Genomic DNA, 72,089 nt, shown 5'->3' on the forward strand with positions numbered 1-72,089 from the left:
ATTGCATGTACTGTACAACAAACAGGTTCAAGAGCTGACACTCCAAAACCCCAAATATGGATCAGAGGTAACCAGCAGGACACAATACCTTTATTGATGGTCTGTTTTCACCCTCACTGTCACATCTGGCACTCATGATCCCGTGATGATAGAGTGGAAGGTGAGGAGTCCTCTTCCTTCCATTGAACTTCAGTGTAGATCATGTTCTGCGCTCCACAGGAGAACAAGACACAATCTCTCCTAGAAAACATTAGCAGGGTCATTATGACATCGCTAAATTACTCTGGCAGTCCATGGGCCCATTGATGTCTAAATGGTACCAAAAAGGTTAATGCTTGATGATTTTCACTACTTTTGCCATGATTTTGCACATCTTTAACTATTATGTTTTTGAAATAATAATTAAGACATAATGGAAAGTATACACAATGTACTGTATATTTTAAATTGAATTGATAATGGGAAAAATTTGTGTTCAGAATTGTCTTTAAAATGTTACAGCATATGACTTTCTTATATTGTCACAACAATACCCTGTTTTAAAGCTGCAGACAAAGCAATATCGTACATGTGTTTTTTTTTTTTTTTAAATAAATCAGTTATGTACTATAAGAAAATACTTGTAACTTTTTTTTTAAACAACTCTGAATTACATTTTTAATGTATTATAATGTAACAAGCATTTTTTTGTTTCTAAAGCAACCATTTACAAAGTCAGGTCCCCTTCTTCTGAAAAAGGCTTTCGAATATGCCTTTTTAAGCCCTGCCCTCTCTCTAGCAGTGTACCAATTGTATCTAGTGACTGCCTGGTCAAATGATCTTCCCCACAGAACTTTGCATCTTTGGTCCTCTTCTGCTGCACTGACAACCATTTAGTGAACCCCTAAGCCGAATCTTCGCCGATCGATCGGCAACTTTGCTAATTACTTATCATTGTGTTTATAGCAGGTTCATCCCTGACTACCATTCTGCCCTTCTCCTGGCAGTAAGACCTGGTACAGCAGGCCTGCCAGTAGTCATCATGGGGTTTCCCCCTTCACTGGTGCTGCCCCTGAGTGTCAGAGGAGGCGGGTACAGCAGGTTTGAGATTGCCCAATCCTGGGACAGACCTGGTACCTCTCCTGGCTATACTTAAGGGCAGGACCACCCTAAAGTTAGAGGTGTTCCTTCCCTCTGAGGAAGGCAGGTCACACAACTGGGAGCCTGAGATTGGGGCCTTCCCATGTACTTTTCCCTACGGGGGAGAGTGAGTGTGGACCATACCTCTGCCTCCGCTAGGGAGTTGGGGAAGAGCTAGGAGGCTGCGGGTGCCCTTGGCCTTTAGTGGCGGTCCAGGGACCATCATCCAGTGAATACTGACAGACTGTATCCAGCCTGTTCCTGTGTCCCCACTACCATCGGTCGGACGACTCAGCCCTCCTGTTGCCAGCAGGTATATGCACCACACACCCTGTAATGGCCCCTATCTGCGATTGGGTGGGGGAAACACCTTTACATGTTGATTGTATTGATGCACATATTAAAAGGAAGGGCGGAAATAGGCCCATATTTACTGAGCAGTCTTTTGTCATAAGACCAGCTAGAAAAAAAACCTGCAGTTCATTGAGTATATTTACAAAGCCATGCTGGAAGGTATTTTCTTTCTTAAAAAGGAGCAAACATAATTATGTTTTCATATTTATTTCTGTCTATGGTTTCTTGTAGTTAGACTACAAAGAGACAAGAAATTACCTTACAGAATCACAACTGACGACTTCCCCTGCTCTCCCTTCATGTCATTTCAAAAATAAAATGCTCTGTTCGGTTATTTTTCACAACCCTTTCCCAAACCATTAGGAGGGCATTAGTACAGTATGTTCCATCTTCCACTTTCTAATGCATTTTTATTTTCCTTTGGGAGAGTCCCTGCAGACTCATGGAGACTCATTGCTTCTAGTCCAGTCAGTCCAGAAATGCATTCAGTGTTCTAATGTTCAGTTTAATAACCCAATTAAGTGCACATTCAATGTATGTATGTCTATTTATATAGCGCCATTAATGTACATAGCGCTTCACAGTAGTAATACACGTGACAATCATATAAATAACAAATAATACAAATAACAGATCATGGCAATAAGTGCTTCAGATATAAAAGTAACATTTAGGAAGAGGAGTCAAGCTGCTACTCATATACTTCTTTAAGCAAGTGTGTCTTACGGTGGGTCTTAAAGGTGGATTCAATAATTGTCCACGATTACATGGCTCATATTCCCAGAGGCTGCTGCTGGGAATCCATTCCCAAGTCTTCCACATGTTCTGTTAAAAATATAGCACCTGCCAGTAGAGATGGACAAATTATTCAACCACCATTCGCATTCTCAGCGAATCTATATATATCCCCTTCAAACAACATCTGGAGAGACACCTGGGCACAAAATATTGGCACCCCTGAGATACCTGGGGAATATGTGTAGCCAGATACCCCCTGGGCTACTAATTTCCCTGCCCAACACATACTGTAAGTCTTGGTATCAGCGCAGGCAGTGTTAGGGTTAAATCAATGCCCGCTGCAGTAAACAGCTCCCTAGAGTGACAGGAGGAGGGGGGGGGGGTGAGCCTAAGCCTAGGTACTGCCCACACTGGGGCTAAGACCTGGGACCCTCCCCTGGTAACAAAAAGGGGTTGCAGCCCAAATTCAGGGTTGTTGAAGAGTGTTCTCTGGTCGCTGTAGAAGTGTGGAGCCAGGGCTCTGGTTCACCTTCTATCCCCTCCCTCAGGGGAGTGGGAGCATATATCCCATACTCCATCAGGGAGCATGGGAGATAAGGAGAGACTCCGGGGGCCTCAAGCTCCTTGGGTTGACTACATGGATCACAGAGAAGATGTTGCTGTGTATGTCAAGATGCTGTTGATGTATGCTGTGAGATCAGAATAAAGACCATCGTTATTTTTTACTCCTGCCTGAGGCTGCAGTCTTTGAGGGGGAGGAAAGAGGTTTTCCTGCGGGGACTGCACCTATCTCTGATAGGCCCTTGTGGAATGTAGGCGCTGCACTGAAGATAAGAGCTACAGATCCGAAAGCCTGTCCTGTTATCCCAAACTAACACCGGTGGACAGAATCCTGTAAGCCTAACAGGTGAGCAGCACTACACGGTAACCAGAACCAAATCTCCTTGGGGGGGGGGGGGGGGAGAAATGGGTTACATATGCTAATAAGAGAAATTTGCATATATGATTAGCAGATTTTCCAGGTATATCAGGTGTGCCCATTTTTGGTTCACAGGTGCTCTATGTGTTGTTTGAAGGTGTATATATATATTTATATATATATATAATCAATAAATAAATAGATGATACCGTTCTGTGGCTAGCCACAGAACGGTATCATCTATTTATTTTTTGATTTAGCCACAGAACGGTATCATCTATTTATTTTTTGATTATTGAAGCTCGGCTAACACGGTACTGATACCTCTACATATATATAATAAAATGGAAATAGCCGTGGTAGTCCAGTTGCGATAGTGCAGAATAAATGAGTTCTTCAGTATTAGGTGATACCTTTTTTATTTGGACTAACAATTTATGTCATAGGACAAGCTATCGAGAGTTTTCCTCTCTTCCTCAGGTCAGTAATGTGTGGTTGACACCCATTCCAGCTTCCGCTGGCAAAACCAGTATAACCATCTTCCCACTGATGCAGTGCCGTCTTAACATATGGGCACGCTGGGCAGTTGCCTGGGGGCCCCACAGCATAGGGGGGCCCCACGCGCCCGACCCATGCGTAGGGTTGCCAGGTGTCTGGTTTTTCAATTCGGAGGTAATACATTTTTGTGGTGGCAGAGGGCAGCGCAAGCGCGAGGGCAGGCAGTGCAGAGTGTAGTACTGAGACAGTGGCCGGGCAGGAGCACTCGTGTGTGTGTCTCTGTGTGCAGTTTGTTCCCGATTGGAGGAGCGGAGAGCCAATCAGAGGACAGCTGGGGCGGAGCCCACACCCCGGTGGCCCAGAGACGTCTGTGTCCTTCCTGCCAAAAGGACACAGATTGGGGGGCAGGGTGAGATGGTGACAGGATGGGGGGGCAGGGTGAGATGGTGACAGGATGGGGGGGGCAGGGTGAGATGGTGACAGGATGGGGGATAGGGTGAGATGGTGACAGGATGGGGGGGGGGGCAGGGTGAGATGGTGACAGGATGGGGGGCAGGGTGAGATGGTGACAGGATGGGGGGGCAGGGTGAGATGGTGACAGGATGGGGGGGCAGGGTGAGATGGTGACAGGATGGGGGGCGGGGTGAGATGGTGACAGGATGGGGGGGCAGGGTGAGAGGTTGACAGGATGGGGGGGCAGGGTGAAATGGGGAAAGGATGGGGGGGCCAGGAAGAGATGATGGGGTGGCCAGGGTGAGAGGATGGGGGTCAGGGTGAGAAGATAAAGGGGGGGGATAAGATGGTGATCGGGGCCAGCCTGGGGAGATGAGGGTGGGGGTATATTTTAAATGTATTTGGAAGGTTGGGGTATATTTTAAATGTATTGGGGATAAGGGGTATATTTTAAATGTATTGGGGAGGTGGGGTATATTTTAAATGTATTGGGGAGGTGGGGGTATATTTTAAATGTATTGGGGAGGTGGGGGTATATTTTAAATGTATTAGGGAGGTGGGGTATATTTTAAATGTATTGAGGAGGTGGGGGTATATTCTAACTGTATTGGGGAGGTGGGGGTATATTTTAAATGTATTTGGAGTCGTGGGGTTATTTTTTATATGCATTTGGGGGCGTGGGGGTATTTTTTATATGTGTTCGGGGGGATGGGGGGGGCGTGGGTGTCCAGTATTTTTGGACAAGCCACCTGGCAACCCTACCCATGCGTGCCCACCAATGCTAAAAATCTCCATTCTAAGTCTAGCTAGGAGGGCTCCGCTCACTCTCCGCCCGCCCAGAAGTGAAACCCCAGCTCCGCTCACTCTCCGCCCGCCCAGAAGTGAAACCCCGGCTCCGCTTGCTCTCCACCCGCCCAGAAGTGAAACCCCGGCTCCGCTCACTCTCCACCCGCCCAGAAGTGAAACCCCGGCTCCGCTCACTTTCCGCCCGCCCGCCCAGAAGTGGAACCCCGGCTCCGCTTGCTCTCCGCCCACCCGGCACCCCGGCTCCGCTTGCTCTCCGCCCGCCCATCACCCCGGCTCCGCTTGCTCTCCGCCCACCCGGCACCCCGGCTCGCGTCACAACCACTCACAGCCTAGCAGTGCAGCATTTCCAGTGCCTGCTGCTGCTAGTGAGCATGTGGGAGGCTGGGAGCGACAGTGTAGGCAGGGCCCAGTGCACTGCTCTGCCCGGGGGCCCCTAATGTTGTTAAGATGGCCCTGCACTGATGAGACCTGAAAAGTCAAAGTAGCCAGCTGTGAGGGGGTTTACTCGTTATGCACTTCTTTAACCCAGTCTTTGTTGAAAAGCTCCGTAGTAATGCTGCAGGCAAAAGCTTATAGGGGTCCATTTTAAAATGGTTTTGAAGAAAAGGGTGACACTGTGCTTATTTGCATATTATTTCCCAGAATCCCTGGCTGCAGTGGAAGTATTGTATACTAAGAGATCATGGTGAAAAACAAGGTTGCAGACCTGTCTGAAACATGTGAATGTGCTCACAAGTGTTATTTTTAATTGCTGTATGCTATACGTGGCGGTATTTTGTCACTTTTTTACCCACCTTAACATATTTAATGTGTGGTTGAAACAAAATGTATCAAATTTGCATTGAAGGCAGTGGGCTTGTTTATCTTTGTTTGTGGTCACACGCTGCAGAGATATTAGTGCATCAAATGCCGGCAATTTGTTTTGCTCTGCCGTAAGGGGTGATAGAAATTGGCACATTTTACACACCGCCCACTAACGTCCTACATTCTGTAGAAATTCTATTAAGATACTGTACGTGAGGGATGTTTATTTCTATTAATCATTTATGCTCCAAAATGGGTCAATCCTGCTTGTTTTGTAATTGCAAAGTTCGCTTAAACCACTTACACCAGTCATTTGTCTAGATACTGAATAACCTGTTTGTCTTTTTTTTCCTAATGCTGATTGTATCCATATTGTGCCCTTAAAAGTGTTCTAGTTGCTGACAACAAGAGAAAAGGGGAGAGTGGTATATTGGAAGGGCAACATTGTGTTGTAGAGTACAGATGTGATATGTCTGCAATTTGGGCATATATTGGAGTCACAGCTATCATAACATATTTGATCTTTCGGAATTAGGATTGCTAACTTGTAATTAAGTGTTTCTAAGAAATGGCTCACAAATCTGTAGTAAATTGTTACCCTGAAAGTGCCAGAACTCTTGTGGACTAGAAGTCGGTTTAACGTATCCCTTTTCTTCGTTGCTGCCTTGGTATGTAATATCTTTATCGATGTGAAAAATTCTGCTATGGGAGACCCCCCAAAATGCTTGTACATTACAGGGGAAACCATATGGCCATTAGGGTGCACTTCCCTCTGGCAGCCTCTCTTTTCTGTTCTGCTATCTGGTCACTGCCAGGCTCAGCTAAGCGTGTCTTGGAACCCACCCTCCCAGCCATCCCCAGCCCTCCCCAGCCCTCCCAGCCCTCCCCAGCCCTCCCCAGTCTACTGATGCAGAATGTCTAAAGAAAGATTGTTTTTCCAAGTACAGTGTGATGGTGAGGGGGTAACCAGGCTCAAAATAAAGGTTAAGCCCACTCGGTTACTCCTGATCCATGTATTGGGGAGAGGGAGTGTCAGCTCTTGAGCCCAGTGTTTGTAAATGCATTGTGTAACATTATGCGGCAATAAAGAATTGTCTGTGTTTTACCTTTCCAGGTGTGCCAGCAAGCAGAGATTGCTAGGCTATGAGTTTCAGGGAGGGTTTTGCGGATAAAGTCTTATCAGATTGTGCCTATGTAGTCGGGGTCCAGAGTTGCTGGATACCCCAAAAATGTACCCCGGAATCAGGTCGGAATCCCAGATACATATAGGCACAATGCTCCGGTCAAAATCCTGCCTTGAAAATGCTTGCACGACTCACCGCTAGGATTCCCTGTTTCAACACAGACCAGAAAAGTAAATGGTCATAGGGCTGTGAGGTATCCCTGGAATGGTAAAGGGGTCCCTAGTATAAGAGGGGATGCCCAGTTAATGCCCAGATCACCCAGAACCTGGTATAGGGGTTCTGGGGGTACTCCAACCATACATAAGGTTTTGAGATGTTTTAAAAACTAAGTCAGGTTTGCAGTGTGTGAGGGATATGGCTAGTAAAAATAAAAGTGCAGATTCTCATTCTATTACTCATAACCAAAAGACTTAGAAAGTATAACAGTGTAAAGTATATTTTATTAAACAGGTACTGTATGTTTAAAGTGTATAAATGCTTGAGCACAGTATATGAGCTGGAGACTTCCAGGTCCACGGTTCCGAGAGACCATGTGGCTACCAAGCTTGGTGCCATCAAGTCTGCTCGGGTCCCAGACATGAAAGCATCAGAGGTTGCTAGGTGTGAAAGCCATTTGGGCAGCAGAGTTAGCTTCAAGTACCCACGTTTTGGGATGAATCAAAGTCATCGGACCACCATTTGCCCCAGCCCAGACTGTGAGGTGCCTAACTCTGCAGGTGGCTTCTGCTTGATAAGTGGCAGAGGTGCCAGGTTGGCGCATGCCCTTGTCAGATTCTGAATCCACGCTTGCCTGGCTTAGATAGACTGGCAGCTTTCTGATAGGCTGGTAGGATTCTTCCCACATTCGGTTTGGCTGTAATATTTATAACAAATGATCAAGAATGATCACAAAAGATTCCCTCTAATTTGCACACAGCTCAACACATCATAATAGTATCAAAGGAATATTTCCAAAATTCCATATGGGAAAACAGGTGGTTTAAAAAACAAAAACAAAAAATTGTTTAATTAGTAATGCTAACTCTTCTAGACAAAAAACTCTTTATATAATTTTCTATGTTTTATAAATAAAATCACTTAAAAAATGAAGCTTTGGAGTATGCCCTATTCTATACTCATCTATATTGTGAGTGGTATATTTCAGTCAAGTGGATCCGACAAATGTATTCATGCCACATCTTTTTAGACTTGAAATATGGCCATCTTAAAGTAGACGGATACAAGTGTAGTTTTATCTTCCCCAGACTTGTATATATAATTAATTAAATAATTAATGCCGTCAGTTGTACCTGTATAAAATATATACGGTATAACCTGTTCATAAATGAGACGGTATCCCTGATTTACACTCCTCCCCCCTTGAAGAAGCGCCGTGGAATGGCGTGAAACGATCGTCGGGCTTAGGCGACGTGCACACGGATGACGTCAGCCAGTTTCAGTTTCGGAGTAGAGAGAGAGTATGCCGGGCAGGACTGATTTACAAGCGGACAAACGGTTGTATGAACTACACACTTAACCCCAACAGTGTATATATGTCTGATATACTAAGACAACTATAGGGATACCGTCTCATTTATGAACAGGTTAAGCAATTTTTTGTTTTTGTTTTTTAAACCACCTGTTTTCCCATATGGAATTTTGGAAATATTCCTTTGATACTATTATGATGTTTTGAGCTGTGTGCAAATTAGAGGGAATCTTTTGTGATCGTTCTTGATCATTTGTTATAAATATGTTCCTTATTCCCCATGCACCGCTGTATATATTTATGAACTATTGAATATTAAGGTTGAGCATTGGTATTCCATTTCCTTGGCTGTAGTATTTCATGAATGAACTCTGAAATACTATAAGAAACCCTCGGCCAATCCGGAGAAGAGATTCTAAGCGCCAGAACAGCAGCGGTAAATTTGAAACGACCAAAAGATGCTCTTGGAGAAATAGCAGCGAGCCAGCTTCAGAAATTTCAAGGTGAGAAATTTTCAAAGTCCCACTTTTCCGGGCCAAGTTCTGAAAATAGAACATAGCGGTCGCGGCTAGGATTGCAAGGCAAAAACAGTTCCAGGACGTTTGGGACTAACTCCGGTCACGGGATTTCAGCATCTCCGGAAGAAAGAGAGCGGTGGCGTCAGGAACTTCATGCCAATTTGAGTTCCAGGACATTTCGGGCCAAGTTCCAGCCAACCTAAAGACTGTTTTATGTTCTATTTTATTTATTTTTTAAACTTGAGTTTTTATTATATTCTCAAGCAGAGATATATAGAGATAAAACATTTAAGGGAGGGTGCTGGGGGGGGGTGGATACAAACATTTTTTAAAAAGGGCGTTAGGGGAGGGGGAAGCAACACAGTAAAGGAATAACATTTCTTGCCAAGAAATAAAAAGAGAGAAAACATTTTAGGGGAAATGTTGGGGGGGAGAGGGGTGGGGTAGGGGCGGGAAAATAGGCGGAAGAAAAAAGAGGGGAGAAACTACACATTAGCGAATCCACAGATATACTGTACTGCTAAACATTGTTTTGATTTAAAATATGGTGTCAAAATAAAAACTTCTCAATCTGCCAGAGACCATATCTGAAAAACTTGAATAATGTAAAAAAAATCTGTTTTTAATCTGCCTCCCTGCACAACCATTGTCCTCGCTTTCTATTGGCTTATCTGGGTTAAGGGACAGGGGGGAGAAAACAAAATGGGGGGGGGAGGGAATGGAAAATTTGAGGGGAAAAAAGAGTTGGCATGGATACGTCTCCAGGGAAACATTCCTAATGCTCACCTGCCCTTGGGGAAAAAATCTAGGGTGTGGGAGAAACAAAACAAAAAAATGGACAACTGTGTCTATAGTGACACAGAAATAGTTGGGGGGTAGTGACCAGAACTCCAAGAAACTGCCAATCCAGGCACCCGACCCGGGGCCTCTCCAGACTTTGGGCCTATTGTTTAGATATAACTAGGCTATGCTCATACCAAAAACAAAAACTATACAAGTGAACAGTAAGTGAACCAATATAAAGTTGAACCTGAAAACATAATACAATAATTACTTCGACCCAGAATATAGATCTGGAACACAGCTTAGGGTTTGGTCCCAGCTTCGGATAACTTTTGCACCGGAGAGTTCAGATGGGAGCATCTTCTCATGGGAATCGTGGACCAAGATGGTTCCAGGGTCAGAGGGTTCTCGCTTCCTGGTGTAAATCCGGAGAGAGGGGAGTTCAAGCCTAGATATTCGAGGAAGGCCTCGCCGTCATCCGGGTTCCTGAGTGTCCTAGGTCTTTTATTTTTAACCACTAAGAGTCCAAAGCGAAATGTCCATCTATACTTAAAATTGCGGTCTCGTAGCTTCGTCGTCACCTCTCGGAGATCTCTTCTTTTGGTGAGTGTAGATGTCACCAGGTATGTGTAAACCTGTAGGGGTATATTTTTAAACTTAAGATTTCTGGTACCTCTCATAACTGTGCTGAAGGCTTCCTTTGTTTTAAAATAATGGAATCGAAACACCACCTCCCTTGGTCTGTCTCCTGGTTGAGGGCTCGATTTTAGGGTGCTGTGGTATCTGTCCAGGGTAAGAGACTCCTTTGTAGAGACCGGGAGGGCTAATGTTAACCAATTGCTCATAAATCCCTCAATGTCCATAAAAGACTCTGAATCCCCCGGATCCGAAGATTATTACGACAGCCTCTGTTCTCCGCGTCCTCCTGTCTGTCTTTGATATCTAGGAGCAGGGACTTCATTTCTTTGAGCTCAGCGTCCATCAGAGATTACCGGGTGATTGTAGCGTCAACCTTGGATTCCAAAGAGCTAGTGCATTTCCCTAAGGAGGATATCTCCTCTTTAAGATCCTTCACCACTGTTTGCATTAGAGATTCAATTTTGTTATAGAAGATGAGTAAGTCATTCTTTGTGGAAAGAGTTTCGATCTCCACCCCTGGATCCGAGTCTGGGTGTTCCACGGAGGGGACCACTTCCAACTCCGCCTGTTGCGGTGCTGACCGGCCATGGTTTTTTAAAATATTCACGGTACTCACTTTGGTTCTTTTTCTTTTTGATGGCTTTAACTGCTTTCGAAGCCATGGTAGATGAGACTTGCACAAGATAAGATTTCTTTTTAGATACTTCGACAGAGCCGATGCACTCTCATAAGCTTAGAATAAGACCCGGGATATTCTTTTTATTTTATTTGAATAAAACAGTATTGAAGCAGAGAGTTTACGAAGCTGAACCGCATTCATTTTAGCCTCTGGACCCCTTGCTTCCTGAGTTACAGGTCCCGGTTTGCGGTGCCGGTATCTCCCGGCATTGTTTAAAACTACTGCGTCACATTACCGGGATAATAGCCAAAAATGGATAATAGCACGTTTGCCCATTTGTTTGCAAAACAAAAGAAATACACAATACACAATAAAATACATTACACTTGCCATTACACTTGCCAATAAACCCATTGATTGTGACTGTGGTAAACCATTCCCACAATATGGGCATGGATTGCCACAACGGTAAGGCATGGGTAACGTTAAAAAAAAAACATAAAAAATATAATACATTATAATTAAATAAAAGCAAGCATTTGCCAAAAAATGCATTGCTTGTCACTGTACTTATCTATACCTTGAAAGGGGCATAGATAAACACATTTCCAGTCAATGGGGATCCTAAAAAAAGAACTACCCAATTAAATAAAATCCAATCAATATTTTTCTTACCTTTGCCGGGATGAACATACATCCTCCTCATCCAACTGCGGCACCAACTCTTAACCCACAAAGCAATGATCCTCATCAGCCTGTTGCGCAGAAGAACATGATCCTCTGTTGATTGCAGAGGAGGCTCGGGTGAGTAGTCATCTTTCCTTTCTTTTCTTCAGACAGTTGGTGCCGGAGTAGGATTCGGAGGTTTAATCCAGCAAACGTAAGAAACAAATTGATTGTATTTTATTTCATTGTGTGTTTTTTCAATAGGTTGCCCGTTCACTGTCAATGTGTTTATATATGCACCTATGTCCTTTGTGTTCCTCTCCTCACGTTTGTGTCCCCTGTATTTTATTTAGTATATAGGACCTTAATAAACCAGTTTTAGCACACACAGTTTTACTGGTAATCACCGTTTGTTTGGGACGTTCTGTAATTTCATTTCCTTTGTACCAAAGCAATCTGGCACTGGCTAACCCTTTACCCTCAACTGGCTTCCAGCCACACACGCAGTAGTTCATCATCTGATTAGTGAGTGAATGCTACTTGAGGACTTTTCTATCTCTGCCTATTCACCACCTCTGGAGTAACGCTCTGGCTCTAATACTCATTTGCTACCTGATTATTATTTCCCCTAGTGTACCATTTTCTTCTACTTTTAGGCTGAGTGGTTGTCTTCCTCTCTCTCCTATACAACTTTAAAAAGTAAGTAAAGCAAATTGCTTATAACATTGTTTTATGTATTTCATGATTGCAGACAAATCCATTTTTTATTCTTACTTTATAATTCTAGTGCATTAATAATTTGACATTTTTTTTAATCAGATATACAACTTTTCTCTTCCCCTATTATGGTTTTTGATTGCTATTTTTTAAAGCTGGGTTTATTGCTGTTGAGTTGAAGAGGGTCCTGGGAATATATGAAACCATTAAATTAATCACTGTTAATGTTTTGTTGCTCTAAAAGAGGGTCATTTGGATAAGAGGATCTCGTAGTCATTTTACACCCAATTTAGCCTGTCTAAAACAAAAAAAAGCATTACAGTACAATATTTTATCAGTAAGAATATTTAGCATTTCATTGTTTTTATGCTAGATTATGAAGGCTCCAGAACTGCACAATTACAAATATAATGACAGTATTGTAGTTTTTTTTTTTTTATAAAGTAATGTAGAGCATTATATAATTTAGAGGAATATTATTTATCAAATATGAGTTGCACAATATGCAAATAAAATATATTTTCTGAATACACTAACTTGTGAGTCAGAGTGCATCACTGAGGAATATTGATGGTACTGTACTGTATATATTTCAGATAAGTTTTTTTTTAACACATAAGTTCTGATTCGTGCTTGAATTGTTTAAAGAACCAGCAAAATGCTTGCGTGAAGGTGTTTTGTTTTCAATTTGTAGGATGTCTGAAAACTGCTTATTTTCACCAATTGCAAATCATTTTTGTGAACGTTTGGATTCAAAGATGCTCCGTAGAATTGTAATAGTGATCGGCTGTGTGAAAGTTAGAAGTTTTACATTATGCAGCACATCAGTGAACATAATAAACATGAACTTAACAATTCTGCATCATTCTGTAGGCTTACACTTAATAATGTCTGTCTTCTTGCAATCATTATTTTGTTTACACAAACTGACAGATTTTCTGAATAGAATGGCTTAAAGGCTGCTGTACAGACAAAAGTTTATGAATATCTCACTGCTATATCATCCATGATGGCCCCCGAGCTCCTCATATTTCATCCCAAACCTGGCCCTGCTACTGTACCTCCTTCCACATTACTGTTGGAAGTTCTATCATACACGCAGTAGCATAAGCACACTGCCTAGGGGTCACACTCGACTCCTCTCTCACATTCTCTTCTCACATTCAAAAGGTATCAAAAACATGTCACTTTTTCATCCGCAATATTTCAAAGATACGCCCTTTCCTCTGTTGCTTGACTGCTAACTCTGACAAAGGCCCTTATTCTCTCCCGTCTCGATTACTGTCACCTCCTGCTGTCCGGCCTTCCTGCTTCTCCCTTGTCTCCCCAACAACCTATCCAAAACGCTGCTGCTAGAATCCCTCTACTCTTTCCTAAATCTGTCTCAGCATCTCCCCTGCTGATATCGCTCTCCTGGCATCCTATCAAATCCCGTATCACACATTCAATTCTCCTCCTCACTTTTAAAGCTTTACACTCTTCGCTCCTCCTTAAATCTCAGCCCTAATTTCTCGCTATGCACCATCCCAACTCTTGCGTTGCACTCAAGGATGTCTTCTCTCTACCGCCTTTGTATCTGAAGTCCTCTCCCGTCTTAAGGTATATATGTCACTGGAGACCAGGCATTTACACCTTTTTACCAGGATCATTCATTGAGCAAAACAGGAAAGTGAAATAAATTGATAATGTATTCGCATAAATTCGCATACACACAATGGGACACAAAATACAGACGGAAAAACGCACTTTCTTGGGGATTGGGGTCGAAAACTAGACTTTTCTAGCTGTATGACACTCTAAATAAGAGTTTTTCCGTGACCGGGACTTAGCACCAAACATCCTGGAGCTAAAATCGGCTTGAAACCGCAACCGCTACGTTCCTTTCTGAGAACTTGGTCCCAAAAAGCTCAGAATCTCACCGGTGATTGTCTTAGGGGTTTCTTATAATATTTTGGATTTCATTCTCAAAATACTACAGCCAATCAGAGCGTGGGAAGTTTCTTAACATCCAATCAGAGGGAAGCTGGTCTGAAAAGCCGGGTAAGCGGGGAATCAGAATCTGCCAAGGGACATGCGCAATTTTCCCACCTTAGTCCCTTGCTATTCAGATGCCACCCACTGGGTCAGGCTCCTCCATGTCTGGTGGGACGACTGACATTCATCCCAGAACGTGGGTACTTGTGTCCTTCCCTGCTACCCAAATGGACTTCACACCCCTGGCATCCTCTGGTGGCTTTCATCTCCGATGTTCAGCACAATTACTGGCACCAACTTGGTAGCCCTGGTAGCCTGTCTGAACATTGGTTCCAAAAGTCCCAGCTCATTTACAGTGCATAACAGGATATAACAGGATGATTACGGTAAAAAAAAAGCCTTTTAGAAGAAACATTAAACCCAATGTTAATAAAATATACTTTTACGTCATCCTAAGTCTCTGGGTATGGGGAATAGAATAGAAAGCTGCACTTTATTTTCTACTAGCCTTTATTCCCCACACACTATCTAAGAGATACTGGATTCTAAGAGTCCCCACGCAACCTTATACTTATGGTTGGAGTGCCCAAGAACCCCAATACTGGTTCTTAGCTACCTCGGCATTAACTGGGTATCCCCCTTAACCTAGGGACCCCTCAAAGTTACAGGGACACTTTGCATCACTTTGCCCCATTTACCTTTCTAGGCTATGCTGAAGCAGGGAACCCTAGTGGTGAGTTGCGCAAGCATTTTCAAGGGCAGATATTGCTGGGACAATGTGCCTACAAGTATCCGAGAACCAAGCATGATTCTTGGGTACATTTATAGGGGAACCAACAACTCCGGACCCCAACTACCTAGGCAAATTCTGACAACAATTTCTCCGCAAAGCCCCCCTTGAAACTCATACCTAGCAATCCCTGCTCGCTGGCATCCCTGGAAAGGTAAAAACACGAAAATTCTTTATTGTTGCAAAATACACGATACATGTACAGTTGCTGGGCTCAAGCTGACACACTTGAACCCTAATTTTCGGATCAGAGGTAATCAAAACAGGGCTTGACCTTTATTAAGAGCCTGGTAACCCCCTTACCGTCACAATACGAGATACTGTCGTGTGCTCTTGGGTGATGCTGACACACAGTCTTATCTGTGTGTGTTGGTGCCATATTTGAGCGAGATCACAGTGGGAGTGCCGCTTCGCAAAGGGAGGGGGACCCAGAGGTGTGTAAAGATAACTTCTTACCTCGGTTTCTGGTCACCCCGACCCTGTAATGCTGATCCAAGCGGGTAGATGTAGTCAGTGGTGGCTGTGCTGGTCCTGTCGATCCTGGCGGCTACGTGCACACAGTGTCTGCAGCCATGGTAAATCCTCCCACACTCTCTCGGTAGCGTGCTTCCTGGATCTCAGTAAAGTCAGTAGAAAAGAAGTGGCAGGCATCCGGAGCAACATCAAGAAAACGGCAACGACTGGCAGTCGAAACCCACGGTCAGGAAAAGGCTTTATTGGAGTACACAAATAGGGGGAGTAGTCCCCATATTCTCCCTCCTACGCGTTTCACGCTGCACGGCGCTTCGTCATGGAGTGGGGAGTAAAAGACTGAACACACATGTAAAGAGCAACAAAACCCACCAAAGTGCGGGTCTATGCAATCAAATGAAAATAAATAAAAACATGAAGCAACCAATCATGGTCCAGTGGGTATTGTTCTAAGGGACCTATCATAAAGATAAGCACAGTGTATAAATGTAAATAAGGTATTATTCATATTAAAGGTGATCTTAAATAGAAAATGGCAAAGTCGGGTTTGTTGCTCTTTAAATGTATGTTCAGTCTTCTACGGGGAAAAAATGTCTAATAATATACCTTCGTTCGTTGTGCCCTGTGTTCCTTCTATCATCTACCAAGGACTGATTACAGGCTTTCGTACAAGCACTGGAGCACCGGTAACTGCATCATTTTTTGTTCATTTTGAGGTGTGCAGCATTTCTCTTATTTGTCTGGACTAATAATATACCTTCCCCATTCTCCTGATACCCACGGATGTTAATCAATAAGTGCACAAATAGAATAACAATTGAAGTCCCTACTATATAGACTAAGGCAAGTAAATCTCTGCCTCAAAAAATCCTATAATGTGGTGACAAATATAGTATGAATATGAATAGTATATAGCAGCGGTGCGCAAACTGGGGGGCGCGACCCCCAGGGGGGGCGCGAGAATGCCGACGGGGGTGGCGCGGGGTTTACTGAGGCCCCGCGCGCTTCCCGAAGGCACTTAAATTAAGTGCCAGGGGAGCTGCAGGGCCTCTGTAAACCTTACTTCCCTTGGCTCCGGCGGCTTCCTTCCTGCGTCGCCATGGCAACGTGGCGTCAAAATGATGCCGCGAGGTCATGTGACACCACGTTGCTATGGCAACGTGACGTCATGAAGCCGGAGCGTGGGTAAGTGGAGGTTAGTTGGGGGACGCGGGAGTGAGGGAACCGCGGGCAGGGGGCGCAGGGAAAAAAGTTTGCGCTCCCCTGGTATATAGAATTGTATGAATATGAATAGTATAATATGGATAGTATAATATGAATGCTTCTACCCTTACAGCACCACTCTAGTAAGTTGAACTTTTTCGGCAGGTTGAGCAGGGATATCTCTGTTTGTGTGTGGAAAAAATAGTATACCACGACCAGCCAGTCTAGTAAAATGTCATAAATATCTCCTCACTTATTGATGCAGGAACTGGGTTTGGTCAGAAATGCAGTAGGAATGTTCTACCTGATTAGTATGTTATAATATGCAGAGCCACCGCCGGGAGGGGGAGGGGAGAGCTAGGACGACCGTCCCAAGCCCAGCGGCTGCGAGGGGCCTGGTTCACTGGCCCTGGAATTTGGACTTGGCCAGAGGTCGGGGCCTACTTCTGTGTTCGACTGCTGGGCCCCAGATCTCTCCAGCTGTGGCCCCGCCTTCACCCCAAGCCTCCACCACCACCACGTGCCGGTCAGCACCAGAAGTTGTGATCGGCATGGCATCAAACGCCTCTCTCCCAAGGTAAAATTATTGAAGGGGGGGGGAAAGTGTGTGTGTATATTGAGTGTGGGGGGGGAAATTTTGTGTTTGTGTGTGAGGCGGAGGAGGATAATTGAGTGAGGAGAGGAGGAGGGAATTGGAGGAGTTGAAAGGGGGGAATTGAGTGTGAGGATGAGGTGATTGTCTATGTGAGGAGAGTGGGATTTAAGAGGGAGGGTGATTTTGAGAGGAAGAGGGATTGAGGGAGTGGGCTTAAATGAGAGGAGGGGGAATTGAGTGAGTGCGGGAGACAGGGAGTGTACGAGAGGGAGCGGGAGAGGTGGAGTGAGAGGTGAGGGGTTGAGAGTGGGTGAAAAAGAGGGAGGGGGAGAGGTAGAGGAGTGAGGAGAGTGTGAGAGAGGGGACGAGTGTAAGAGAGGGAGAGTATTAGAGAGGGGAAAGAGTGAGGAGTGAGAGTGGTGGAGTTTGAGTGACAAAGGGGAATATGAGTTACGGAGTGAGTGAGCAAGAGAGGGGGAAGTGAGTGAGTGAGCGGGAGGGGGGAGGATAAGAGGAAGTGGGAGAGGGGGTGTAACAGAAAGGGGGAGATCTGGGGGTATGAGAGAGGGGGGATATGGGAGAGTGAGAGAGGGTCTGTGAGAGACAGAGAGGAGGGAGAGAAATACATGTGGGGTGGAGAGAATGAGAAAGGGGAGTGTGACAAGAGGCAGAGAAGTAGAGGGAGAGTGTGAGAAAGGGCACAGAAATAGAGTTGGGACTGTGAGAAGGGGTAGAGAAATAGAGTTGTGTGAGAGAGCGAGGAGGTGTGAGAGAGGGGGAGGGGATCTCTATTCCTGAGGCCTCCGGAAAAGCTGTCGGTGGTTCTGATAATATGCACCAGTTTATAAAAACAATTCCATTTTGTAGTGATATTCAAACCACCAATCTAATATCACATTAACCTTGCCTAAGGAACTGCATCAACATATCATATGTGAGCTTAGCCACTGACTCTTCTTTTCAGTTTATCCCATCATTCATGTGATAAATAATGACAGGCCAGTAGGTATAGACTGTTCAGCATCCAAATAAGTGTTATTAATCTTGTCTCTGGCTGACATTTTGTTACATGACTCTGATATCATCTTGAAAGAAATATACACAAATTAATATTAAACAAATCTCCTAAGAAATTAATTCACGTCAAACATTGATGTAGCCCTGTTGAAATAGAGAGGATACAATAAAATAGGACACTATGATGGTGCTTCCATTGTTCAATTTGTCACCTATTCTGTAAAGATTTTAAGCTAAGAAATACTTACAGGTTTTTCCTCATCCCGTCCATTAGTGTATAGTCCTGATTCATACATTTTCATTACTGAACCTTCTACTTACAAATCATGTTATAACCAATCCATCACTTCCACACAAATGGGCCATGTCTCCTATACATTGTTTTCGATATATTGCTGCCTGGGTGTAATGTTTGCTGCCTTTCTTCAGAATTGTTCTTGTACCTGTAAAAATTTGGAGGAATTCCACAGCAGTGTATTTAGACACAATACATGCAAATAAATGTCACAATAACTATTTAATAGATGGCTGTGTTTTTGGATGCAGCCAAGTGCCACTGTGTCTACTGGCCTCAACACTATAAGTCCTGATAGGAACAGGCAGTGTTGAGGTTAAACTCCTGTGCAGGGCCTAGCCTGCAGTTCCAGCCTGGATGAGTAATATGTTGCCTTATCCAGGGGCAGGCCTAAACCGGCAGTTGGAATGTCATACCGGAGGAGGGTACTGACTAGGTCACATGTATATGGTGTGATGCCTTTCAGTACCTGGATCTGCCCTGTTATGGCACGGGGTTATAAGTACTTCCCTCCGGGATAAAAGCTGACACCACCAAATTAAGGTTGGTTGTATATAGTATGGAGTGATGCCCTTTCCCTGCAAGAGGGTAAAGGAGATTGAGAGGGCTCTTGGGGCCTCAAACCCCTGGGGTCTGCTACAGGGATGGAGATGTGCCATGCTGCTAAACAATAAACCTGCCATTGGACCAACTTTGCTGTGTGGTTATTGAGAAGGAGTATTGCCTGTGGGGACCATCCTGCAATCCGCAGGATCCTCATGGGATGGAGGTGCTGCACTGTGAGAGATGGAGAAAGCCTGCCCTGTTGCTGCTCCCAAACACCAACCGAGGAGCAACTCAGACCTCCTCACCCAAGCAAGTGAGCAACAGCACCGGGGAAACATCCGGGTAGTGGCCAGATCTTCTGTGGCAGGGGGGAACAGGGTCTACACATATAAACATGAAACATCTCCATTGTTCAGGGTTTAAGGGAATATTCCTTCTGCGTGAGTGCACAAATAGCGATTGAAACTGTGCTGCAATACTTGCATTATATCATATGAGAGGACAAGAGAAAATCCACTGGGAATGTGAGGATGCAACTGCCCGTTCTCCCAGTCCACTAGAAAGTCCCACTGTAATCAAATGTCCAGATCTTCGTGAGGATCTACTGTATGCACGGTTCCCTCCTCTGGTGGTATGATGAGGTAGAATAAGAAAATGACATGAATTGTAAGGTAAGGAAGTACTCACTCAGTTCCTGCTGTTTGATGAATCGAAGGGCGTGCTCCAGCCGTATGTAGGGCAGCAAACAAGAAATAGGATGGCTATGCACACCTCAAAAACACCAGGCTTGTTTCTTCTTCCCCTTTTTCATGTGCTATTAAAGTTTTTTGCACCTAGCATTTGCAGTACAAGTCTGGTGTTTTTGAGCTGTGCATCGCCATCCTATTTCTCGATTCATGTAGGTCCAGAATACGTTTCAGAATGTACCAAGTATTTTGCAACATTTAGTAAGGCCAATCTGATTAAATGTGATCATGAGAACACATTAGTCTTTGTGCTCTAACTTTACCACTGTAACAGGGTGAATATAAAATGCCTGCCCTAAACCTTGCAGACCTATGTTTAGGGCTGCAGTGCAGCAGTGACCGGGTTAAAATTCAGCTGGGAAAAAAGGTATTGTTAATTAGTCAGGTCCCAGCTGCCTTGTTAAAGGGCTTTAAAAACCCAGGCTGCACACACATGCCGGACTGTCTAAACCAGTGGGAGACTGGAACGCTGGAGGAAAACTGCTTGCTACAAGGTCTGTCTTTCCTGTGATATATGTTTGCTTATTGCTACTCTGGACTTTAAAACAGCCATTGTGGGGAAAAGAGCAAAGCCCTGCTCAGGACTTATTTTCTGTTTGTTTGCATATGCTGAAAAGAAGCTGTATTATTTTTGTATGCGATATTTTGAGGCTAAATAAACAAGCCCATTCTAAGAAACTCCCGTGTTGTTGCATTGACCCTGCAACATATGGTGTCAGAAGTAGGATGCTGAGAAGGCCTTGCATTTAAAGGGCACTTCAAAAAATGGAACATTTTTTAAAAGAGTTTCTGTGCAAACAGGGCAAACAACAGCAACTATTCATGCAGGAGCAGGCCAAGCAAAACCAATTACTACTGCAGCAGCAAACCCAGCTCCTATGCCAGCAGCAGGCAGCTCAGGAGAAAAACCAGGCCAGGCAAAACCGGGAAATGGCCAAACTACTGGTTCGCTCCCATTCTGCTGACGGACCAGAACTTCCAAATAACCCCCCGATTCTCCTGCGGAAAATGAGTCCGGCCGAGGACGCAGAGGTTTTTCTATTGATGTTTGAAAGGGTTGCCGAGGCCAAGGCCTGGGCTTTAGATAGCTGGGCAACCGCTTTGGCCCGCTCCTCATAGGAGAAGCCCAGGCCTCATATCAGGGCCTACCAGCGGATCAGGCTATGGACTATAAACAAGTAAAAGACTCTATACTGGATCACTTAGGCCTGAGCCCAGAGACCTACCGACAGCAGTTCTGGAACCTGGAGTACACCTCTAAGATGAGGCCCCCGGGTCCTAGCTCAGCGGTTACTGGACTTGTGTACTCGCTTGATACAATCTGAGCAGTGCACTAAGGAGGCGATTCTCGAAAAATTTGTTTTGGAACAATTCTTACAAGTGTTAATGCCTCCCGCACGCTCTGGGGTAAAACGCCATGCTGCTAAAACTCTAACTTTGGCCATCCAGCTCATTGACAACTTCCTTGGGGCCGAGGATCAGGAGAGTGTCCTGGGACCGACGGATCCAACTCCACAGGCGCTGGCGGATGACCAAAGAGGGAGACCAGATCAACGGGTAAACTACAACCCATCAACACGCAACCACCAAGTCCCACGAAAGGAGCAGTTGTTCCAGAAATGGAGAGGGCCAAATGCCGGTCCCCGCCGAGACCTTCGTCTACTTCCCGATGTCGACTCATCATCCAAACGAGAGAGACTTCAGAAGACGTCGCACACTGGACCAATCCGACACCTGGTCTCCAGTGTCCGGTCCAGCTGAGCGGTATCCGCGTCAACTCCGGTGAGAGATACAGTACCTGGCCCTTTTTTCAAACCTACTGGCTCCCTCTCAGAAGGAGCCTCATTCTCTGGTACAGGAGAAGCCTGGTAAACTGTTCCCCTTCTCTGCAGATCTATTCCCCAGTAGACACTGGGTTCCGAAGACTCAGAAGCAAAGACTCTGTGACAAACAGGACTGGTTGCAGAAATCTGGGACTCAAGGTGGCCATACTAATAGGCAGAAGTCACAGGTAATGACTGGGGATGGCCAGAATGATTGAGAGATAGGGCCTGGGGATTTACCAGATATATATCTCCCTGATTTTCACCATAGAGAAGACCCAGTCCTTGCCAGACAATATGAGAAAGTGGTAAAAATTGATGACCAGATATTGAATGCACGAGGGGTAATTGTGTTCCCTCATTTTGAATTGTCAAATAATATTCTGTATAGGGTGAACAGGCAGACACAAACAGGGGAGGTCACCAGACAAATCTTGGTTCCCAAGGTGTTTGTTAAAACTGTCTGCACCCTAGCCCATATTGTCCCTTGGGGTGGTCGCCTCGGTAGAGATAAAACCATGAACCATATTTCATTCCGGTTCTATTGGCCAGGGATGCATAGTGATATTGCTAAATTATGTGCGGCATGTCCTGAATGCCAGCTAACCAGTCTGAAGGGACAAAAACCAGCCTCCTTGGTTCCCCTACCCTTGGTCTCAGTTCCCTTTGACAGGATTGGAGTAGACTTGGTAGGACCTCTAGAGCCTTACGCGAAAGGACACAGGTTTATTCTGGTAATAATCGACTATGCAACAAGATATCCTGAAGCATTCCCCCTGAGGACAGCAACTGTGAAGCATGTAGCCAACAAATTGTTGGAGCTGTTCTCACGGGTCGGACTTCTCCAAGCTTTTTTGACAGACCAAGGTACAAATTGTATAGCTAAACTGATGCAGGATATCTTAAAATTACTAGAGGTCAAGTCAGTTCAGACATTGGTCTACCATCCACAGACTGACGGATTGGTGGAAAGATTTAACCGAACTCTAAAAGGGATGTTGAGAAAGTTTGTAGATTTAGAAAAGAGAGCCTGGGATGAATTTCTCCCTTTTCTGCTGTATGTAGTGTGGGATGTTCCCCAGGCCTCTCCATTTGAACTACTGTATGGCCGCCAACCCATGGTATCCTAGACCTCCTAAAGGAGTCCTGGGTGGAACAGCGTCCCCTTCTGACAATACCCTGCAATATGTATTGGACCTTAGGAAGCGCCTAGATGTGGTCGGCTATTTTTCTAGGGAGAATATTTGATCATCCCAAGACAGTCAGGAGAGACATTACAACAAAAATGCTTGCATGAGTGTTTCACCCGGGGGACCAGGTTATGTTATTATTACCCAGTTGTGAGAGCCAACTCCTAACAAAGTGGCAGGGCCCATTCGAAGTACTCTGGCGCACAGGTGATGTGGATTACGAAGTCTCTCAACCAGGGGCCAGGAAGGGTGAACAAATTTGCCATGTGAACTTGCTAAAACCCTGGAAGGTGCAGAGGTCTCTGTTCATCCACCTGGTGGAAGAGGAAACAGACCTGGGTCCTCAACCCCCTTTGGTGACGATCAAATCCCTATGGGTAGCCAGTTGTCCTCTGAAAAAAAGGGGACACGTTAGAAATATTTAAACAATTCAATTATGTTTTTTCTGATTTACCAGGGCAAACGAATTTAGTTTCACATGTGATAGAAACTGTACCTGGGTACAAGTACGTTCTCTTCCTTACAGGTTGCCTGAAAGCCATAAGGCCCTGGAAGAGAAGGAGGTACAAGACATCCTAAATTTGGGCGTTATCGAGGCATCATGCAGTGAGTGGTGTAGTCCAATAGTTATGGTCCCTAAAGCAGATGGGAAAGTAAGATTTTGTGTGGACCTCCGAAAGGTTAATGCAGTATCCAAGTTTGATGCATTCCGATGCCAAGTATGGATGAGTTAATTGACGTACTCGGTACAAATCCATGCTGGACCAAACAAAAGGATACTGGCAAATACAGATGCAGCGGACATTATTCAAACACTTCACGCTTTGTATACCTCAGAATATCCATATCATGGCGTGTGATTTCTTCCAACCGTACCGCCTTTAGACGCGAGTGCAGAAAATGGCATTTTAGTGTTCTGGTTTTTAAACACCTGAAATTGACACAGTAGCACAGTACAGGCATACCCCGCTTTAAGGACACTCACTTTAAGTACACTCGCGAGTAAGTACATATCGCCCAATAGTCAAACGGCAGCTCACGCATGCGCCTGTCAGCACGTCCTGAACAGCAAAGTTGAACTCCCTACCTGCACCAAAACTGTGCGCAAGCGGGGAGACTATAGTGCCTGTTACAAATGCATTATTTACATCAGTTATGCACATATATGATGATTGCAGTACAGTACATACATCGATAAGTGGAAAAAAGGGAGTGCTTCACTTTAAGTATATTTTCGCTTTACATACATGCTGCGGTCCCATAGCGTACGTTAATGCGGGGTATGCCTGTACTGTACACATTACAATGTATTCATTTCATTGCATTTCATTGCATACAAAGAAACAGAATCCATGAAATTCAAACAAAGCAACTGCGATAAACACCTTAGGTAAGGCGGAAACCAAATACTTAGGTTATGCAGTCGGAGGTGGAAAAGTAAGGCCACTAGCCGACAAGGTAGCTGCCCTTAAACAATTTCCAACCCCCCCAAACAAAAACACAGGTACGTTCTCTGTTGGGTTTAGCAGGGTATTATCGGCGGTTCATCCCTAACTACTCTGAAGTTGCGGCACCACTAACAGACCTCACAAAAAAAGTGTATCCCTACAAAAGTGGGATGGTCTAGGAAATGCCAGAGAGCCTTTGAGGAGGTAAAACGGTGTCTATCAGAGGGTCCCGTCCTTAGAAGCCCAGACTTTAATAGGCCTTTTATCGTGAAAACCAATGCATCAGAGATAGGGCTAGGGCCAGTGCTGTAACAAGAGTTTGAGGGGGTAGAACATCTGATCCTTTTGCTGACTAGGAAATTGTTATCGGGGGAAAAAAAACTACTCAGTGATTGAGAAGGAGTGCCTTGCAGTAAAGTGGGCAATTGAGGCCTTGAGTCATTACCTGTCAGGAGTCTATTTTACCATGGTGACAGACCATGCTCCATTAAAGTGGTTAAATTCAATGAAAGACTCAAATGCTAGGTTGACCAGGTGGTATATAGCCCTCCAACCCTCGTTTGAGATTCAGCAAAGACCGGGAAAAGAAAACACGAACGCTAATTTCTTCTCTAGAGAAGGGGTGGATGGTCGGGCTTCAGCCGTGCGTGGCCCCAGCCCACACTAACAGGGGAGGATTGTAACAGGGTGAATATAAAACACCAGCCCTATGCCTGGCAGACCTATGTTTAGGTCTGCAGTGCAGCAGTGACCGGGTTAAAATTCAGCTGGGAAAAAAGATATTGTTAATTAGTCAGATCCCAGCTGCCTTGTTAAGGGGCTTTAAAAACCCAGGCTGCGCACGCTGGAGGAAAACCACTTTCTACAAGGTCTGTCTTTCCGGTGATATAGGTTTTACTACTCTGGACATTAAAACAGCCCTTGTGTGAAAAAAGGCCAATCCCTGCTCAGGACTTCATTTTCTGTTCGTTTGCATATGCTGAAAAGAAGCTGTATTCTTTTTGTATGCGATATTTTGAGGTTAAATAAACAAGCCCATTCTATGAAACCCATGTGTTGTTGCATTGACCCTGCAACAACCCCCAAATGCATTTTCCAATGTCACGGAGAATAGAATCTTAAAATAACAGAATTGTATTCCGGTACAATGATAATATAGAGCCAGATTGGTAGTATTGCCAACTGACTTGTTAATATGTATTTAATATGTATGAAAACATCCTAATTATTATTAATTAAATCCACGGGGATCTACCCCATGTCGATTCTGTGTCTACTCTAAAACAAACAACTCTGGGCTTGTCAACAAAAATATATGAAATCCATTGACAGACAAATTTAGCACACAGTGATACTGACTAATTATTATTATTAATAATATTTATGTTTAAACTTTGGGGTTCTATTTAATATATTGTGAAGCCACTTCCCCATACTTGAGGAGATTTTAGTCTCATTCATTTGAATGGAGCTGATCTATTTTTCAGCACTAGAAGTTACAGCATGTTAAGGGCAGATTCATGAAGTGCCAATATGGGTTAGTGCACCCGATCCAGGGTTAACGTCCATCCAAAGCAATAAGAGTTGGCGCCGGATTGGGTGCACTAACCTGTACCAGAGCTTGATGAATCTGCCCCTGCCCCATAGCGAGAAAGCTTTAAAACAGTAATCCTGCTTAGTTTCTTTCTACAGATTCAGAATGATAGGGTCTCCATCAGTTCCATGGTTCCATCAGTCATAAATCAGTGAGGCTTCCAGTTCTGGGGATGCTAGAAGTCAAACATTTTATGTACCTCTTGTAGGACCAAGTAACCCACAAATTATCTTCCCCGTATGAGATGCCAGTGGAACACACCGGTATTTGCCAGAGAAACTGGATTGATAACCTGCATCCATATCATCATGAGACGTTGGTTCAGTCCTGGTGTTTTAACACTAACATCAGTTTATTCTGGCTAGTAATAGTCTTTTTACTTCTATGGATAACAGAGACTTGGAATGCCAGAACTGGACAAATATCCATAATTCCATGGAGCCAGTTTACAATTCTGGAACCTCTAAAGTCCAAAGTCAGTGAGATTTGGGGATTCTAGGCCCAAAGGTTGAATAGATGTAACTCCCTGTGTGATGAGCTCACACATTTTCACAATGCCCCTGATAGATTCCTCCAATTTGCTCAGAACATGTGACTGTGATGAACAATAGAGCAGCCAATAATAACAGCCGTGGAAGAGGAGGGAATATGAGGGAGGAGAGCCTTTAAAAATTGGGGCAGCCATTATGGATCAGGGCTGTATGGACCTGGGTGCTGTCAAGTTCGGCCGAGGTCTGGAGTGTATACGTGGCAGCAGAAGCAGAGAGCTACAGTTCCAGAAGTGGTCGGGAGATCAAGCGCCGCCAGAAGGGACCCTCAACGGCTATAAAAGCACAGTGGTACCGAAGCACCCTTTTCGAAGAACAGGCCTTCACCAGGTTCAGTACAAGACGAGCTCCCACGGTGTGCTGGCACCATCACAAGCCAACATACCCAGGATTGGGTGGCTACTACACCCCTGACACTGACTCACACCCGCCTAGTGTTATTGGGTATTGTGTAGTAACCTATATACTGTGTGTAGTGATCCTCACCTGAGGCTCATACGGTATCAGAGTCAGTAAGATATAAGTAATCTACTTGTATCACCCACACTGTGTCTGTATTCTTCCTGCCGTCTGACCGTAGGCCCAGTAAGTAATAACCGGGACTCAGGCCCCAGCCGCAGCTACCGTTGTAAGTCTGAGAGCTAAAAGTAGAGGGGCTACATATATATTTCTTATTTCTTTATTACAAGTGAACATAGTACAGGTGTTGAGAAATATTCAGTGTTATGACTTCAATGTTGGATATAAATACCAGTAAAAGGAAAAAATATATGGCCCTTACAAATGACAAGTACAGAGTGAATGTCAAAATAAAATAATTTCAATAATTAAAGATCAATAAACGGTATATTGGCCAATGACTAACCCGGTTCAAAAATTATATTTTAATGTAAACACATTTATATCGTCTTTCTTATGACAAAGGTGAACTAGGGACAGTGGCATATTGAATAGGTTAAATGTAGCTGATTTATACCTTAAAAATAGACAATTCTAATAACGAAGACAAAACTAAGCAGCAGCGTTGCTGCTTTAAAGATTTCTTGCTAAGGCCCTTACACAACAGTGCTGAATGAATGAGACTAACATTTTCTCAAGTAACATAAATATTAATACTGTCAAGTCAGGATCACACTGTGCTGAATTTCTCGGACTTTTCTCATCAAATATTTTTGTCGTTTGACACAACCACAACTGTTTCTTTTAGAGCGGACATGGGGTAGATTACTATGGATTTCATTATTTTGATGAAGAGATTAACTTCAGTTTAAATGTAAGGTTTGCCGTCTGACAAACATATGTATATGTATGAAAGTGGCAGAACCTGGCAGGGCTTTCATTTTCCATTTTGAAAGTTTCATTCTTGTCTCAGAAACTAATATGTTTCTTCTCCATGTAATTTAGGAACCTGCTCCGGGTTTCCACCGTAGAGGTGGCTTAATGAACGATCCTCAAATAAAATGGCCAAGCACTTTGGGCTATAAATAGAGAATGCTATTCTCTCGGTTGCTTTGAAAAGACAGAAAAGCAAACATATGGTATATATAAAAATTTACAAATACCTGTTTCTTTTTTATGGGTTTAGATTTCTGAATCATCCAGGCAATGGACAAATTAGAAGCTGGTCTCTTGCTGGGGAAAACCCGCAGCTTATTTCCAGTTCAATTTCTGTAATAATAATTGCCATGTTGCAATATGCACCTTAAGATACATGCAAAAGTGATTGCAGTAATAGCAACAAGCAGGACAATGACAAATGTCATTTAAACAAAATATATATATATATTTATCTTGTTTCTCAAAACTTGTTGATAATAAATTATTGTTGCTGACATATAAAGTTTATGCAGAGACATGTTTTGCTTGCAATGTGAAGGGTTATTGCTGTAGCCAGACATCTCCCACAAGGGCTCTAGGATGTGGCCAATCAAAGAAGAGGGTGGGACCAGAATGTGAAGAAGACAATCATGTGTGCAGTACACATGCTGCAGTGTGTCCTATTCAGGCTGCTCCGAGCTGTTTGGCTACATGTGCTGTTTGCAGAATTGGACAGTGAAGTGATTACATTGGAGTGCTATAAAGAAGTTCATGTGGACACACATACCTTGGAAGAATCCACACTGCAGATTTAATTTAGTTTCAAAAGCTAAGAGAGATATGGATAGAGCATAGAGTCAATCTTTTCTCCAAATAAAATAATCTCCACATGCTGAAGAATGGAAACCGGTTATGATTTTCGTTTTGTGAATGACACAGGTTATAATTGGTTGATGTGTGAATTGACTGTGAAAAATGGAACCTTTACCTGTATGGAGGATTATGACAATAATACAACTCCTCCTGCTAAAGGTATAACGGGGTTGTGTTTATCATTTCTGATGCCACTGAAAATGTGTTTACTGTATGTATATTTTAGCACATTGGAATGTAAAATTAAAACATTAGGATTATTTGCACCTGGTATAGAAGTTCAAGCAGTTTGTGTGTTTTAGAAAACGATTAAGGTAAGAGAAAAAAATGTACTTGGTAAAAAAAAAAAAAAATCTTAAATATGGGTTTTATGTTAAATTATGGGTTTTATGTAAAATTATTTTGCAGAGCAATTAAAAACATTATTTTACAGTGAATAAGGGTTCTTGTCTAAATTGCAGGGAAGATTCTGTAACATATTTCATGCCGCTAGGATACTTTTAAAAAGTATATGTGTGTCGGTGTGTGTGTGTGTGTGTATAGATTGTATATGTGTATATATATATATATATAGATATAGATATAGATATAGATATATATATATATCTATATCTATATATATATATTTTTTTTTTTAAGTAAAAGAAAAGCTACATTTAATGCACATATTATTATACCAACAATTTATTATATTACAGATTTGCACAAGACAGTGAGAATTCTGCTCTACTCCTTGAACTTTCTGCTAAGTGTCCTGGGGAACACCCTAGTTATAGTTGTGCTTATAAGAAACAAGAGGATGAGAACGGTCACGAACATCTTCCTGTTGTCCCTGGCTGTGAGTGATCTCATGCTCTGCCTTTTCTGCATGCCCTTCACTCTCATTCCCAACCTGCTGAAGGACTTCATTTTTGGTAGTGTTGTCTGCAAAGCTGCCACCTACTTCATGGGTAAGTCACCAAATTGTTGCACTATCACAAGCACAGCAAACACACACCTATTAATTATTCACTGGCAAAACTTGGAAAGTATTTTGAAGTTCCTTAGAAAATAGTTCTCAATAAGTAAACATACTGTGTATCAACATAATGTGGTAGCACTGTACAATATATGTATATCTGTGTGTCTGCATTTGTATATATACATATAAGATCTCCACAAAGGTTAGAAATTATGCAGTATGTTTTCCTGTAATACTTTTCCATTGTATTTTATCATGAATTTTAAACATAAAACATCTCTAAATTGTGTTATATCAAATATTAAAAGTAGCATGTAAATGTAAAGAAGCGCAGTAGATTAATAGGAAAGGAGTTAACGGGTGTAACCGGAGCATATACAGTCTTATACGTCTGGTATCCATAATACGTCCTTTTTCATTAGACCATATATGATATCACAAAGAAAGGGTTAATAATGGAACAGTGATCGATGTTAGCAATCCTAATTGCAAAATTATATGAGTTAAAAAATTCAATGATGCTGCCTAAATTGCGCAAAAGTCAAATCTGACATTTCCCCGCAGATCGTGTTATTTTGCCTTTACTGCAAGTGGCACTAACTGCATTAAGATGCTCAAATCTCAAATGGTCCTTAAACTCTACCAGGCTACTAGTGGTTGATGGTGTGACTCCAAATATTAACACATTCGCTGCCACGTGGGTCAGCATCGCATTAAGAAGGGTTAAAAGAGAGATTCCAGAGAGTTAACGCTTTAACCAAATTAATGCCAAGTGGCCACGATGGACATGGTCCGGGAAACCAGAAGCCAACATTAGTTACTGCACATGCAAAGAATCTAAGGTTTGTTTATTGTCAAAACGGTGAAAGCTAAAACCGTTCCAGTTTTCTATTTTTCAAAATGTAAACCTAAGTAATTGCTAAATATTTGCGATTATGTATAAATGTGTCACCGCCATGCAGACACTGCACATTCTTTTGGTAATATTGGTCTTTTTTTTTTTTTGACAATCCAAAAATGACAATGGTTTCTTTTTATCACCTTTTATTTTCTGCCTCTTCCAGAAGCGAAAAAAATGAGCTGCATCAGTAACACAGAAGCACAAGCCCGACTTTATTAAATAATATTTATAGAGAAGAAAGGTAGCATAATATTATTAACTTAGTATTGTTGCAAAGGTAGCATAATATTATTAATTTAGTATTGTTGACCCATCGTGAAAAGTCGTGGGCAACAACTTTGGGTATTCTATTTACTGATTGCAATATCAGCCATATTTATTTTGTTCTATTTATTTTCACCTAATCAGGTTTTCATTTATTTCGAACTTTTTCTAACGCGCTACACACCAAGGAAATTCACTACTAGAGCGCATTTAGGAGCTTAGGGAAGACGCCCACCCCAGACCTACAACCGGGACCTACAGAAAACATGTACCGTCGGGGAATAATGGGAATAATAGGTATACAGTACTGTTAAGAAGCATCCTTCGGGTATCTATTATTTATTTATGATCTTTCTTGCACCCAAAGATACTGTGACATCACGTGAACCCCTTCATATTTTTTTAGGGGGTGGAAAATGACACTTTTCCGCTATGGTTTTGGTGTCACCAGTATGCATTTTAAACAGATGTTGTGTTTGTGTGTGATAAGCATATCCTTTTATTAGGATGGAAAATCGTGTTTGCTTTTCAGGGACTGTGTCTCACTCCATTAGTGGATGACATCTCACGTTTACTATCATGTACATAAAGAGATGAAAAATAATGATCCTACTTTGCACCTCTTTCCATTACATTAGGAAGACTGTCGAAATCAAACACTTTGCGGTTTATCAACACTTATTAATTTTCCAACCCTGTGAAACATGAAGCATTTTATCTGTAAATACACTTTGTAATAATTGGCATGGCCCTTTTACCCTGTCCCATTTTGTTTACCTGTTGCATTGAACACAAACAGTGGGTGGTTGGGAGAGGGCAGAACTTCTGTTTTTTTAATCCTGGTCACCCATTTGCGTGGGAAATTACTTTAATATTTTAAAATTTTGGAGGCACTGCATGTTGATGGGAACTGTGAGTTAATATTTTCTGACTGCTTAAAAAAAGTCCAACATAGGGCCTTTTCACAGAAAGCCGTCCTTACTTCACACTCTCTGATAACAGAAAATGTGGAATTGACCCCACCCCCATCATCTGGGGCTATATCAGTCACAATAGGCACAGTACTACACATATAAACCTTAAATAATATGAAACCATAACAATTATAGAGATACAGTGTTACGTAACAGGAATGCAGCTTCTCTATGTGTTGCTAACTGGTACCCTGGGAATATATCAGACGTGTTGTTCAAAAAACAACTACATATGCACAGTTTAGATTGCCTAAACAGATGCAATCTCAACAAAGACAAAAGAACAAAATAGTCCTTGATAAAAGTATAGTGTTTAACAGTCGATGCAGCTTTAAACATATGGAGTGTATATGAAGAAGAGTTTGCAAAACCGAAGTACCGGTATACTGACAAAATAAATCCAATCCAAATGGATTTATTTTGTGATATGTAATATAATATTCTTAATTTTTGCAAACTCGTGTGCTTTGTTTTTTTTGTTTTTTCAACAGTATATTACATGTGAGCAGCACCCAAGTAAGATGTCAAATGACAAATTTATTGAACCAAAACGTTTTGGACATAACAATGTGATCAATATTATTTGAATGCTTCTCACAGTTTACATATTGCTATAATCTCATACTTGTCCGTGCATTGGGTAATCTGTTACCCATCATTTATTGTTGTGTGTCTATTTAATTATTTTTATTTTGTAAAGTGCACTGGTTAATCTCTTTATATTGGCTAACTGGTGCTGCTCCATTAATATATGTTTTGAACAGTTTTTGTTGCTAGGTTCAGCGCTTGATTGCTCTGCATAACTCTTCCAGCACACTGATAGGGTCAAGTAGATATAAGTTTCATTTCTCCGTTGAGTGCTGGCGGGGGCCTTCAACTTATTACCTTGGTTTAATAAAAGATAATAACTGTTTGTTCTTATTTCCCTGCACAGGCATCTCTGTAAGTGTGTCAACCTTTAACCTGGTTGCCATATCTCTAGAAAGATACAGTGCTATTTGTAAGCCTTTGCAGTCAAGAGTATGGCAGACTAAATCCCACGCGTTGAGGGTGATTGCTGCTACCTGGTGCCTTTCATTCACAATTATGTCACCGTACCCAATTTACAGCACATTGGTGCCATTTACAAAGGTACAAAACAGAACAGGCAACATGTGCCGTCTTCAGTGGCCCAGTGACCTCACCCAGCAATCCTGGTAAGATACGCTGAGCGATTTTAACACCTCTTATGCTAGTAACGCTGATGTAAGCTTATATTTAAAGAACCACATTAAAAGCTGTATGTTGACATGTAGAAATTGACCACGAGTAGGGCCCACCAAGTTTGTTCAGTTTCCAGAGTTGTGTTAAATGTTACATCCCATCTCGACAACTCTTATCTTCAATATTCTTGCTTTCCTTTTATTTAGGCTACCATGCCTGCTGTATACATCCGCTACTCTCTCACGGGGAGATTTATTATCTGAGTTTGCCTGAGTTACCATAATTAAATTCAATGGCTGTATTCGATCAAAACAGTTTGTGCAGTTTAATAAATGGGGCAAGATTTTCTCACGTCTTCTCCCACTTACGGGTTCCACAATGCTCTACTATTTTGTTTCATATCTATATTTTTATCTTATCTATTTGTTTATTATTTTATCAGATAATAGTGGCATACTGTATGACAGATTGATTGACATAAACCTCAATGATTTCCTGTACACGAGTTATTTTGGCACAGAATCTTTGAGTTTCTTTCCTCTACTTCAACTATATCTGGCCTTAAATAAAACGTCAATTAATTTCCGCTGACTAGAAAATATCACTTAAATGGGCTGCATTCATGTGACAAAGTCTATTAATACCTCAGTAGTATTTTTTTTAATTGTGGTAATTTCATATATTCCGCACCGGTTGTGATGAGACTCAATTGACAGTTATACACACGTGCAGTCAGGGCACAAAGGAAATATGAAGCTGTAAATACTTATGTGAAGCATATGAGTAGCTCCATGGCTGATAATTAACACCTCATACATAAACCTTGGCCCCTTGCAGACGCACTTACCAGAACGCCTTCGGAGCAGGGAATCCTTTTCCTAAATGTTACTTTTATGTCTGAAGCACTTCTTCCCGTTATTTGTATTATTTGTTATTTATATGATTGTATTGTATTGTATGTCTTTATTTATATAGCGCCAAAAGTGTACTCAGCGCTTCACAAAGAATACAGTACAGGAAATTAAAATAATACATTAAGCGCAGCAAAATCAGACAATAGGAAAGGAAATCCCTGCCCCGAAGAGCTTAGAATCTAAGGCCTGGGACATAGTCCAACAAACCCCGCTGAGCCGTTCTGAGCCGCGCTGAGCAGATGAACTTACCCCCTTCATCTGTGATCAGCGCGGCTTTAGCAGCCGCTTCCGCATGCTTCCGCATGCGTGCGGAGGCTCAGAAATTTTCAGGAGACAGGAAGGTTTGAATTTCGGCGCTGAGGGGAGCGGAGGAGCGGTCACGTGACCGCAAACATCCAATGGGAGCGAGGGACTAGCCCCACCTCCACCCCGCCCCCAAAGCGCACTCACTGCCTCGCCTGCCAGGACACAAAAAAGCACCAGATTGAGCAGGCGAGGCAGAGCAGGAGCACGGCTCAGCGCGGCCCAGGGTGATCCCCAGCAGCAGGAAGTAGATAGAGGGTGTGAATAGAGGCTTTGTGTGGGTGTTTTTTATTGAGGGGTAACTGGGAGAGAGGTGTATAAATAATGTTGCAGTGGGGAGTGGGGAAGTTGTAAAGAACAGAAACGCTCACAAAGGAGTGAGGAAACAGTAAACAGAAAAAGTCATAGGGAGGGCATAGTGAGATGCAGGAAGAGAGACCGTCCAAGTATTGGAGGATAGAAAGATTTAAAATAATCACAGCATTTAGAAAGTCAAGTTCTCACAGCTGCAGAGTTGTTGTTGTTGTGGTGTAGAGTCCAGAGCTTCCTCTAATATTCACCTCCAATTTCAACTCCAAAATTAACTCCAGACACTTTCAATGTTACACTTTAAAATGTTGCACAGCCATATTGCTCACTGCCTTATATAGTTAAACACATTCACTTGACTAACAATTAAGGGAGGGGTCTGCCTGCCTATTCAGCTCATACCAGTAAGATGTTAATTTGATTAAAGTTCTTTCAATTGATAGTCACACGTATTACTGCAGTGAAGCGCTTTGTACATTAATGGCTCTATAGTAATAAAAACATACATACTGTACATGTGATATTGTGATGGTGAAGGGTTCCTCAGGCCACCAATTAAAGCATAATGTCCAGCTGGGGGGCCCCTGAGTCTTAAAAGGTGACTGTGGAGTGTCAGTTATGCATTCCAGAGCTGGCTGCAGTCCTGAAAAGGCCCAGTGTGTGAAATATGCCCCTGAGCTATATTGGGGAATTGTGAGTGTCAACGCTTCAACCCAACTGTTGTATATAACTGTTGGTATAATAAAGATGTATGTGGTTTTACTGTTCCAGGAGTGCCAGCCAGCGGGGATGTGCAGGGAATTTCAGGGGTGACTTTACGGTAAAATGTTGTCAGCGTGTGTTTGGGTAGACGGGGGCCACAGTTGTGGGTTACTCCGAACTATGTACTCAGGAATCCCGCCAGATTCCTGAGGACATGAGTAACACAGATCACCGGACAAAATCCTCCCTAGAACGCAGTTTGCAGCTCACCGCCAAATCCCCCTGCCTCAGCACAAACCAGGACAGTAAAACCGGGCAGGGAACTGAATTACATTAAAGGTTCTCGGAATATGACGAGACCCCAGTGTAGGGTTCAGTACATCTCTCACCATGGATAAGGTGAAGAGAGTTATAGGGGTATTAAGTTAAAGCGTGAAGTGTCAGCTCTGCAGTCCAGGGCTGACTGCAGTCTTAGAAAATGTTTTAACCTATAAGCGACATCAAAGCCCTCACCCAATTAACTCAGTACCGGGGGTTAGGGAGGTCGTAGCTTTCTGAAATTTTATATGCAGAAGGTTAGAAGGGAATCATGTAGATTGATATGGTTTTAATATTTGTAACGTGTATAAATGCATAAATAGACATAGCTTGGTTTAGGTACATTTAAAGTTATGTGAGTTGGGGGGAAATTTACATGGCAGTCAGGAGATTCTCCCCCATTCAGTCCAGAACAGGAGATGACACTTAGGTTGTGTAATACTGGGATTTTAAATGCTTAGCAGGATTCAAAGGTGTTAACCTTTTGGTAACAGGGAGGGGAAAAAGGAAGAGAATTGCACTGGGCCATCTGTTAAATTGTCCGTATACCTAGACTGAGCGGCATTCATTAAGAAAGCAGGATGCCATATGCTAAGTGGCCAGTGGGGAAAAATGTCATTTGTGTTGCACATGCTCAGTTGCGATACTGAGGCTGTGTGCCAGTTTTTGAAGAACCTGGCAGAACTCTGCTATAGGTGGGATAATTGGTTCCCACGCAGGGATTCGCTGCAGACTGTAAATATAGGCTTTTGGTGTTTTTAAAAAGCCCGGCGCAGCCAGCCAGGGGTTAATTCCATCTTGTAAGAAGTTCCATCAGATTCACCTGAGCTACAGCATGCAGTGTAAAGGTGATAACATCGTAACTAAGGATTGCACTCTGCTTCAAAAGTCCATTAGATCTAAGGACTTTGAAACGAATTCTGCAAGGGCAGAATTAAGTTATTTCATTTGGCGAAGATATAGGGGTGGCAAGTTGCGCTCCTAACCAAAAGACTGTCCTGTTTCCTGCTCGAGTATCAACCCCACTCTGGGAATTGATACCTGGAGACCAGATTGCATGAACTTTCGTTCCAGAAACCTTTTATTTCGTTCCAGTAAGTGTGTTATTCGTGATATTTTTGTAATTCAAGCTGTGTGTTCTTTATGTGAATAAATACAATTTATTTTATTTCATGCTTTATTCAATCAAAGGAGCCAGATGGTAAAGTGTTAATAAGCTTGGTCTACCGTGACAGATATATCTTAACTTGTGCAATCAAATAGCAATCATTGTGGAGTGTCAGTGACTCATGTGCACTCATTCTTAGGAAGCTTTCAGCATAACTCTTTCTGTAATATTTAGAGCAGCAATTACCATTAAGGAAATAGTTTAACCTCTCTGAAAAAAAAATCTTGTTGTACTATGTAAGGATAATGAGCATCTCTTCTCATACAGTGAAGTCTTTTTGTGCCATGGTGGAGTGCAGCATGTTCTCAGCAAAGACTTTGCAGCTCCATCAGGCAGGGAAGGGGTTCAATACATTACCAAATCCACAGTGTTGATTGTGTGTGTCAGACCTTACCATGCTGCTCATCCACCAACAGTATTCCACTAGATCCACAAAGGTCATTTAAAGGAGCGTTGATTTCTGCTCCGGGGACCCTCTGCTTTATGAGATACATTTATTTATTTATAAAATGTTTCACCAGGAAGTAATACATTCAGAGTTACCTCTCGTATTTAAGTATGCCCTGGGCACAGAATTATGATGACATATCTCCGAAGGTGCCCCCTGCTCCTTATTCAGGTTAGTTGCTGTTGTGGCTTCCTATTGGCTCCCGTACGGCGGGACATTTAAACCTTCATATTCTTTACCCAGCAGGGTATGCTACCTGGAGCACCTACAGAGGTAAGTAAGGCCGAGATTATAGTGGGAGGCTGCAGGGCGTACGCACGACCGCATGACGTCACTCGCGCGGGCGCGCATGCGAAAACTGCACTGTAGGTGCAGGAGACCTCAGTAGGTGACGGAGGCATGGCCAGTGACGTCACGTGAGCGGTTTGGCATTATTGGCTGAACCGCTCCACGTGACGCTAACGTCATCTTTTGTAGCCTCAAAATTTGGCATCCTCATTGTTGGACCGCGGCATTATGGGCACCTGCGACGGACTTCAGGTATTTGTTTTGGCGCCATGCGCCGTCGTAGTTGCCACCACTATAATCTCTGCCTAATTTGGGAAGCAGGGAATCCCTGGATCTGAAATGAATGCTGTTAAGCTCCTGAGACAGCCTGTTCCATACCTAGACAAAAAAAAAAAAACACTCGAGGCAGAACCTTTCAATCAAGGCTCATAACATGATGTTGCCTAAAACAGAAACGGACGTTATGTCAAACATAATTGTATTACATAAACAATAGGCATTCTACATCTCTATAGAACAGACTTGATCATGTTATTACGTTATATAACGTTGCATTATCTTTCAATAATGTTTTATTTATTTATAAAATGTTTTGCCAGGAAGTAATACTTTAAGAGTTAATAAACACACAGATACCCAACAAGCTCTAAGGAACCCCAAAAATGACTATATATATACATATATATACAGGCATACCCCGGTTTAAGGACACTCACTTTAAGTACACTCGCGAGTAAGTACATATCGTCCAATAGGCAAACGGCAGCTAGCGCATGCGTCTGTCAGCACATCCTGAACAGCAATACCGGCTCCCTATCTGTACCGAAGCTGTGCGCAAGCGGGGAGACTATAGAGCCTGTTACACATGCGTTATTTACATCAGTTATGCACGTATATGACGATTGCAGTACAGTACATGCATCAATCAGTGTGAAAAATGTAGTGCTTCACTTTAAGTACATTTTCGCTTTACATACATGCTCCGGTCCCATTGTGTACTTTAATGCGGGGTATGCCTGCATATATATATGTGTGTGTATGTGTCAAAAGGAGTGCTACTGGGCGTGGCTAAATGTATACAACAAAAAACAAAGAAGCCCAAAGCTACATCCAAAATGACAAAAATACACCGTGAAATACCTATATACTGTATCTCTTGAAAAAAATAACTTTGTCCAGATGGTCCCAGCTGTTTTGGAGGTCAGTGGCCCAGATGGAGTCAGATCTCAGATGATAAGTTCTGCATGTGGTAGAGGTGAGGAGCTTGTTCGGATAGGTGGGTAGCTTGCCCTGAATGTATTTGAAGGCAAGACAGGAGAGATTAACTTTGCTCCGAGACTCAAGTGATGACCAATCTAGTTTTTTGAGCATTTCACAGTGATGTGTGTTGTAATTGCATTAGAGGACATATTGAGTTGTAGAGGGTATCAAGTTTGCCAGGTGAGTTTGGGGTGCCATGCCATATACTATGTCCCCATAGTCTATAACTGGCATCAGCATCTGCTGTGCGATGCGCTTTCTGACCATCAGAATTAGGGAGGATTTGTTCCTATATAGTACACCTAGTGTGGCATAGGTTTAGGATGTCAGGGTATCAATGTGCAACCCAAATGTTAAATGGGAGTCAAACCATATGCCCAAATATTTGAAACTAATAACAGTGGTAGGATAGTATTAGAGCTGGTTTTGATCTGTAGCTCCTTCATTGGAAGCTTTAGAAATTTAGCCTTTGTCCCAAATACCATTGTTTCAATCTTACCAGTGTTTAGAAACAGTTTGTTTTGGGAAGTCCAATTTTCAAATCTCAAAAGTCAGATTGAAGTACGTGACCAAGGTCAGAGAGGTTAGGACTGTGTGCATATAAAATAGTGTAATCCACATAAAAGTGTAGTGATGCTCCCTTACAAGCTGTAGGAAGATCATTAATGAACACTGAGAAGAGTAGGGTGCCCAGAACAGAGCGTTGTGGGACACCGCAAGTGATATCTAAGGGGTTGGAGTTAGAGTCTGAGATAGACACATGTTGGGATCTATCTGATAGGTAGGAATGAAACCAGTTTAAAGCACGCTTCCCTATTCCAGAGCACTGAAGTTTTTTTTATAGCAAGATAACATGATCAACCGTATCAAAAGCCTTTGCAATAATGTGAGGTTAAGTATGTCCTAGTGTTACTCCGATCCAGAACCTGAAATATGTCTTTAACTCAAGTTGAGAAAGTGAGGATAGGATTGGGAAATAATGCCTGAAAATAACAATATGAGTTTAATCATGCCTAACTGTAATGTTACACCCATTTAGACCTTGTAAAAATCAGGGTGTAAATGTGAATAATGCCAAGTATAGGCAGAGCCACCAACAGATCTCACTGGGCACAGGACAAAATTAAGTAGCAGGGTCCCTCCCCCACCCAGTGCATGTTGGGAAGGCTGCTCCTTACATTTGAAGGTATGGGGGAGCACAGGGTCAGTGAACACAATTACAAATTCCAATGCATATATAATTAACAATACTCAATGATGGAATGGCTAGTCACATAATCAAACCACCATAAACTCAGAGTAGTGCACAAGGGTTATAAACCACAGTCAATGCACTATCAATGGTATTGGGGCCCAGACTGGGATATTGAAATAAATAGTATATCACTACTTACACGGCTGTGGGTAAGCACAGGAGTCCTCAAAGGTTTCTTTGCTGTATTCTTCCTTCTGATCAGTATTGTCGTGCTGGAAGTCTCTATGGAGTCTCTATGGAGCTGTTCACTTGTTGTTCAGACAGATGAGGGCTGTATTAGGTTAAAGTATAATCCTTTTATTGACACAATAAAAGTATACACTCACATGTAAGAAAGTCTGTGTTGGCAACAGCAGAGTCTGTGCACACTTCAGTACCAGAGAGTCCCTGCTCCCACGTCCGTTAGTTCGGCTTCATCAGGCTCAGACATGCTGCTGGGATGTCCCTCTGTAGTTTAAATAGACCATCCATAATTAATAATCATGTCCACATGGTGCAATACCATTACTCGTTCATTGTTGTTAGTTCAATCATATGTGCTAATATTCCAAAGGCTTTGGCTGACAGTGGTGACGTCATCCATGTGCACAAGAAGATTTCCATGAAAAGCATAGATTAGCCTCTGCCATGGATTACTGAATAGCATAAGGTTATGCACAATAGTTGTTACAATCACATAACATTATATGGAGCCAGAAATGCGCCGAACCCCATCCTAATGATGCAGCAATACTCATATTCAAATAGGACTATTGGCATGTCTTATAAGAAGCTATTATTTCCATACAAATAAAAATAAAATTAAAACCATATCAGTGCATCCACACTATAGACAGTACCAGATTAGAAATGAGAAATTACATGATTAGAATAAGATAAACCTGGGATATGTCTACAAGACATTAAATTTACAGATGAAATGCATATTATAATTTTTCGCGCCTTAATTTAGCGCCATATGAACCAAAACAGAGACAAATATACAAATTGAAAAAGAGAATAAGTAACTATGTCCTCAGAACTCTACACATTCCTTATATAATACAACCTGCTAAGTATTCCTCAGCCAGTAGGACATCCAGAATGGACTAAGTGCTAAAAACCTCTTCCAAAGATGCATTCGATCAGACCCAAGAGCATGACACAGTAAAAAAACAATACAGTACCATAAGTCTTAAAATGAATGGAATAGTTCCCTTAAAATCTTAAAAATCTTTACAGACTAACATCTCTAACCACTTACTCCCTTGCAAACAGTGTAAGGTGTGTAGCAGAATACAAAATGTATATTTAAGTTGTAGCAGTCAGACAACTGTCTCATATGTATAATTATGTTGTAACAGTCAGGCAGCTGTCTCATACGTAATATTTAATACTCGTGACAAGTTTCAGTGATACATTTCTATACTGGATATACTGCCTATATGTGTTAAATCTTAGCAGCTCCCTGTATTAAAGTTATAAACAAAGCCATTGCATCAAAATTCCTGGGGTGCCATAGCTCCAACACCCCAAGTCTTGCGCACAATCTACAAATATTAACAGAATAAAGTGTTAAAAAAAATAGTAATAAAACCAGAAATGGACAATAGTAAAACATAGGAGTCATTAACTCAAACACACTATATCAGGTCTCAGTAAGGGTGCAGAAAATTATTTACTAGTGACCTGCGATGTAACATCGTTGTATACCTGCATTAAGCACGAGAATGGCTGTGAAGCTGTTAGGAAAGCTATTGAGAATGATCCATTAATTTTGAGCGAGCAACAAGATTTCCTATTGGAAGGGCTCATGTTTGTCCTAAATCATAATGTTTTATGACACATTCTTTTGACAAAAATGTGGAACAGCCATGGGGATCAGGTTCGCACCAAGCTATGCTAATATCCTCATGGTAGACTGGGAGGCAATAACATCTGGTCCGGTAACCTGTTTGGTGCGGACCTGGTCCTCTGGAAGAGGTATATAGATGAGGTTCTTTTTATTTGTAGAGGAAGTGAGACGGTCTTAAAGGAATTTCTTCAACATATTAATAACAGCCTCAACCTGGTATTTACATCGAAAAAAAGCAGAGTTACTATTAACTTCCTAGACCTTCTTCAAGGAAGTAGATGCGAACAATTATCTGCTTAATACGAGCTTTCACCACCCTAGGTGGTTAACTAATATACCATACGGACAGTTTCGACGTATTCAGAGGAACTGCATGGATAATGAGGTATTCAGGAACCCGGTGGGAGTACTTAAGAAAAGGTTTGTGGAAAGAAACTATAATATAAAGACCATAGAAAAAGCTGTGGTAAAGACTAATCAACTAAAGAGGAATGTCCTACTGGTACCAAAAGTACCTACTGGGAACAACGAATATTGTACCATTTATCACTCAGTACAATCAGGAGGCCAATTAAATTAGAAACATTGTGAAAAAACATTGGCATGTGGTAAAGAAAGACTCAGTTTTGAAAGGATACCTCTCAAGTAGTCCTAGAGTCATTTTCAAGAAGGCCGCCAGCCTTAAAGGTTAACTCGCCCCCAAGGTTTTAAGGAAGGAAGAAGTATCACAGCCACAACAGTGACTTCCTAAACCTATCGGGTTTTTAATTGCTTTTCTTGTAAGTATTGTAAACAAGCGACTAAAGAAAGAATTAACTTTGTCTCCAATGTTATAAAATAGAGCTTTAAAATTGAATACTTCATCAATTGCAGGACGTAGTTTATTGTGTATCTTTTGGAATGCCCATGTGGACTCCATTATGTGGGGCGAACCTCAAGACCACTGAGGGTCCGCATGCTGGATCACATGGGCAACATTAGAAAACAGCTACTTTACACACAATGTGTCCAAACATTTTAGCCTAGTACATGGAGGAAATCCAATGGGGTTGGTGTATAGGGGCATTGAGGCGGTTTCCGAAAGTTGGAGAGGAGGGGACAGGCTTCAAAAACTGTGTCAGAGGGAAACTTACTGGATCTATAAATTGAAGACACTGATCCCCAATGGTCTAAACATTGACATTGGGGCATTCGTCTTGTGTTGAGGATTCTGTTAGACATCCAGTGCATTTCACATACAGATTTTCAAGCTGTTTTTTTCTCCACCCTTACTGAGACCAGATATACTGTAGTGTGTTTGAGTTATGGACTCTTATGTTTTACTATTGTCCAATTCTGGTTTTATTACTATTTTTTTTAACACTTTATTCTGTTAAAGCTGCAGTTCAGTCAATATCCTGCATGTGTGTTTTTTTTAATAAATCAGTTCTGTAGTAAGAAAAAATACTTTTAGCATTTTCTGTTTTTAAAAAAAACAACTTTTAAAGACCAATTTTCTTGTATTCTATTTTAACAACCATTTGCTAAGGCACTGCCCCGTTATGTCCTGTCACAAGCCCTGGCACACCCCTTTGTCAGCCCTGCCCTCCCTCTAGCACTTGTCAGTGCAGAATTGCTCATGAATATTCATGAGCTTCCACTGACAGACAAGCAGAATATAAACAGATCCCTTCACTAATTATGTCACCAAATGTCGACCTATCAATACATGGAGAACGAATTGACCTGCAGCTATACAGTTCTTTAGGTAATTAGAGATTGCACACATAAAACTATTGAAGTAAAAAAATAAATTAAAAAAAAAAAAAAGACTGAACTGCAGCTTTAATACTTGTAGATTGTGCACAAGACTTGGGGTGTTGGAGCCTTATGACACCCCAGGAATTTTTATGCAATGGCCTTATTTATAACTTTGATACAGAGAGCTGCTAAGGTTTAACATATATGCAGTATATCCCGTATAGAAATGTATCACTGAAACTTGTCACGAATATTAAATATTACGTATGAGACAGTTGTCTGACTGTTACAACATAAATATAATTTTTTATTCTGCTACTCACCTTACACAGTTTGCAAGGGAGTACAAGCATACCCTGGTTTAAGGACACTCACTTTAAGTAAACTCGCGAGTAAGTACATATTGCCCAACAGGCAAAAGGCAGCTCGCGCATGCGCCTGTCAGCACGTCCTGAACAGGAATACCAGCTCCCTACCTGTACCGAAGCTGTGCGCAAGCGGGGAGACTATAGAGCCTGTTACAAATGCGTTATTTACATCAGTTATGCACGTATATGATGATTGCAGAACAGTACATGCAGCGATAAGTGAAAAAAGGTAGTGCTTCAGTTTAAGTACATGTGTAGAGTTCTGAGGACATAGTTACTTATTCTCTTTTTCAATTCAATTTGTATATTTGTCTCTGTTTTGGTTCATATGACGCCAAATTAAGGTGCGAAAAATTATAATATGCATTTCATCTGTAAATTGAATGTCTTGTAGACATATCACAGGTTTAGCTAATCCTAGTCATGTAATTTCTCATTTCTAATTTTTTATCTGGTACTGTCTATAGTGTGGATGCACTGGATGTGTGGATGTATGGAAACAATAGCTTCTTATAAGACATGCCAATAGTCCTATTTGAATATGAGTATTGCTGTATCTTTAGGATAGGGTTCGGCGCATTTCTGGCTCCATATAATGTTATGTGATTGTAACAACTATTGTGCATAACCTTATGCTATTCAATAATCCATGGCAGAGGCTAATCTATGCTTTTCATGCATATCTGCTTGTGCACATGGATGACGTCACCACTGTCAGCCAAAGCCTTTGGAATACTAGCACATATGATTGAACTAACAACAATGAACGAGTAATGGTATTGCACCATGTGGACATGATTATTAATTATGGATGGTCTATTTAAACTACAGAGGGACATCCCAGCAGCATTTCTGAGCCTGATGAAGCCGAACTAACGGTGAAACGCATTGCTCTATTTCTGTCCTAAGGAGGCAACCGTAGTTGTCCGGCTAGCTTGCGTTCCTGCTCTGCATACCGGATGCGGAAGCACGGACTCTCTGGTACTGAAGTGTGCACGGACTCTGCTGTTGCCAACATGGACTTTGTTACATGTGAGTGTATACTTTTATTGTGTCAATAAATGGATTATACTTTAACCTAATATTCTCTCCATGCATCTAACTTGATTACGGGGGAGGACCACGTGACGGAGGTGGGGGGGGGGGGGGGGTACAGCCCTCATCTGTCTGAACAACAAGTGAGGGACTCTATAGAGACTCCATAGAGACTTCCAGCACAGCAATACTGATCGGAAGGAAGACTACAGCAAAGTAACCTTTGAGGACGACCATGTAATTAGTGATATACTATTTATTTCAATATCCCAGTCGGGTCCGCAATACCATTGATAGTGCATTGACTGTGGTATACAACCCTTGTGCACTACTCTGAGTTTATGGTGGTCTGGTTATATGACTAGCCATTCCATCATTGAGTATTGTTAATTATATATGCTTTGGAATTTGTAATTGTGTTCACTGACCCTGTGCTCCCCTGTGTATTTTCTGTTCACATATACCTAAGGATCCAGGATAGATCCTAGTGGGGTTGAGCCACAGGAGCCTACTTCCCAACAAGTGCCCCCATTACTTTTGGGGTTTACCTGGGAGATTTATGTAAGGTAATATCTGTTACTATATATCTTGTATCTACCTTCTTTGAGTTAGCGCCACACTATTCCTTCACCCATTTGAAGGTATGGGACTGGTACGTAGGGGGGAGAGAAAGTATGGCCTGCGGAGGGGTAAGAAGATTTAGGCCTGGGAGGGACAATAGACATGGGCCTGGGAAGTGAGGGAGAAGGTATGGACCTGTGGAGGGAATATAGTTATGTGCCTGCAAAGGGGTAGAAGGTATGGGACTAGGGAGGGGAGATAGATATGGGTCTGTGGGGCCACAGCAAAGGGGCCTACCTGCAGCTTTCGAAGGCCCCATCTGCAGGGAGTGCTTGAGGTCCATGCTGGGGCCGGCTTGTGGGTGCCCTTGGATGTACCTGCTAGAGATTTAGAAAGGGCCATGGCTGTGGGTGCCCACTGATGGGCCTGCAGGAGGGTCTGGGCCCTTTACTCAACAGGTCCAGGACAGCAGCCCCAGCTCTTTCTAAATTATTTTTTAAGTAAATGTTAAGTCCCTGCGTTAACCATAGACGTTGGTGGATATGTAGGATATAGATAGAGTGCAGCTCCCAGGAGACATATATAAGGCAGTGATTATACCTAAAACTGCAGAGCGCACAATGCCGCGTGCCTCAAAATCAAAATAAAAGTTTCCCTATGAGCGTGCACTAAGAGTGAACGAGCAAATTTGAAGCAGATCCCAGAATTTGATTTTCTGGAGCAAGGGCCGCGTCAAATGAGTGGTTCAGCCAATGAGGGCGAACCACATCACGTGATGTCATGGCCACACCTCCGGCACACATCCTTGTCGCCTCCTGATGTTTCCTGCCTGCAGTGCAAGTTTTGGGCGGCGCATCGCTCTAAGTGAGTGCGCACGCCCGCCGAAGGTGAAAACACAGAAAAACACATAGTGCAATGTGTCTGGTATACAAATGGTAAAAATGAAAAATGTGGATAAGGTTACACTCACAAATTGGCAGTGTAAATCAGGCTCATCAATATTGTAATAATCTCCTTGTTGTTCTTAAATAGCAGATGTAGGCACATAGTGTGATTCCGTAAAACAATCTTGATACATGAAAAAAATAAACCAATACACTCACAAACATCTACACTAAAAAGTCACTGGAGCATGCAGGCTAAAAGTGTCAGTTTCTCCTTCCTGACCACCGTCCACGTCTCTGTGTGTGATGTCACCTAAAAATAATTAGTCCCAGAGTGGTGGAGTTGGGAAAACCTTGGGCATTCAGCATTCTGAATGTCTAAACTTGGACAAGTTGCTGACAGTCCTTGTGCCAGACACACATCTGCATTGTAGATACTGGACAGAGTTGAGACTGCTGAATGTCCATGGTTTTCTCCGCTCCACTCCACATATTGCACTGTACTGTATGTGTATTTTCTGTGTTTTCACGTTATACAGTCATTTGAAAAAGAAAGTACATACTCTTTGAATTCTATAGTTTTACATATCGGGACATAATAACAAACACCTCTATAAAAGCCGAAGTTTTAGCAGTTTGCTGGTCTGGAGCATTCAGGTGTGTGTTAATACAATGCCAAGGAGGAAAGTCATCAGCAATAATAGAGAAGCAATTGTTGCTGCCCATCAATCTGGGAAGGGTTATAAGGCCATTTTCAAACAATTTAAAGTCCATCATTCTACAGTGAGAAAGATTATTCAAAAGTGGAAAACATTCAAGCCAGTTATCAATCTTCCCAGGAGTGGACGTCCCAGCAAATTCACCCTCAAGGTCAGACCATGCAATGCTCAGAGAAATTGCAAAAAAAAAAAAACAAGAGTTACATCTCAGACTCTACAGGCCTCAGTTAGCATGTTAAATGTTAAAGTTCATGACAGTACAATTAGAAAAAGACTGAACAAGTATGGTTTGTTTGGAAGGGTTGCCAGGAGAAAGCAATGGGACCGGAGCATGTATGTAAAGCGAAAATGTACTTAAAGTGAAGCACTACCTTTATTCCATTTATTGATGCATGTACTGTACTGCAATCGTCATATACGTGCATAACTGATGTAAATAACGCGTTTGTAACAGGCTCTATAGTCTCCCCGCTTGCGCACACCTTCGGTACAGGTAGGGAGCCGGTATTGCAGTTCAGGATGTGCTGACTGGCACATGCGTGAACTGCCGTTTGCCTATTGAGCGAGATGTACTTACTCGCGAGTGTACTTAAAGTGAGTGTACTTAAACCGGGGTATGCCTGCATGCTAATTGATGAATTGCCACACGTGCAGTAAAAGCATAAGATGATCATGCTGATAAAAAATATGACTACAAAAGTGTCTATGTTTTTTATGAAAAATGTAACAACAACAGAAGCCTACATTTAGCAGACACACACACCGCAACAAAACAGATTGCTGCCCCCCCCCCCTCTACACTCAACACACAAAACACACACACAAAGAAAAAAGACTCTGCGGCCCCCATCTACATCCACTGCAGACACATACACCAACAAAACACTCTGCTGCCCCCATCTAGACCCACAAAACACTCAGCACACACCTTTCTCCTCACTCTCCTGTGCGGAGCTCTCTGCAGGCAGGGTGGGGGAGGAGTCAGTGCCTTGCTGGCGCCTCCTGTCCAATCACCTTCCCTGTCTAAGAGCTGCTCTCACTCTGTGTAGATGAGAACTAAAAGCTGATTGGCTGAAAAACTTGGCAGGGTGCCGAAAATTCCAGGCCATTACTGAATGAATAATGCCCGGAATTTTAACCAATTAGAGGTCAGAGATTTCAGTAATGCCCGGAATGTAACAGCTTTAGCCTATAATATTGATTAACTAAGGTTGCAGGAAACAAATAATGTCTGCATACAGCTTTTTCTATTTTTTGGTGAAGGGATATTAACCATTTGTTAGTAATTCTTTTATCTGATTATATATCCTATTCAACAAGATATAAAAGCATTGACTGTGGTTTGTATCTGTGTGTTTATAGGTACATCTTCTTGTTATTAATCCTCTTCCTAATTCCTGGGATTGTAATGATGGTAGCATATGGTTTAATATCAATGGAGCTGTATAGAGGGATATGGTTTGAAGCCAGCCAGAGAAAATACTGCAAAGGTAAGAGTATTTCACAATCTGTTCTTTTTGCTACATGAAGGAAAATCGTAGAACCATTTGTACCGTGTGATCCAGTGTTTAAAATGACGCAATTCAAGTAATACAAAGCCTGCTGTTTATGTAGACAACCATGTGAAATGGCAAAACCAAGAGGAGAACAAACAAAATACTGTATATACAAGTCTTTCTTAAAATCTGTGAACTTCACTGCTGGTTCCTTTGGATGGGTCAGATCTGTCATAAACAAAGTGTATCAGAAAAAGGGAAGGGAAACACAAAATGGATGTGCACCCTATAAGAATTCACTTATATGCACACCAAACTAATGTAAAAATTAACTTTTAATAAGTATCTTAAAACATATATTACCAAAGTAATGTGCAATGTGGATTAAAAATATATTAAATAAGAAATATCTGGCATCCGTGTCTTTAATTATTAGGTCGTGCTGTCCCAGATATCCACTTAGTATTGATGGGATACAGAAGACAGAGGATGCTAGGAGTCAGGGTGTTAACCCCTCTGGAGCAACGATGAGACCCAGTAGTGATAATATATAATTGTTCACAGATAGAGCTTCCTTGCTAGTTAGACCAGTGCTACGCACTGCAATAAGGGCGTTGGTGTATTGAAGTGCAAGTGCCTGGATAGTGAAGTTAACACATATAGTGTAATGATAATACCGACACTGCAACATACAACCACCAGACTCAGCAGTGCTGGGGTGAATAGCACCTACGGGATTCTCTAGTGAACAGCCACTTCCAGCGGGCTAGGACCACCACTTGGTTGAGTCCCGTGAAAGGCATGTATCGTTGCCAGGGATGTAAAGCGTGCAGACACATCAATGTTGGCAAAACATTCGCCAATCATGACAACACATTACAACTCTGTGTGGATAGTTTCATTAATTGCCGTACCACCAACGTTATCTATCTTATCACATGTAATTGTGGTAAGAGATACGTTGGCAAGACGACCAGACAGCTACGCAGACGTGTTCTTGAACACATTAATTCCATCAAACACTCTGCTGAGACATCCGTGGCTAGACATGTCACACAATGTCATGACGGCGATATTAATGCCATCAAATTCATGGGCATTTATCAGTTGAAATGTCCCATGAGAGGTGGAAACACTGACCAATCTAACAGTTAAAGATAATAATATGTTATAGGCGTATGTAACAGTTGTGGACCAGATTAAAATGTGAGACAGCTTTAGTTTTAAAAGAACTTAGACTGGTTGCAGCTTTGCAAGTCTCGGGTAGTTGTGAGGTGTACGGTAAGAGAAGGAGCGGCTGGATTCTTTGTTGAACCTTGGGATCACGAACTGTCTTTTAGAGTCAGATCTCCGATCATAAGTGCTGCGTGTGGTAGGGGTGAGGAGCTTGTTTAGATAGACGGCGTGCCCTGAAAGTATTTGACGGCAAGACAGGAAAAATTAACTTCGCGACTAAACTCAAATGATGGCAAATCTAGTTCTTTGAACATTTTGCAGTGATGTGTGTTGTAGTTACATTGAAGGACAAAGAGGCACATTGAGATGTAGAGGCTGTGTAGTTTGCTAAGGTGAGTTTGGGGTGTTGTACCATATACTATGTCTCCAAAGTCTATAATTAGCATTAGCATCTGCTGTGCGATACGCTTTCTGACCAGCAGGCTTAGGGAGCATTTGTTCCTATAAAGTACACCTACTGTAGTTTGGCACAGGTTTTGGATGTCAGGGTGTCAATGTGCAACAAAAATGTTAAATGGCTATCAAGCCATATGCCTAGATATTTAAAACTAGTGACAGGGGCAAGGATTGCATTTGAGTTGGTTCTGATCTTAACCTCTGTCATTGGTAGCTTTACTAAATTAGCCTTGGTCCCAAATACCATTGTTACAGTCTTGTCAGTTTTTAAAAACAGTTTTTTTTGGGAAATCCATTTTCAAATCTCAAAAAAACAGATTGAAGTATGTATTCAAGGTCGGAGAGGCTATGGCTGTGTGCATATACTGTAAGATTGTGTATCCGAAAACATGTGCATTGAAACTCCCTTACAAGCTGTAACTAGATCATTAATGAAGACTGAACAGAGCCTTGGGGGACCCATCAGGTCATATCGAAAGGGTTGGAGTTAGAGCACGAGATATACACTTGTTGGGATCTACCTGATAGGAGTGAAACCAGTTTAAAGCATATTCCAATATTCCAGAGCATTGGTGCTTGTTTAACAAGATAACGTGATAAACAGTATCAAAAGCCTTTGAAAAATCTAGGAATATTGCCCAATGTAGGAATATTGCACAGTGAGTTGTCCTAGTTTCCTTCCACACTGGATCTCGTTGCAAACTTTTACGAGGGTAGTTATCGTGGAGTGATTTGGGCGAAAGCCAGATTGGAATTGGCTAAGGAAATTTGTCTTGGTATAGTAATCGCTTAATTGGGAGTAGACACCTTTTCCATGACTTTGGATAGTATTGGGAGAAGAGAGATTGTAAAACATACAGGACACCTGCAAGCTCATATTGAACCCCCAAAATAACCACAACATATGTATAAGCATATAAGTGTCACAGAGGAGTGCTACTGAGCATGGCAATATATATTTAAAACCAGAGACAGAACATGAAACACAGACATAGCTCAGTGCACATCCTGTGAAACTCATACACGGTACAGTGCCTAAATATATATGTATAGATATCTATTACATAAAATGGTCTTTTAGTTTAACATTATGGCCAAAGTGTTGTAAGCCCCTGAGCCACTACACGGCAGACCACATCTCAAGGGTCCCTAACACTAATATAAATTCTTAATAACCTGTTCATTACCAGGAAGAATGATTTATAATAAATCTGTCAAAATTAGTTGCATAGTTCTAAGTCTGATTGAAGCTTTTATTAACCTGTACATTACCAGGAAAAGCACTCTGTATTAGATTTGTCACAATCAAATATATATGTATAGATATCTATTAAATAAAATGGTCTTTTAGTTTAACATTATGGCCAAAGTGTTGTAAGCCCCTGAGCCACTACACGGCAGACCACATCTCAAGGGTCCCTAACACTAATATAAATTCTTAATAACCTGTGCATTACCAGGAAGAATGATTTATAATAAATCTGTCAAAATTAGTTGCATGGTTCTAAGTCTGATTGAAGCTTTTATTAACCTGTACATTACCAGGAAAAGCACTCTGTATTAGATTTGTCACAATCATACTGCAAGCAAGTAAGTTCCCCTGAGAGTGGAAGATGCTATGGAGTGAGCTTTTAACCACTTATATGTGGGAGGGGGTGAGCTTCAACAAGATAGGAAGAGCCACCCTCCAATCAGCTAAGACCAGCTGAACAAAAATTGAAAAACATACAGGACACCTGCAAGCTCATATTGAACCCCCAAAATAATCACAACATATATATATATAAGCATATAAGTGTCACAGAGGAGTGCTACTGAGCATGGCAATATATATTTAAAACCAGAGACAGAACATGAAACACAGACAGAGCTCAGTGCACATCCAGTGGATGTGCACTGAGCTCTGTCTGTGTTTTATGTTCTGTCTCTGGTTTTAGAGAAGAGAGATTGGCCTGTAGTTTGTGACAGTGTTTTTGTCCCCACTTTTGAAGATTGGGACAACTCTGGCAGTTTTCCAGGTCTCAGAGATATGACATTCAGACAGAATAGAGTTGATTAGGGAAGCAAGCGGTATGGAAATGATTGGTGCACCAAGTCGTAGGAAATTTGATTGCAGTTGGTCAGGTCCACATTGGCTGCTTAGTTGTAATTTGAGGAGCGATTGTGTAATCTCCTCTTCAGATACCGGAACAAATTGTGTGCAGTGTTGGGAGAGGGTGGGGCTATAAATATTTTCTCAGATTGAGCTTCATGTTTGTAGTTCAGGTTGCACTTTGCTAAAAGGGAAGTTGCACACCCCACAAAGTATTCATTGAATGCGTTTGCAATGTCATTGGAATTTGTCCGAGTAATATCATCCTTTTAAATATTAGATGGTTGTTGATGCTAGAAGGCTGGAATATATTGTTGATGACCTTCCTGAAGTTTGCTGGAATTTATATATTCTGGTGAAGATTGTCAGAGTAATATTGGGCTTTTGCATGTCTTGTTTGCCTTGTACATTCACAGGCATCTGTAGTTAATAAGATCCTTGGTAGTGCCAGTTACTTTGTAGATTTTCCACAAGGCATTCCTAGAATGGTAAAGCGCAATAAGGTCAGTTGTAACCCACGGAAGGTGGGTCCCCCGTTCTCTTATTCTGCGTAGCATGGGTATCACAGAGTTTTAAAGCTGTAGTTCAATACGTGCATCAATACCATACCAGTGACAAGTGATTAGCTAAGTTGCTGATCAATCCATTATCCTGTAATCGATCACTGAAATTCAGCTGGGGGTTCACTAAATGCATCTTGGGTAATCTTCTGCTACATTGACAACCAAAGTTCTGTGAGGGAGATCATGTGACCAGGCAGGCCCTAGATTTAATTAGGTCACCGCTAGAGAGGGAAGGGCTCAAAAAGGTGATGCTGCTACAAAAGAGGAAGGGGATGTGACTTTGTATATGGTTGCTATAGGAACAAAAATGCCTGTTACATTAGAATACATTAAAATGTCTTTAATTTTTTTTTTTTTTTTTTTAAATGCTACAAGTATTTTCGCATAGTACAGAACTGATTTATTAAATAAAAAACACACGTAGGATATTGCTTGAACTGCAACTTTAAGAACTCTGTTTGGAAATAATCAAATGCAGAATTGTGGCCGGGTAACAAGTCGATTCTATACCAAGGGCAGTTGGTAAGATCAGCCAGAAACTGTTGTGATTTAAAGTCTCTAAATGTTGTAGTGAGTAGAACTTTAGGGCTTGTTTTGGGTGGTCTCATTTTCCTTACACGGTACACTATTGCATGGTCATTGAAAATATCAGGTACTGTAGGATACTAGAGGTTTTGATTCTGTTGGGACTAGAGGATAGAATCCAGTCTAGCAACAAATGGTTGTGAGATCTTAGGTTTGTCCATGTGGGTTGGGAAATTAGTTGGGTAAGGTTTAGTGACTTGAACTGTGTCTGGATTTTGTTGTTTTCAGGGTCAAGCCAATTGAAGCTTAAATTTTAAGGTATCTTTAATATAAAGGGAAATGACTCCGCCTCTCTTTGACCTGTCTTTCTTAGAAATGTAGTATCTCTGAATGGCGATAGTTGCATCGAGGGTTTCAGGAGTTAGCCATGTTTCTGTGAGAATGATGGTTTGGGGTTTATCCATAAGGCACCGTGCCCTTAGATCCTCCAGACTGATTTGCAGGGTGAAAATGCATACTTCTAAATATTTGATGTCAACCTTTGCCAATATTCACCACCTTTGTTTGCGATTTTTTTTGCTAATTTGTCAGTGTTTGCTGAAATTTCCTATCTTTGTCACTTATTGCAATTGTCCAAAATGTGCTCAAAATTAAAACAGGTTTATAGCTCTAAACTATGTATCTTTTCTGAGTTGGAATATAAAGAATTGCTTTGCTAAGGTTTAATTGAATTTGTGTTGGGATTGCAGAATTGTCTAAACCAGAGGTGGCCAACTCCAGTCCTCAAGGGCTACCAACAGGCCAGGTATTAAGGATATTCCTGCTTCAGCACAGGTGGCTCAGTCATTTTGACTGAGCCACTCATTGAGCCACCTATGCTGAAGCAGGGATATCCTTCAAACTTGACCTGTTGGTGGCCCTTGAGGACTGGCTTGCCGCTCCTGGTCTAAACTGAACCACAATGCTCGGCATACGTAAGGCTAAAAGACTTCCTATACTTGTAACTAACCATCATTTTGTAGTAATGTGGGTTACTAGTATTCATTGAAATGGCTACATTTATGTTTTGTTTTTTTTTGGTATGCTATACAGAACGAACAAACAGCATCAGCAGCAATCAGTATGAAAATGGAGATGGTTGTTACCTTCAGAAAACAAAGCGGAAGAAAAAGTTAGAAATGCAAGAGCTCCCCTTACAGAGCATTGTTAAGTGTGAAAGAGTGAGGAGCAACAGCTCAGCCGCCAATCTGATGGCAAAGAAGCGAGTGATCCGCATGTTAATTGTCATCGTCATCTTGTTTTTTCTCTGCTGGACTCCAGTATTTACTGCAAATGCCTGGAGAGCCTTTGACACCACGTCAGCAGACATCCTCCTCTCCGGAGCTCCTATTTCTTTTATTCATTTGCTGTCCTACACTTCGGCCTGTGTGAATCCCATAATCTACTGCTTCATGAACAAGCGTTTTCGTTTGGGCTTCCTGGCGACATTCACCTGTTGCCCCAGGAGAGGTGTGCAGGGCAGTGGAATGGTAGCAGGAGTAGCAGAACAAGAGGTCAGGACCACAGGGTTTTCCCTCTCCCGGTACACTTACACCAACATCAGCGTATCTGCCACTGCGCCAGCTCCTACATGAATATAAAGTGGACATTCAAGGGAAAAACTAAGACTTGATGCTATGTGATTGTGGTTTTGTTTGGTTGTAAGATTACCTTATTTGAAGGAGGGTGTTATGAAGATAACCTAGATTAAACGAAGAAGGTCAACACTGGTTCTTTTTGCTGAGATGAATGCAATTCAACAGGTTAAAAAAGTTGTGATATTTCTCTACATTGAAATTACACTGCATCAATAAAATGGGCAAAAAAGGCATGGGCATATACAGTACAGAGCTACATTACTTCTCAAGACAATGTTCTACACTGCTGTTGTTGCTGCCTGTAGAGAGAAATTGAATGTTATAGGTGCATAAGGTAACTGTATGGAACAGTTGAATTTAAAGGATTCATATGCTTTGTAAAATATTTAGACGTTTGATTTATAGTAAGCTGTGATTTCTATGTGAAATGTTCTATAATAAAGATAAACAGTTTTGTCCAATATGTGAATTGCATTTTTGTACGGACTCTGTATGTTTCCCTTAAATTACAGGGATATCTTTTAAGCTAAGAGGTAATTTAGAATTTGCTGTAGAAAAGTTTAAGTTGTTTTTACTCTGTGAGTTTGTGTGACTGTAGAGCCTCTCAAAGGCAAATGTGTAATGTCTTACATTAGTAAGACACTAAAGTTATCTGTGACGCCTTATTGTCCCATTGTGTGACTTTGCTCTTTCCTACATACTGTAACTTATTACTAGAGATGGGGATTTTTTTCTTGCAGATTTGGATCCGCCTCGGATTGGCTGGTTCCTTTGGTCCGCGGATTTCCGTGAATCGGTCTCAGAAAGGGGGCGATACGTCTTTTCTGGCGTTTTTGTCTATCTCCGACAATACATTTGCGGATTCCGCAATCTATCAGAGGATTTTACCAATCCAATCCACGCTCGGATTCCAGAATCCACGGATTGTATTCTTAAAATCCATCAATGACTAGCAAAATCAGTGGATTCTATTGTTAAAAGTCACTCACGGATTGTGTCCAATGGCGGTTTTGTATTAATCGGCACAAATTGAAACTGGAACAATCCATCATAGGCTTTTACACCGCAGAACAAGTATAGAATGGAAAGCTCGGGAAATTCCGCTAACGGATTTTGACAGTTTGGCCCATCCGTAATTATGACTTTGTTAGTACACATAAGCTAAAACATGAATGGGGAGAGGAAAGGTTTGTAATGTTTAATCTTCTATTCTTGCATTATTTAGTAAACACTGGAATGCATATGAATTCACTGCGTACTAGGCCTGTTTGAGGAAAATAAAATATGCATTTTAAAAATGACATTATAAGCAGCAAATGGTGCTAACTTTGCTTGCACGTGGAGCGTGTTAACTCATAGAAGGAAAACTATTTCTCATAAAAAAAAGAAAAACAAATGTTGGGTAAAGATTATACCTTTTAATGGTTACGTCACTTGACAAGAGTGGTCCTGAAAGATTCCTATTCTATTGTAATATCAGTTAGTCGTTAAAAGGCATCAACTTTGAACTATGTGTCATATTTACAAAGTTAGATTTCGCATCTAAAATTAAAAAGAACATGGACAGTTGAAAGTTACCTTAAGAAGTGTTATATATAACAGATATGTTCTTAATTATGTAGAACAGGGGGAAAAAACTCTGCACTCGGTTTTGTAAAATGGTACTGTATATTTCAATGCAACAAATAGGCCATTTCCTTGATCAATAAGTAGGTATTTATTGCAATTACAATAGTCATTCAAATTAGTCTTATGGTATCATTGATTTAAAATGAATATACAGTATATACAGTAGCAACCTCCTAGCTTTTTAGCCACATTGACGAAACAACTGCTGGTATATTGTATACATGAAAACCAACACAAACATATTTGAACTTATGATTTGGGATAAGGCTACATGGGCATTCTTTCCGACGGACTATTGCTATGGCAAAGGCTGCCTCACCGTTCCGACATGCAGGCGCTGCTGTGGAAGTGCCTTACCTTTGGTGATTAGTGTATGTAGCCCCAGCCCCCATTTACCTCCGTGGTGGGTGTGGGAACGAGGGGGGAGGCTGCAGAGGAACGTCCAGGTGCCGCCGCAGATGCGGGTGGACTCGGCTAGGCACGGAACTGCTACGGTACTGCGGAGCGCGGGCGGCAGCCATCTTGCCTTTCACGCATGCGCAGTATGAGCCATGCGCATACGCAATAGAGTAGAGTTGCGGCGGCCATTAGACCGGCTCCGCAAGGGACTACAGGTCCCAGCAGCCCCAGGGGCTGCTTCCCACATGAGGGCGCACAGCCAATAGGGCTGCCAGATCCACGGCAAGGAGAGGGTTTTGCTTTGGCGAGAACACGGGGCCTCGCCAGTCGGAGCGTGGACTGCAAGGGAGTAGGGAGTGTCCGGGTGCAAGTGGCTCCCAGACTAGGCCAGATACCCCCCAGGACCCAGCTAGGCTATAGTTTATTAATACTATAATAATAGTATATTTATAGTGACAGGTGCAGCATCAGTAAGAGACGTCGCGCGGTGAACTGCGGTTAAACCACCAGCCTTAAGAGACATAAAGGGACACACTCCAGCGGGAGCTCCCTCGAGGTTGATTGGACGCACAAGAAGAGGAGGGATTCTCAGAGGCCTCACGTCGTGGGATCAGGTGGATCCTTCTGTTTTCTCCAGCGGTATCTGAGTACGGGAGTGCCCAGGGAAGTAAAGTGTACCAACGGTCCACAGCTGAAGCGCTACTCCCTACACTTGGGTGGGACTGACACTAGGGAAGGACACCAGGGATATTGGTGCCATCGCGCCCTAAATACTGTGGGGATATATATCCTGCATTATTATTGTGTTATATGTGTGTACTATTATATGGTAGTGTTGTGTGTGTCCAGTAAATACTCCTGTTATATATATACCCTGTGTGTGTGTATTTACTGACGGTATTGGTTCCTGTGAGGGATTATCCTGTTGTGCTAGGATCCCTCCCAGGTGGAGGCGCTGCAACCAGAGAAGAGAGGCCACCCCAGGCTCCCAGCGGCTTAGGCTTAGGCCTTCTGTGAGCCACAGGTAATGGCAGCATGGGTAGTTTCCCTTAGTCATGGAGAAAGGGGGCTACTTGTACAGGTTTCTCTCCTGTTATTATTGCCTTCTGCTATGCATATATTATATCATACTGAGCATATCTTCTACTGTGGGGGTGGCTCAAAACTATTTTGCATTCAGCTATTGTTACCAAATACTGCTCCTGCCCTGTGCTACTTTGTATATACCCTGGTGACACAGTGTATTCACCTACAACTGCATCTAGAACAGTGTTTCCTATCAGGGGTTTCCCTGCACACTGGGGTTCCATGAGAGGATCAAAAAGGTGCAGTGGGATTTCCCCGATCTCCCAGTGCAGGAGAAAGCAGAGCAGTTGCTAGGGGTTGGGCGATTTCCTCTATCCTGATTGGCTGCGTTACCAGCAGAAGCCATTCAGGAGGAGGTGTCAAGGGTGTGGCCAAGCAGAGGAGGAAGCAGCATGGACGGAGAGAGGAAAAAGGTGAGTCTGTGTGTCTCTGTCCTGTGTGTATTTGTTTTGTCCTGTTGGTGTGTGTGTTTTCTGTGACTCTCCGCCCCTCTGATTCCTGTGACTCTCTGCCCCCTCTGACTCTTGTGACCCTCTGACTCCCTACCCCCTCTGACTCTTGGGACACCCTGCCCCCTATGAGGATCCCCCTAATTCCCTGGTTGAAGCCAGGAAGGTACCACCGTGCACCACCACACCTCTAGGAGGGTAGCGCTACCTTCACATACTTTGGGGTGGGAATTGTTCTGCTGATCCGGGGGTTCTAGGTGCCCAGGGCACCCTCAGTACTTTGGGGGAACAAACAGGGATACTGTGTTATTGTGTTATTGTACTGTGTGTACTGTATTCTTTGCCATACTGTGGGACCACAGTAAAGACGAGTTATATAATATCTGGTGTGATATTGTTTATTGCCGAGTATACAGAGTAATCCTGCTTACACTGGGATCCTCATAGGTGGAGGCGCTGAGATATATCACCCCAGGCTCCCAGAAGCGGAGGCTTTGGCCTCCTGTGAGCCTCACAGGTAACAGCAACACTCGTAATCACCCGGGGTTTCCCGTAGGGAAAGGGGGTTACATGTATATACTCTTTCTATGTAATTTGCTTTTAGCCTGGTGAGTGTTTTAGTGGGCTCCTAGCAACTATACCTTGGTGCCATTCACTACATTGCCCTTGCCCTTCCAGAGGGTTTTCTGGGTGTATTTAAAAGTTTCACTGTTTGTTCTCTTTATCTTGAGAAAGGTCCAAATTTTAGGACCGAAACGTCAATCTTTGATTGAATTACTTTTTGCATGAAGACCGCGAGAGTGCTGCAATCTTTTCCTCCCCATTTATTTAGCTAGAATTGCTAGAGAGTGTAGAAAAACATTATGCAAAATCCCTTACTGCATTCACATCACAGGGTATGTACATATCCAATGGTATGTCCAAATTCATTTACATGCCGCAATATAAACTCATAGGTTATTATGTAGGTCAAATTACTTATTTAGAGTAGGATTAAGCTATTCTTTTTAGTGCAAAATGCTACAGAGGTCATGTTTTCATATTTTATATGGCTCAGTATTAACCTCACTGTAATAATCCCTGTTGTCTCATTAGATATGAGCCTTTTGTCCATTCATTAATTGTTGTTTACAATCTAATCTATGGGTATGATGCTTCTAAAACAGAAGGATAGAGCTGGTATTGTGAGGAAAGAACACTATAGAGAGATCCCTTGTTGCTGTATAGTATATTAATCAGTCTCACTCTCCCAATCACCACTGCATCGTTAGGGTTTTTTGTTCTAATATACTGTTTTACAAATCAAATCTCACTCTCTCAATTCCCTTTGTCTTGCTCAACAATATTTTAGGCAAGCAGCGTTCGGAGGTGCCGCGGTGTAAGTCTGCGCCTACAGTCTCAGCATCAAACACAAGACGCCTGTGATGTCAGCACGCCTAATTCCCAGTGCACATTTGCTCCTAGGCAGGGCTTCTGGATTTTAAATTGGTATTAAGCAACGTGTTTGGTCTTTGATACAGTTTAAACAGAGTTAATAAAGGTGAAGCTTTAATCTAAATGGTGTGCTCCCACAGTGAACTACTTTTGCGGATATATTATTTACTACACTTAAAACTCAATTTTAAAGATGGTTGCATCCAGTTGCAATACTGTGTTAAGAAAAAATACATATATTTGGAATGCTTAAATTGACTGAAATGTTTGGGTAGGACTGCTAAATAAATGAGATGACAAATTAAAAGTAGAGAAGGCAAACTATTTAAAATGAAAATGAAGAACATTTGTTGCCTTCATGTATGTTATTATTGTCCCTTACATTTGCATCAAACTTCCTCTAGGTGTAAAGTGGAGTTAACTGTCCTGGCTAACAAATCCAATGTTTCACTACCGTTAATACAGCTGCGTGCAGACATGAACATTTTACACATGAGGCTCCCTCATACCCATAGAGCTTTTGAAACACGATAGATTGCTTCTTCAAGTGTACTTTCACAGGATGCCAGAAGAAGAAATCTACGAGGTTACATAAACTCTGTGCACTATAATTGAATCTATGAAGAACCCTAATATAAAGATATCGCAACCTACAACCAATTTACCATAGTCAAATTACAATAACATTGGCGCTGGTCTCCATCATCTCAAAGTCTTGTATATATTTCCAGCTTTGCAGAGAGGCCAAACAGTGTTTGCACCTTATTTGCTTTTATATGTTTGTCCTTGCTCACTCTGTGAAAGTATATCTATATCTGTGCTCTTTCATGTTGTTCCAATATCTTGTGTGATTGTGTGCACCTGTGTAACCTTCAAACATCTGCCGTTATCTTATGCAGTTCACACTCGGTGTACACAATTCTAGAAACTGCATTTGTCAATACATTTAAAAAAATTAAAAAAAGACTGTGGGAAGTTTGTTTACCTGGAGTCTTTGGATTATGCGAAAACTTCACAGAAAATGATACTGACAGGGTGACTAATGATCCTTGTATAATAATACTATAGAACCTTGTTGAACATCTAAACACTGCCATCTAGTGTAATATGTTGAGGCACAAAAAATGATAAAACATTGCATTATAGACAAAATATATGTTCCCCGCTCTCATACTAGAAATGTAGAAGCAACACTGAAATTAACCAAAAAATTGTATTTTACTACTCAAAAAATAGAAAAATACAGACAGAGATATTAGAGCGTCACAATATGAATGTGCTTAATATTTAAAAAAATAGAACAATACACAGAGGTATTAGAACTTCACAATATGAATGTGCTATACGATTCAAAAATGCACGGAGTATGAAAATCAAGGGAGTGTCTATACCCCAATTAGATAAATGTTCCAGAGAGTACTGTAAACGTCTTAGGTTATAGATAAAAACGCAGGGGAGATTATAAAACATTCCAAACAATGCTAGGGAGAAAGTGAAAAAGGCAATATGCCAAACCACCAATTCAAGAGACTATCCTAAAGAGGGGTATATGTCAAAAAAACAGAGTATTCAGCAAAAAATGTCAATAGCTAAATAGCCAACAACAGTAACTGGTAAATCAAGGGGGGCGACGTTAACGTTTCATGACAGCCCATTCCCATGTCAAAGAAAAAATGCAGTACTTCCCTTCCTCATGTCCTAATGCAGTGAACCGTGACAAGACACCACTCAGTTCGTGAAACAGGTGACATTTAGGGGTATATTTGGAGACAAAAGCTGTGGCATAAAGGGGGGGGGGGTTGGCATAAGGGGAGGTGGCATCATTGAGAGCTTTGTAAGTCAGAGGTAGGATTTTGAATCATATCCATAAGAATCAAAGCATCACGGAATAGAACAAAAAGGAGCATATTACAGAGAGAAAGGAGGGGGAAAGTTACTAGCTTCTGAGAGCGAGATCAGTGTCCTATGTACTTACTCTGACCTTGTGGGACATCGTGCGAACCTTAGTCCTCCCTTGAGCGTGATAACGAATGCAAATGGAGTGTCACCTGGAGACCTCCTTGCTGCACCTTTGTATCCTCAAGGTAGTGATCCCTTATTGTACATATGCATAATCTTCTGTATTGACTTGCTGTTAAAGGTTTTGACCATTGTTAGTAAGCCAAAGTAGTGGATGAAATACAAATATTTTGTAAGGTGTAGACAGTGTATACTTCCAAAGTACGGGGAAACAGCTTCAAGCGAGGAAAAACCTGCTTGTCCATCCAACACAACACAGACAATTTGTTCAAAGTATAGGTCTCCTCAAAGAGAGAAAGCAGAGCTCTACTCACATGTTCATAATGAAGTTCTCCATTTAATGTGACAGCCAAGAACAGAGGAATAACAAAGTTTCAGGTCCCATGGGGACCTTTCATCAGGTCCATATGAAACGTTGTTGTCCCACTGTTCTTGGCTGTCACATTAAATGGAGAACTTCATCATGAACTTGTGAGTAGAGCTATACTTTGTATCTCTGTCTTTGAGGAGACCTGCACTTTGAACAAATTGTAGACAGTGTATACAAAAAATACTGTCAGGTGTGAGTTGTTCAGAATGGAAGTTTTACAGTATTCATTTTCAGTGAATTATAGCAGTGAAGCAGAAAGGCCTACCTTTGACACCTTGTCACAATAGACATCCGAACACAATTTCAGACCAATAGCACAATTACACTTTTCAAGCCTCATTATTGCCCCAGCCAATGAGAAGTAACCAAGTTGTAACACCTTTTTATAATAGATATCAAAATCCATTCTTAATTGCTTGCACTGGTATGACTACCTGAACTGTATATTAAGGGCCCAGAAACATAGAGGCAGAAATAGAAAAAGCTGATACAGATCCAACCTGTTCTTTTGCATCGCTCTTCTACATCGGCTGTTTTAATGATGGATAAAATAAGCTTCTGCGGACTTAAGAACCGTCTCAGGGCTGTGCCAGCTACAACACATCAGAAGAAGGTGAAGGATCTTTTGTGACCCTGTCAGGCAACCTGCTACTGCTACAACCACTCGAGGACTGCAGACTGCTGACAAAGCAAGCAAAGGTCCATCTACAAAACTGAAAAAGGAGCCAACAGTTGGACCAATGGGGAAGAAGAATAAAACAAGCAAAAACCATAGGAGATCAACCATCACAGTAAAGCAGCGCAAGCACCAAGGAGTACTGTAGGACATGATAATGTCAGAGGCATGGATATCCTATACCTTAGCATAGTTATTTGTTTACCTTGGCATTTACAGTCTGTTTTAAAAAGTACATTATTTTGATAAAATACTGTTTTTAATCGCAAACGGTCACGAGAGCAAATAATTATATATATATATATATATTCACCTATACAAATATTTTTTAGGTATTATACAATCACTATTGTATTCACATAATTATAATCTTTCGATTTTTTTACAGTGACTTAATGCAAACTTTTATTCTTGTACACCATGTTCACATTAATATGCTTTAAATAGTTCATGGACACAATTAGTTCACATGCAGTGTTGCAATCTTTTTTGTGTGTTGTCTATATGAGATGAAACCTTGTACTTCACTTTTACATACGCCATATTGAATTTATTCACTTCACCTGGTGATGTCAGCACGCCCACCCTGTTTGCTGGTATATAAACTGTTGTGTTTCACCACTGTGGCATCTAGAGAAAGGTCAGAGTTTGGACCGAAACGTCGATCAGTCCATAGAAAAAGGTTTTATATTTTGCTGTAAAGACCTATGGAGTGCTGGTTTTCCGCGACAGGATTTTCCCAGTAGACTCAAACAGGTGAGTTACTCTGCTCCAACCCCCTTTGTTCCCCCTATTGAAAATTAGAGGTGTTGCAGGAGCAGATGCATCACTTGTAAACACCTTAATGTAGAGCAGGGGTGCGCAAACGTTTCCCCCTGCGCACCCCTGCCTGCTCTCCTTACCGACTCGCGCCCCCGCCCCCTTCCTTGTCCTCAGCGTCAGACTACGCTGCGGGGTCACGTCACGTTGACATCACATTGCCATGGCAACGTGACGTCACTTTGACCCCGTGGCATCATTTGACGCCGTAGGGACTCGTCACCGGAGACAAAGTAGGAGACATTGCAGAGGCCTCACGTGATCCCCCGGCATTTCATTTAAATGCCATGGGGAAGAGTGTGGGAACTCTGCAACCGTCACGCCCTCCCTGACAAATCTTGCGCCCCCCACTTTGCGCACCCCTGACGTAATGGATAGTTTTTGTTCCTTCCACAATGGTGAAAGATTCAGTGAGAGGAAAAATTAACTGGCTGACTACCCTTACCCTTAGTACCAGGTTTCTGGAACACAAGCGCAATGTTTGAATACTCAGTGTATTGAGACACGTTGCGTTGAGACATAATAAGGATATAGACTCACTCAGAGTTATGGGACTCAAGCATATATCTTCCACACTATTAGGTGATAAGTTTAAGAATGTATGTAGAAATGAGTCCTGCTGGAAATACCACCTGAGTACTTTGACCCCAGGGGGTTTTAATGAGTGTCTTGACACTAGTACAGTATTTTAGTGTGAATCTGGAGCTATCTATACCTCAGCTGTTTCATTTTTCTTTTTTTTTCTAGGATATCCATTTAGATTTAGATTTCTCTACCTTTCAATTTTTTAAATTAACCTTTTATTTTCAATTAATGCTTATTAATTTTACAAAGTACTATATATTATAAATGAGCCAGGTTGGCTTAGATTATATAGCTGATTCATAACATTTACACACTCATCTCACTGTTTCTTCTTCCCCAATTATATCTGGCGTTCGTTGTGTTTGTAATTTTATACATTATTTAATATATACTATATACTGTATTATTTATATATTTTTATGCTGTACATGATTATTATTTGTCAGGAATCCGCTCCTGGGTTTGGCTGGAGCCCATCCATCCGGAGCTTTGAAGGTTCCAGACAAACTATTCCCTGTTTCTGCAATGACCTGCCTCTTGCTGCCTCCTGTGCAACTCTGGCCTGATTGGCCTCCTGTGCTATTTAGTGACTGTCCCGCCCTCAGGAAGTTGCTGGACATAGACTGCAATCCAAGTTGCAAGTAACTGTGCTTGTCACAGACTCTCTGTTTGGCCTGCTAGGCCTCCTTGTGCCTTGTATCCTGCGCCTAGTCTCCTGCTGCCTAGGGCTTCTTGCATAGTAGCCTCGGCGCTGCTTCCATGTTCCTGGCAAACTTCGCCGCGCTGAAGCGGCTACGCTGGTTTCCCCAGCATTTCCTGTGCCGTGTCTGCACCTCTGCTTCCTGCTTCCTTCAAGTTAAGTTTACTCCTGGCCTTTTCCTGATGCACTGCAGCAACTTCGCTGAAGCATCTCCGCTGCAGTGGCTTCTCTCAAGGTTCTAGCCTCCTATGCTGAAGTACCTTCACCCAAGATTTCCTGTTGATGACCTTGGCTTGTTTCCTCGACCACCGCTCCTGTGCCGCCTGCCTTGACCCCTGCCTGGATAACGTTAACCCTACTTTCTCCAATCCCGACCTGGCTATGTCTGAATATTGAATCCGCACTCCGGACCTGACTTCTTGGCCGAAGGTCGGTGCTTATACATCCCCACCTCAGCCCCGCGGTCCGGTACCAGTTTGTGGCAAGCACGTACGTTACATTATTTCCCTGATTCATGGATATCTTCCAGATCAGATTGTATGCATTACTATGTGAACCCGTATAAGAGTATGTTGGCATGGTTCGACTTAATATCCATTTATTTCCAACAAATCACTTGTATCCATTTGGTCAATAATGGGTTAATATGTCTTGGAATGACTTTTTTACTGCTCCTTCCCTTGGTTTGCGAAGCAACCTCAAACTATTTAAGGGAGATTTTCTACATGTTCCGTCAGCCCCCGAAGAAGTCACCTGTTGCATTACAATACGCGTAGGACTTTTCGGAGAGATACTGACATCACGATGACCGTGAGAGGCTTGGACCCACTTTCCGCTTGCAGTGCAGCACAAAAGAGGCGTTACTACCTTCCCTGCACTGAACATCAAATCGACGGTGCATGGTTTTGGATCCTGTTCTCCGGTTGTTTCTTTCAAGAAAGGACGCTTGCCATTTTGATCTGGTGTAACTTCCCGCTGATGTGGAATTATCAGATAGTTCTATAATTGTACGTAGAAAAAACATAAAAGTTAAAAATATAGTTGAACCAAGTGGATTAAAAAAACAAGAGAGAAGTGAAAACGGACAAACCTGGTGTACTCAGGGACATGGGGAAACCATATGGTTGTTTCAAATGTAACACAGGCAGATGCTTGACCTGTCAATTTATTGATTCTAACAGGTCCAAGTCATACAAGAAATTATTTCCCAAAGAAATGAATACGACCAACTACTCAATTTAGGATTCATAGATTATGAAAAAGCATTTGATTCTGTCTACACCTCAGCGGTCCTAGATGCATTAAAAAGAAGTGTACTTCAATTATAAAATTATTTTGTTATAAAGAACATTTATGAGAATGCCACATCAACCATTAGATTATGTAGCCCTTGTACCCCCAACCTAAGTGATATTGGGGGTCTGCTTCTTCTCTAGCTTCTTCTTAGGTGTTTTGCTGTACCTGTGTGGTAATAGGAGGGCTGAGTGCTCCGCGGTGTTGTGGGGAGAAAAGGACAGGCTTATAGGTTACCTTAGTTATTCAACGGTGTAGCGTCTCCAGTCAGCATGGATCCTCTGTGATAGCAGTGGAAGGTCTATACTGACACCTTTGTTCTTTCAGCAAGACAGTGAATCACTGATTCTAGTACAACTGGATCTTTATTGCATGCAGGTTGAATAAACATAACAGGTGCGTTCTTTACTCCACAGACCAGACCTGATGGACTCCTCCTCACATCTCCTACTGAGATGGAGGGCAGATGGTGCTCACTCCCAGAGGGAGGAGATAAATGGACAGCGAGAGACCCAGATTTTAGGAAAGTGCCAGTACTTATAGCCTTTGGGTTGGTGTTTGTAACCCTGCCCCTTAACAGAGCAGGTTGAATACTGATAGGTCATCACATCCTGTGTGTGATCCAATCAGTACTCACCCTCCAGGCTGACACTTTCTGGTTGTTGCTAAGGCCCACTCTTGGATACATCTAATTCATCCAAGGCTGCAAAAGCACACAGAGCCTTTCTGAAGGAATTAGCCCAACCACTGCCTGCACCTAACAGGGCTTACACTGGTAGGGCCCAGGAAAAGACATAGCGGCCACGAGGCTAGGCTACAATTACATTAAGATACAAGCAAAGTAAGGATCAGCAAGGGAGTGCTGGGCGGAGACACCATGTCTAATTAACAGCTGGAGCCAGGGAGTCTGGATCTGTGTAGTGACAGACAGCTGAGGGCTTCGGGAGTGGTCAGTAAAAGGGGTAGACACGACAGGGGAAAACAACAGACTTGATTGAAATTCAGGATGGGAACAACATCAGTAATCCGTAGATAGGGCTGGAACAGCAGGGGTGATGCGTTAAAGTCGTAATTAATTAAAAGGTTTATATTTGCCACTTGTAGAGATTTTCTGCTAGTTAAATACTTTAACAATTTCCATTTTTCATCTGAAAAATTACTTAATGAGTAATTAGTGAAAGGTGAGCTGGTCTCTAAGTGGGAGACTGAACATCAGCACTTGTTTTAACAGGTACTGTATGGGGATCAGTAAAACGTGAGCTGGCCTCTGAAGTGGAAGGCAAACAAGTAATTAGGTATACAAAATATTTTGGAGAACTTTAAAGCTGCATTTCAAGCAATATCCTGCATGTGCGTTTTTTTAAGTAAATCAGTTCTGTAGTAAGAAAAAATACTTTTAGCATTTTCTGTTTTAAAAAACAACAACTTTGAAAGACCAATTTTCTTGTATTCTATTTTAACAAGCATGCTTGTTTCTATAGCAACCATTTACATTCCCCATATTTAAAGATGTCCCCAAACTTCGCCGATCAATAGACGGAGAACGAATTGACAGGCAGCTATGCAGTTCTTTAGGTAAGTAGAGATTGCCCACATGAAACTATTGAAGTAAAAAAAAAAAACGGGAGTTTAACTGCAGCTTTAAGGCAAGAACCTTCAAATCAAAAATAGGGAACCCAGTAGTATGGGAACTTGTCTTTGATACTAAAGTCTTGGAATCAGAAACAGGTATGTTTAACCTGGTGGGGAATTCAGTGAAAGGTGAACCTGTCTTTAAAGCAGGAGTCTTACAATCAGTGATAGGTATACCACATATTGTGGGGGACTTTAAGGAAAAAGAGCCATAGAATGGGGATATCAAACATTAAAGGGAAATTAGAAAAAGGAGACCTTGTCCCTAAAGGAGGAACCTTGTGTAGCCGTGTCTGTTTTTCGCTACTACCCTGCCCTGCCTAACATGTAAATCCTGGTACAGTGCAGGCAGTGTTAGGCCCAATCAGGTTTTTCCACAGAAGTGATCAGCTCCCTTGAGTGACATGGGGTTGGGACAAGGCCTGTGTTCTGCCCAATTCTGGTTTCAGACCTTGAACCCTCTCCCAAGGTACATAAGTGGCTGCACTTCCTAAATTTAGCAGTGTTGTCTCTCCCCTGAGAGGGACTGGACCACACAGAAGAGTGTTCGCAGAGCTTGGCCACATTCTATCCCCTCCCTTGTGGGAGTGAGGACTATACCTCCTGCTCCATCAGGGAGTAGGGGAAGAGCAAGGACCGACTTTTGGGGCCCATGCCTGGGTTTTGAGTCCAGGGACCATCACAAGGCTGGAACTCAGATTATGCTGTATATGCTGTTTTCTGTGCGGTTGGAAATAAAAGTTGTTCCTGTTTATAAAATATACTCCTGCCTGAGTCTGCAATCTATCAGGGGGAGTATCAGAGAGTTCTCCTGCAGGAATTGCCGCCAGCACTCCTGGAGCCTGCGAGAGATGGAGGCGCTGAACCAAGAGTGATAAAGAACCAGCTATCACCCCATGAGCCTGTCCTGTTTTCCCCAACAACATCGTCGGAAACATCAGCTTCTGTGAACCAACAGGTACACAGTACTACACACCTGGTAACAGGGGAATCTCCCAGAAGGTGGGGGAAACACTGTTACACTTAGAATCAGCAATACAGACATCAAACACAGCAGGGAAATCACATATTGAAGAGAAAACAATAGGTGGTAAAGAAGGAGCATCATAATCAGCAATAAGGATCTCACACAATGTAGGGAAAACTTTCTGTCTGAGGTTTATAAGGTTTGTGGAGACGTGGTTAGGGATCTCTGTTCAAGATTTGCCATAAAAAGATTGGCATATTGCGGTAGCATCCTGGTGCCCATTGCAGTCCCCATTAGTAGAAGTAGTTGTGTGTGAGGATGTGTTCCGTCAGTTTGATAATTACTTCAGCACTGCATTTCTGATCCCGGGGAGATGTTGCAAGGAATTGCAAGCATGCCACAGTGCCATCTTTGTGGGGGATGTACTGTGCAGGGATTCTACATCTATGGTAACTAGTAGTGTGTTGGATGGTAGGTGTTTGATAAATGTATTGAGGAAATCAGTGGTATCTTGTATGAAGCTGTTGGTGTTTATGACGAGTGGTTTTAGGATATTCTCAACTAGCTATTAGCTACAATATTGATTCTTACCCACACCACAGCTCTCTGAACAGCTGTTTAGGGTCCCGTTTGATCAGAAGAAATATTTGACAGCATAGAGCTTGTTTATATATCTATCACTATAGCTGTGATGGTGAGGGGGTAACTGGGCTCAATTATAAAGGTCAAGCCCGTCTGGTTACCCCTGATCCTGCATATGTATTACAAGGTGTAAATGTAAAAGATGCGACATTAGAGATTTTGTGTGTTTTTACCTTTCCAGGGGTGTTGGGACCAGGAGATTGCTGGGCTATGAGTTTCAGGGTGGGTTTTGCGGAGAACGTCTTGTCAGATTGTGACTATGTAGCGGGGTCCCCGAGTGATGGGATACCCCAAAGATGTACCCGGGAATCCTACCTGATTCATTGAAGCACAGTGCTCTGGTCAAAATCCTACCCTAGAAACGTTCTTGCGACTCACCGCCAGGGTTCCTTGCTTCAGCACAAACATGAAAGGTAAAAAGGGGCATAGGGGATCAAGGTATCCCTGCAACATACACTGGGTCCCTAGTATAAGGGGGGGATGCCTGTTATATGCCCAGGTCACCCTGTATAGGGGTTCTGGGGGTGCCCCAGTTATGTGATAAAGCTGTGAGGCTTTTATTTGTGTGCTAAATGTAAAGTCAGGTTTCTACAGTGTGGCAGGGATAAGGCCAGTAAGAGTAGAGAGGATATATTCTTATTCTAACACCAGAAAGGGGGACTTAGACATTGTAACACAAAACACAGTGTACAAGTATATTTTATTAAAGGGTACATTTAATAAAGGGATATATGCTTTGTGCATAGTAAAATGAGGCACAGAGATGGAAAGTGTCCCTGTAGCTGCGGGAATCCCTAGGTAACATAGGAGTGTATGGTATCCCCAGAACGGTACCGGGCTTCCTAGTGTAGCCAGGTCCCCCTTTCAGTGCGCCCCCCCTCTGGGTACTCACAGCAGCCGCTCATTGGGAGGTGCGGGGGCGCGCGCGAGCATAGCGCGCCTTTCCTAGGGATGCGGCCGGTTGCCGGGGACACGGGCCGCGGTCCCGTTGCGAAGGTCCCGGCGGCTCGCGGTGCAGGGCGCCGCCATAGCGATCCTCGCACATGCGCAGTGCGGCAGATAGCGGTGGCGGCGGCCCCTAGAGTGCTCGCGCATGCGCAGTGATCGCGCGAACGGCACGGCCAATAAGCAGAGGGCTCACAGCAGGGACTACATCTCCCATGAGCCTAGGAGCGTCCCACGTGACCCCTGGGAGCCAATAGGGCTACAGCATCTCCCTGCAGGGGAGATTGGATACATTTCACGGGCTTGAAGCACGTTTGGCAGTTGGTGACCGGAGCAGCTAGAGGAAAGAGGTAGGGTGCAGGAGTCAGTGACTCCCTGCACTAGGCCAGCAGCCCCCTAGGCCCCAGATAGTCTTAAGCCACCAGTAGTGTTGTGTTGTTCAGGGACAGGCCCCAGGTTAGGGACCCTGCCCCTTATTATCTAGAGTCAGTTAGGGACACAGTGGACGCTGCACGTCCATCCAGTGGTTTGGATCCTCAGACCTCCGCTGCGGCTGCAGCAGCCATCCGGGTGGGATCGCCCCGGACGGTAGTTCCTGTATTCCCTCGTCATCAGGATCCTTTGTGAAGCTCCTTGGCAGGCCCGGGCACTGGAGTGCTCGGCAGGTAATCTACAAGTGCACCAACTATACCATCTATTCATATAAGACATAGTGGCTGCGCAGTCACACATATCAATCTCACGTGAAGGGACATATTGTGTGGTGTTACTGGACACGGGGTGGGATCACCCGGTGAAAGGGGGTAGCGTCCTGCGAGACGCAGTATGTATGTATGTATGTCTTTATTTGTATAGCGTCATAAAATGTACATAGCGCTTCACAGTAGTAATACATGTCATATAAATAACAAATATAAATAACAGATCATGGGAATAAGTGCTTCAGACATACTGTAAAAGTAACATTAAGGAAGGAGTCCCTGCTCCGAGGAGCTTACAATCTAATTGGTAGGTAGGGAGAATGTACAGAGACAGTAGGAGGGAATATTAGTAAGTGCGTCTGCAGGGGGCCAAGTTTGTGTCATGTGTCCATGATTATCCAGTGCTACTCATATGCTTCTTTAAGCAGATGTGTCTTAAGGTGGGTCTTAAAGGTGGATAGCGAGGGGGCTAGTCGGGTATTGAGGGGAAGGGCATTCCAGAGGTGTGGGGCAGAAAGTGAGAAAGGTTTAAGGCGGGAGAGAGCTTTAGATACAAAGGGGGTAGAAAGAAGACATCCTTGATAAGAACGCAAGAGTCGTGATGGTGCATAGCGAGAAATTAGGGCTGAGATGTAATGAGGGGCAGAAGAATGTAAAGCTTTAAAAGTGAGCA

General features: G+C 42.5%; 1 protein-coding gene across 1 annotated transcript; it reads left to right on the top strand.

Moving 5' to 3' along the window:
- Positions 1 to 28,526: 28,526 nt before the first annotated feature.
- Positions 28,527 to 55,476, top strand: CCKAR (cholecystokinin A receptor). Its single transcript, XM_075578802.1, has 5 exons — positions 28,527 to 28,875; positions 29,415 to 29,666; positions 32,751 to 33,012; positions 48,488 to 48,615; positions 54,526 to 55,476. The coding sequence occupies exons 1-5, from the start codon at positions 28,743 to 28,745 to the stop codon at positions 55,065 to 55,067; spliced, it is 1,317 nt and encodes a 438-aa protein (XP_075434917.1). The 5' UTR covers positions 28,527 to 28,742; the 3' UTR covers positions 55,068 to 55,476.
- Positions 55,477 to 72,089: the final 16,613 nt, after the last annotated feature.

The sequence above is a fragment of the Ascaphus truei genome, chromosome 1 (genome assembly GCF_040206685.1).
Source record: "Ascaphus truei isolate aAscTru1 chromosome 1, aAscTru1.hap1, whole genome shotgun sequence".
Classification (NCBI taxonomy): Eukaryota; Metazoa; Chordata; class Amphibia; order Anura; family Ascaphidae; genus Ascaphus; species Ascaphus truei.

What these genes read in the sequence shown, in the direction of transcription:
- CCKAR (XM_075578802.1), top strand. Translation starts at nt 28,743, where the DNA reads ATGGAAACCGGTTATGATTTTCGTTTTGTGAATGACACAGGTTATAAT. An exon ending in GACCTCACCCAGCAATCCTG is followed by an intron (nt 33,013 to 48,487) that starts GTAAGATACGCT and finishes GTGTGTTTATAG; the next exon opens with GTACATCTTCTTGTTATTAA. An exon ending in CCAGAGAAAATACTGCAAAG is followed by an intron (nt 48,616 to 54,525) that starts GTAAGAGTATTT and finishes TATGCTATACAG; the next exon opens with AACGAACAAACAGCATCAGC.